The 72,089-nt window shown below is 41.9% G+C and overlaps 1 protein-coding gene and 1 pseudogene across 1 annotated transcript; one reads left to right on the forward strand and one right to left on the reverse strand.

The window, feature by feature from the left end:
* Positions 1–19,318: 19,318 nt before the first annotated feature.
* On the reverse strand, positions 19,319–37,582 carry F2RL1 (F2R like trypsin receptor 1). Its single transcript, XM_066381733.1, has 2 exons — positions 37,221–37,582; positions 19,319–24,172 (listed from the first exon to the last, which is right to left on the reverse strand). The coding sequence occupies exons 1-2, from the start codon at positions 37,300–37,302 to the stop codon at positions 23,067–23,069; spliced, it is 1,188 nt and encodes a 395-aa protein (XP_066237830.1). The 5' UTR covers positions 37,303–37,582; the 3' UTR covers positions 19,319–23,066.
* Positions 31,806–36,590, forward strand: LOC136403324 (mitochondrial import inner membrane translocase subunit TIM14 pseudogene; annotated as a pseudogene).
* Positions 37,583–72,089: the final 34,507 nt, after the last annotated feature.

The raw sequence follows: 72,089 nt of genomic DNA on the forward strand, positions 1-72,089 counted from the left end.
AAAGAAAGAGAGAGAGAGAAAAAAAGAGGGAACCACTAAAAGAAGAAAAAAGAAAGGAGAGAGAGAGAGAGAGAGAGTTAAGGGTTTTGGAGTGCAACCCTCACAGAGAGAAAGGAAGAGAAGAGAAAAGATAATGGGAGATGTAACACTTATGGGTAGTGTAGTTCAAGGAGAGGAGAGAGTAAGACCGGCAGAGAGTTAATCGGCCAAATTGGAGGAGGAAAAAAAGTATCAAGAATGAAGATAAGAGAAACAAACGAACAAATATAATAAAATGGGATAGGTTATAAAGTCTGCAGATTATTCTTGATTTTGAGAGGTTATCTTCTTGCTTTTTCTTTTCTCTCCCTCTTCCTGGTCGGTGACTCTGTACCCCAGGTTCTGCCCCTTTGGCACGCTCAGGTAGAGGTTTGCAGTTGATAAGTCTCTATGGCAATGTCATGTATTGTGCTTTAGTCTCGTTGGCAGTCGAGGCTATTAGCATTTATAGGCTCTGACAGTGAGAGAGTTATCGGCTGATTTAAAAGAAAGATTTTCTGATTTAAAACAAATTGATTTCCCAACGTGGATGATGCAGCCAATGTTAGTGGATTTGTCTGATATATCAAATATGCAGTATCAAGAAGAACTCGCAGAATTGCAAAATGATGAGTCAGTTAAAGCTTTATTTAATATCGAAGGAGCGATGGCATGGCTTTGTGAGGAAACAGAAATCAAATACCCAAATTCAACCAAATGTGCAAGAAAACTATTGCTACCGTTTCCATCTTCATTTTTAGCTGAATGTGGATTTAGTGCTGTAAATGATTTACTGGTAAAAAAAAGAAATCGGCTGGATATAACACAACGTGGAGACTTGAGACTAAAGCTAACCAAATTGGAACCTAATATAAAATCTCTGTGCAGCAAGCATCAAGCGCAAGGATCACACTAAATTAAAATAATAAATTAATATAGAAAAATCTGTATTAAAATTATTTGGAATTTAAATTTCTGTTTTTCATTATATGTTTTGAAATTTTACTTACTGTGTTTTGTTAACAATTCTATAGTGATTTCTTCCTAGAACCTATCATTTATGTTTATTAAGTGAACAAATCAATTTTTTAATGTTAAAAAATTATGTATGTTACATAGGGGGGGACATAAAAATTTTAGAAAGGTTAAGGTGGGGCATGGCACAAAAAAGGTTGGGAAACACTGGTATATATAGTTACACGTTTTCCCTGGGCCAGAGTGAGTGCCGCATGAGGGCAATCAGTTCTGCTTTCTGGGAGGTGGTGCCCTCTGGCAGCTGTTGAGCTTCTAGGGTGGAGGAGGTGGTGACCACTGCGTAGGCTGCCCATGGTCATCCGTTGGGTCCCTGTACAGAACTCCCATCTACAAAGAGTATTAGATCTGGATCTTTTAAAGGAGAATCTGATAATCCATCTCGAGGCCTGTTGAGGAAATCTATTAATTCCGTACAGAAGTGGGTGGGTTCTGGAAATGTCACTGGAGCTGGCAGTAGAGTGGCTGGGTTGAGTCTGGGAGAGGGTAAAAGAGTGATTGAAGGGTTTTTGATGAACAAGAGGTGAAATTCTTGTAGGTGGGAAGGACTTAACAGAGAAAGAGATTTGTGTGAAAGGAGGTCAGTGAGCCTGTGGGAGGAGAATACAGTGATGGGTTGAGAAAGGGTGAGCTTAGTAGCCTCCTTGGTGAGTTCAGCTGCTGCACCCATTGCCCAGAGGCAGGGCTGCCAGCCTTTGACAGTGGTGTCCAGTTGTTTAGAGAGATATGCCACAGGGCGGTATGTAGACCCCACAGATTGAGTTAACACGCCAACAGCATTACCGTGCTTTTCATCAGTGAAAAGATGGAAGGGGTGTCTGGAGTCAGGTAAAGCGAGAGGGGGAGAGGAAATGAGGGCATCTCGAAGGGTACAGAAAGCCCTTTTGACAGTGTTAGGGCATGTGAAAGGTCCCATAGGAGTCTCTTTTGCAGCCTCGTAGAGGGGTTTGGCTAAGAGAACAAAATTAGGAATCCAGTGTCTAAAAAAGCCTATTAGACCAAGGAAAGAAAGAATCTGATCAGCAGTGGTAGGTGGTTGGAGACTGTGGATGTTCTGAGTTCGATCTAGGGTGAGACCTCGGGTGGTGGGAGTCAAGGTGATGCCCAGATAGACTACAGACTGAGAGTGTAGTTGAGCCTTAGCAGGGGAGACACAATATCCCTTCATGGCAAGAAAGTTAAGAAGGGTAGCTGTGTGTCTACTTGAGGCAGACAGGGAGGGACTGCAGAGAAGTAGGTCATCTACATATTATAAGAGAGTACTAGTCTCGAGATCACATGCAGCTAAATCCCGAGCCAGTGCCTGTCCAAACAGGTGTGGGCTGTCTCTGAACCCCTGGGGCAGGACGGTCCACGTAAGCTGCTGGGCTGCATTAGTGTCCGGATCAGTCCAAGTAAAGGTAAACAGAAAGTAAGAGTCAGGGTGTAGAGCAGTGGTCCCCAAACTATGGCCCGCGGGCTGCATGCGGCCCCCTGAGGCCGTTTATCCAGCCCCCGCTGCACTTCTGGAAGGGGCACCTCTTTCATTGGTGGTCAGTGAGAGGAGTATATTGACCATCTCATTAGCCAAAAGCAGGCCCATAGTTCCCATTGAAATATTGGTCAGTTTATTGACTTAAATTTACTTGTTCTTTATTTTAAATATTGTATTTGTTCCCGTTTTTTTTTTACTTTAAAATAAGATATGTGCAGTGTGCATAGGGATTTGTTCATAGTTGTTTTTTTTTATAGTCCGGCCCTCCAACGGTCTGAGGGACAGTGAACTGGCCCCCTGTGTAAAAAGTTTGGGGACCCCTGGTGTAGAGGAATGGTAAAGAAGGCATCCTTGAGATCTAGGACCGTGAAGTGAGTGGTGTCTGATGGAATGTGTGACAGTAATGTGTAAGGATTAGGGACTACTGGATGGAGGGGAACTAATGCCTCATTGATTAGGCATAAGTCTTGTACGAGGCGATAAGCTCCTGAAGGTTTTTGAACAGAAAGGATGGGGGTATTGCAGGGAGAGTCCGTGGGAATGAGTAAGCCTTGGTTTAAGAGGCGGGTAATTATGGGTTTAAGGCCCTGGTGGTGACTTGCTGAAATAGGGAATTGGGGCCTAGATGGAAATTGGGAGGGATTCTTTAAGCGGATGTGTACAGGTGGGTGGTGGGTTGCTACCACAGGGGTAGAAGTGTCCCAGACCTGAGGGTTGACAACATCTGGTGGAATAGGTGTGACTGGGTTAGGGTGATCTGTGGTAGTGGAAGAGTCTTTAGTCAGGAGTGGTAGGAGTAAGTGGGAAGATGCTGTCAGCTGGATAGTGGCCCCGAGACTGTGTAGAATGTCTTGACCCAGAAGGGGTACAGGGCACGATGGCATGACTAAGAATGAGTGTGAAAAGGGGATTCCATCCAAACTGCATGTCAGAGGTGGTGTGCGAAGAGGAGAAGAAATGGCCCCACCCACTCCCATAACCGAGACCTGTGAGGGAACTAGAAGTCCAGAGTATGTAGGCAATACAGAGAAGGTAGCCCCCGTGTCCACAAGAAATGATATGGACTTACCCGCTACCTGTAGCATCACCCGTGGCTCAGAGAGAGCAATGAGAGTCTCCGAGTCTGGGCTGCATCAGTCATCTGCAAGGCCTAGGAATTCAAATGATGGCCCCACCTGGCTGGCTTGGCCTCCCATCTGAGCGGCCTGTCCTCCACGTAGAGACGTCAAGGATGAGCCTGCTGCCAAAAGGGGACAATCGCTCCGCCAGTGACCAGGCTGCTTGCACTTAGGGCAGGGCTTAATGGACAGCCTTGGGCAGGGGCACTGCCGGGACCAATGACCCTCCTTGCCACACTTAAAGCAAGCTCCTGGTGGGGATCCTCTTGGTGGCCTGGACCTAGGTCGAGCACCCTCTGTGCCTTGCCCTTGTTGCTCTGGTCTTAGGGCTGCCACAAGAGCCTGGGTTTGGAGTGATACTTTCTGCTGCATGCGGGCCTGGCATTCAGCCTCAGCCTGTTCCTCTCAACTGTTAAAAACCTTAAATGCCATGTTCATCAGGTCTCAGATAGGGGTCTGGGGGCCCTCTTCTGCCTTTTTAAGTTTCCTCTGAATGTCCGGGGCAGATTGGGAAATAAAGTGAGTGGCTAATACAGTGGCCCTGGCATTGGAGGTAGGGTCTAAATGAGTGTGGAGGACCATAGTGTCAGTGAGACAATTTAAGAAGAGAGCTGGATTTTCCTCAGGTCCCTGAGTAATTTCCCTTAACTTGTCATAGTTAACTACCTTTTGTGCTGCATCCTGCATGCCAGCTACAAGACATTCAATCATTTGGTCTCGTCATCTCCTACCTGTTTGTTCCGCCTGTTAATTCCAGTTGGGGTCCGTGTCAGGGACCGCCTCTGGGCCAACTGGCATTTGAGTGTTTGAGGCGTGGACCTTATCTGCATGAGCTCGCACCGCCATCCAGATTCGGTCCCGTTCATCGGGGGTAAGGGTAGAAGACATAATAATATAGAGATCATGCCAAGTGAGGTCATATGCTTGAGTGAGATATTGGAATTCCTTGGTATAGTTGGTATGATTAGAAGAGTAAGAGCCCAAACGCTTTTCAATTGCAGACAGATCAGAGAGGGAGAAAGGCACATGAAACCGAACAACTCCTTCTGCTCCGGCCATCTCGCGGAGAGGGCATAGGAGGTTGGCTTCCTCTTGTGGCCTGAGGTGAGATCGGGTGTGAGCGCTGACTGGAGAGGAGAGAGAGAGAGCATTATTTGCAGGTGGGGAAGCAGGATCTAGCAAAGAGGGGGAGGAGTCCGATGGGACCGAGGGAGCCAAGGAAGTCTTGCAGGAGGGGAAGAGAGTGACTCGGGGGAGTCGGAAAAGGAGGAGGAATCTGGAGCAAAGGGTTTAGCTGAGGTTTCTCTGGCCAAAAGAATGTGCGGTGTAGAGCAACCGGCACAGAGCTTAGGACGAGAACGCAGATGCCAAAACCCCTGAATATAAGGAATTTCTGACCACTTCCCAACCTCCTGGCAATAATTCCGTAAATTAGTAAGGATGTTAAAATCGAAAGTCCCTTCCTGAGGCCACCTGGTCTGGTTATCCAGCGGGTTTTTGGCCAGGCTACACTACAGAAGAATATTAGTTTCTTCTTTTTCAGGGAATGATCAATGTTTGAGAGATTCCAGATTAGGCACCCCAGGGGTGTTTTAGAGTCAGATTTGGATCCCTTTGCCCCCATAGTCACCCTCAGTTCTTGGAGTGGTCAGACTTGAGTATTAGCATTCTAAAAAACTCACGGTCCGGCCACGGACGGAAAAGGTAAAGTGGAAATGCTCCGGACGTCTCTAAAGTAAATGCACTCGGTCGGAAGAGAAGTCCCTGACGCAGCTGCGGTTTCGGACAGGGATGGTTTCAGACAGGGATTCTCGGAGGAGAGAACTGAGGTGAGAGGAGGCTGGAGGTGGGGAACTTACCACACTGTGTGCTGAAGTGGGTGAAAAATCGGAGGTCCTGGTTCTTTCTCAGAGGGAAGGGGAGAGGAGCGGTCCTTGCAGACTTCTGACTCCTCCCGGGTTTTCGGCACCAAAATGTAAGGTATTTTTCCCCACCGAGAAGGAAGGAACAGGTCTCGGAGCCACCAAGTGTGGTAAGTTCAAAAGGCTTTATTCAGTACAAAGCGTTCCCTGGACGAGACTCACTGGCGTGCAAGATGGAGGTCAGGAAAAAATCGCACATGGAGAGACCGCGCAGGTATATTTAAAAAGGGGTCCCTCTAGGGAAGTCGAGCTGATATGACATAGAGAAATCTTACTGGCTGACAGTCAGTCGCCTTTGTTTCCAAGGAGTTCTAGGAAGTTTCTTTTTGGTGCGATTGACTGTGGGCGGTCCTAGCCAAAGTTCCCGGGCCTAGGTTCCCCACGTGATCATCCCTCTATCCACCGACCTTACAGTTCTTAACCACTTAAGTTGTGAAATAAAAGTTCAGAGGCTACTTCTGAAGAATGTGTGCTTTAGACTTTGTAACAGCCCCCACCCTTCTTATCATTGATGTCCTTGGATGATGGATTCATTGGATCTCAGTTTGATCTGCCAGCTCCCCTCACCTCTCTCTTGGCATGCTGCTTCCTGAGCCAGTCTGTGCCATCTCTGGGCTGGTGAGTAGATTGCAGAAGACCAAGAATGAGGGACTTTGGGTGTTTCACATACTTCTAGAACACCATTTTGCTTGCTTCAAGAAAGGCTCCACCCTTTGGGACTATCAAAAGATAACCGATAAGTTGAAATTGGTTCTGGCAGATACATCTTTTGGCAAACAAAGGCATTATTGCTTCAAATTCTGGTTAGATAAAAACTTCCAGGAAGCCATTTTTGAAAATTGGCTAGGAAAATGACAGGAAAAAACTAAATAAGGAGTTCCTGAGAGCTCAAGGAGTTAGATTTTATTATAAACTATTTTTTGTTATTTCTAAAAGTTCAGTTGACTCAGCGCAGACATCAATTCTCCAAGGAAGCCCCCATGACATCCCTCAGGTCCATGGAATGTTCAAGAAGCCCTCGTAGTGTACCCACGTTCCCTTTATCCATGCACAGGAATTGACATTAGTGCATACTCTGGTCAACACCATTGTAGGCAGTTTCAATATAGTCATTCATTTCACTCACAGAAGTCCCATAAGGAGTTCTCTCTGACAGCTCATGAAGCTGAGGCACAAGGTTACATAGCTTTCCCGAATCACCCCAGTGCAGTGAGGATCCAATCCCAGGGCACCTGGCTTCAGAACCCTTGCCCTCCCCCACTAGGTGATAGTGACTCACCAATAAATTAGGTGTCTTACTGGTGCTTCCTCAGAGCTTTATGAGCTTTAAGTCATAAATTGCAGCCCTCCTTCTTTCCCTCCTGACCACATGCCTGCCGTTCCCCTCGCACAGCCAAGGCTTCTTCCTAAGACCTGTAGGTTCTCAGCCTGGCTCCTCACTGCCCTTGCTCTCAGGAGGAAGATTGCTAATCTTTACCCAGATATCAAAATAAGAGCATTCTCTTTACCTTATCTCCCCAGGGGTCTCCTGTAAGGTTTATAAACAACAAGGGTGAGAGATAGATTCTAAATCCAGTACAGTAGTTGAAGTTTGAGCTGGCAGGACTCTGGGCCACAGGATAGGAAGGGCAGACAGGCCAGAGGCTGGTGCCATGAAGCTTCCTGTCTAAGAGGTGCCTTTACCTTGGCCACAAGGGGAAAGACAGAGACAGAGACAGGGCGCCAACAGCCTGATGATGGCTCAGAGCCCTGGGGCTCCAATAGCCCTTTGCCCTACACAGTTAATTTCCTTCTGGCTCTTGGGACTGTCCTGGCCTCCCGCCTGACTCTTGCTTCACCTTGAGACATTCAGGTTCATGTTACTGTCCAGACAAAGGATCCAGAAGAATCTTCAATGTCATCCCAAGATGTCTCAGGAGGTTTAACTCATGTCATCCCAGATGTCAGTTTAAGACCCCTCCCAAGAAGGTACAAAGGCCATTTGCATCCCTCCTCAGAGTGGCCAGTGTGGGGTTGGCCTGGACCATCAGCCATGGGCCTGATATTACTCTTGGCCCGGAGAACGGTCATGCAAGTAGGGACACATGGACAGACACAGGTCAGCAAGTGTCCAGTATACACAGTGTCATCTTGAAAGCAGGACCTCCAGAGTAAGCTCTGAGCACTGGACATCTTTCTGAAGTAGTGATTCTACCCTCCAACATGAGCATTAAGAGGATTCAAACTGTATATCACAGAGTGATGAACATTCTGGAAGAATCAGAATGGTCTGCAGGAGCAGAAGGCACATATGAAATGTCTGCATTGCTGGTTAGGGACACATTGTGTCATTGTGGAGTCCCCACTCAGCCAGGTGGTGGCCTGGGTCTTGTTCTTCCATATCCTTAGGAGCTTATTAAGGCCTCTATGAGACAACCAGCTCATAGCAGAGCAAAATAGTAAGAATTATAGTATGCCTAGTTGCTTCCCATAAGTGCAAATGAAAGATGATAATCAGTTCTTGGTCAACAGTCTTTTAACTTCTGTAGTTTGGTTTTTAAATTCCCAGTGGAGTGCAATTAGTAAAATCCAAAGTGTAGGAAATCTACAAATACCTGATTTCTTCAACAAACAAACTGCAAGGAGACAAAATAAATCCTGAATTAGGAGACTTAAAAACACAGGTCAAGGGCAATGTGGGAGTTTTATTTGGATTTCAATTTTTTTAAAAAACGAAATCAATTATGACATTTGAGATAAATGGAAATTTGAACACTGACAGGATATTTGATATTAAGTAATTGCTTTTTTGAAGGTATGATTTTAAAATTTCTTATCTTTTAGAGTCACTGAAACATTTACAAGTGAAATAATATAATCTCTGGGACTTGTTTCAGAATAATGGGATGAAAAGGTGGGCAGATTAGAAGTGAACAGGGGTTGATGGTGTTGAGACTGAATGAGAGGTTCATAATCTTCCTTATATGATTTTCTTGACTTCTGTGTAGGTGCAATGTTTTTAGAATGGAAGGAAGGAAGAAAGGAAGGAAGGAAGGAAGGAAGGAAGGAAGGAAGGAAGGAAGGAAGGAAGGAAGGAAGGGAGAAAGGAAGGAAAATAATTCTAGTTGTAATTAACAGAAAATATCATTGGAATAAATGTTATCATTTTCCTCCTTGCTCTGCATTTTTTAAACCATAAATTCTGATAAATTATATTTTTAAGACACTTTCTATTGTATAAAAATTTTTGGTGGGAGGGAAAATCTGTTACCAATAGGAACTAGACACAGTCCCTTCTGAGAAGGGCTTGGCTAAAACTGCTTTCTCAGGATTAGACAATTAACCCTTTAAGTAGTACAAATGTTCATGTACATCCTCATGCCTCCTGACCATCCAGAGTACGATCATACATGTACATCTTTGAGCTGGAGCAGTAAAGGTGTGCATGCACGCCTCCCTTTCAGAAGCATTGCAGCACGTGTTGCCGTCTATCCTGGAAGCTGGTGAGCCCAGTTATCACTATAAAGCATCTCTGAAGAGCGCTACCACCTGTTCCATAATGCTAGTAACTACGCTCAGCCTTGAGTACGTGCATACCACATCTAGCTGCCGTAGTTCTGCTGACAGAACTTACAGCACTCACAGCTGGTTTTTGTCACTTTATAAGTTATTACTGTTGTTCTAATACCACAATATTCAGGATCTTACATGGTACAACTGTTGTTTTTATAATTTTTTGCTTTTTCCTCAACATATACATCACTTATTTGTCTAAAATTTTCAGCTCTTCCCCAGGAAAGATATCGAGACATCATCAGGCAGGAAGGCTAGCTCCAGAAGATATTCATAATATCTGACAAATGCAGAGTCTGATGATGAATATCTTGCAGTGATAGTGATTTCAATGATGAAATAATCAATTCTTCATCTGATGAAAGTTCTTCTGATCCTGGGCCAGCAACACAAGCAAAAAGGCCTCATTTGACACCAGATAAACCACCTGTGTTGAGGAAGTGGATGTCTGCAGGAAAGTTTCTTCCAACAATTTCCCCTGTCTCTGATTATTTAAATTCAGGTATTTTCAATAGTTTTTCTCAGAAACTGAATGACGCTAATGACAACAAAAGACTGGAAATTTCAATTTTCAAAGAGATTGTTGATAAGGGTTTTATGAGCAAAATTACAATTAAATAAATAATTATCATGAATTTATTCTTTAAAATACAGACGTAAAAGAAAAATCAAAGTTACACAAGTGGAAAGGAATTACTGTAGAAGATTTGTATGTTTTCTAGCTCTTGTTATGTTGATGGGACATATAAAAAAGAACAAACTGAATGACTACTGGTCAAAAAATTCTTTGATTGAAACACCAGTCTTTGGAAAAATTATGTCATTGGATAGTTTTCAGCTGATGCTACGACTGTTGCACTTTCGTGATAACAATATCAACCCCAAGGTGATCAACTGTATAAAATTAGGGCTGTTGTAGACCATTTCAAAAGAAAATATCAGTCCATTCTTTATCCAGTTAAAAATTTGTGCATCAATGAAAGCATAGTGGCTTGGAAAGGGCGCCTTCAATGAAAACAGTTTATTTCATCTAAATGTCATAGATTTGGGATAAAGATGTTCCTTCTTTGTGACTGTGAAACAGGATTTGTCCTTGACCACATAGTTTATACAGGGAAGAAAACTGAGATTGAGTATGATGAAAATGTTGCAATCTCAGGTTCTGTGGTGAAGACATTACTTCTTACACAGGAAAAAAACCCATAACGTCTATCTTGACAATTGGTATACAAGTCCTAATTTGTTTGAATATTTACATAAAAATGAACTGGTTGGTGCCTGTGGTACTATTAGAAAAAACTAAAAGGGAATGTCCAAGTTTCCTAAGAATATAAAAAAGGGCGAATGCATCTCAAGACATACTACAATCATGTTAGCTCAAAGACGGCGTGATAAAAGAGAGATCAACAGGCTAACTACAATTCACAAGGACTTGATGACTGAAACAGGCAAAAGTGACTACATTACTGGGCAAAGCATTACCAAGCCATTAAGTGTGGTTAGGTATAATGAGAATATGGGTTTGATTGACAAGGCTGATATGCAAATAAGTTTCACATGAAATGGTATTTAAAACTTTTTTTTAATGAAATTGACATTGCTGTTTTGAACTCATACATTGTGTATCAGATGAAGACTGGAAGAAAACCACAGCTATATGACTTCAAAGCTGAACAAGCTCATTGACCAACTTTTGGAGGAGTTTGTGAAAAAGAGGAAATCACCCAGAGGAGGCTCACCATCATCAGTAGGAGACAGCCTCCGTCTTTCAGGGCATCACTTCCCAAAGCCAGTCCCTGCAACAGCCTCAAAGGATAAGCCACAACAAAAATGCTCCGTATGTCAGCACACTACAAGAGACGTAAACGGAGGGACACAAGGCTGATGTGCATTGAATGTAACAAACCACTTTGCTGCATCCATGTTTTGAGGAATACCACAGTTTGAAAAATTTTAAACATAAGAAATAAAAAAATACCTATAAATTGCCCTATGAATATCATCATATGCAAGTACATATTTGACATTCTGTTAATAAAAATACTTCTTTATTTTCAGATGGAAGGTACTCAAGAATTGCATGAAATAACAAAAATTTTTAAATGTGTAAGGCAACATTAAAAAAAAGGCAAATGGCCTGACTGGGTGGTGGTGCAGTGGATAGTGTAGGACTGGGATGCAGAATACCCAGGTTCGAGACCCCGAGGTCGCCAGCTTGAGCGAGGGCTCATCTGGTTTGAGCAAAGCTCACCAGCTTAAGCCCAAGGTCACTGGCTCAAGCAAGGGGTTAACTCGGTCTGCTGAAGGCCCGTTGTCAAGGCACATATGAGAAAGCAATCAATGAAAACTAAGGTGTTGCAACGCGCAACGAAAAACTAATAATTGATGCTTCTCATCTCTTCGTTCCTGTCTGTCTGTCCCTATCTATCCCTCTCTCTGACTCTCTCTGTAAAAAAAAAAAAGGCAAATGTATAAAATGTATGTTCTTCTAGTTTCCATAAATTGGTTATCAAATAAACATGATTGTAAATTAACAAAACTGTAACTGTTACTAATTTCATTTTTTTAAAAAAAACTCACTCCCAGGGGTCAGCAAGCATGATAAAAACTCATTACTCAAAGGGTTAAGTCTACTCAGTGCTACATAGTATTGCAGGAAGTGATAGCCAACAGAAGATAGAACACTCAGACAACTTAATAAAGGAAGAAAAATTTATTAGTAACCTGCCGAGCACATGGGGCTAGTAGCACCAAAGCACAAGCTCCTCGAATTAGATTTTTGTACAGGTTATATACCTTTACAGTATCCAAGCAATGGCATGTGATTCCTTTGCTTAAGGTTTCCCAGGAGCCTGACCAGGTGGTGGCACAATGGATGGAGCGTCAGACTGGGATGCAGAGGACCCAGGTTCAAAACCTCAAAGTTGCCAGATTGAGTACAGGTTCATCTGGTTTGAGCCCAAGGTTGCTGGCTTGAGCAAGGAGTTATTCGGTCTGCTGTAGCCCATGGTCAAGACACATAAGAGCAGGGGTAATCAACCTTTTTATACCTACCACCTACTTTTGTATCTGTTAGTAGGAAAATTTTCTAACCGCCCACCGGTTCTACAGTAATGGTGATTTATAAAGTAGGGAAGTAACTTTACTTTATAAATATATAAAGCAGAGTTACAGCAAGTTAAAGCATATAATAATAATTACTTATCAAGTACTTTATGTCAGATTTTTGCTAAGGTTGGCAGAATAAATCTTTATAAAACAACTTACTATAGTTAAATCTATCTTTTTACTTATACTTTGGTTGCTCCTCTACTGCCCACCATGAAAGCTGGAATGCCTACTAGTGGGTGGTAGGGACCAGGTTGACTACCACTGCATAAGAGAAAGCAATCAATGAGCAACTAAAGTGCCACAACAAAGAATTGATTCTTCTCATTTCTCTCCCTTCCTGTCTGTCTGTCCCTGCATATCTATCTCTCTGACTCTGTCTGTCTCTGTTTGTCAAAAAAAAAAAGTTTTCTCAGGACTCAAGAAGAGGGGAGGGGTATTTTGGTGGGGTCAGCAAGGGGGAAGGAGTTTCCAGATCACTGGTAGTAGCTACTACGTACAGATCTTACTTTGTGTTGCAGATGGCTCCAAGCCACCATTTAGAGAACTATGGGATGTAGTTAATTTATAACTAGCTGACTCAGTTATCCCTGTTGGCTCTTTTCCCTTGTTGTATTCTTCTGGTTTCTCCCCTCTCAAGGGAGAAGGGAGGTTTGCTCCCTCCTCAATAGAAGCTATAATTAAACCCTTTTATGAACTTAAGTCACTCACTCCAGGCTACGTAGTAAAGCTGGTGTTAGGAACTCAGATCTGGCAGTGCTGAGAGCTAATCGCTCAGCTCTTAGGTACCAGCTGTCTTAGCTAAAACTATTCCCTCAAATATTCCACGCACAAAAAAAATGATAGAAAGCTTTCTAGAACACGGAGTGTTTCAAATGGCATAGACATTTTCTACAGCCCAACCAGAATAACTTAGGATTCCTTTCAGACATAACACAAAGAGAAATGGGACTGGATCTCCCCAAGGACAGCACCTCTCAAATGTCACAGCCTTAAGTGGTGAGGAATTGCAGGAGAAAATATGCCCAAAAGTAAATGAAGCCTGACCTGTAGTGGTGCAGTGAATAAACTGTGCACCTGGAATGCTGAGGTTGCCAGTTTGAAACCCTAGGCTTGCTCGGTCAAGGCATCTATGACAAGCAACCAATGAACAACTGAAGTGAAGCAACTATGAGGTGATACTTCTCACTCTCCCTCTTTCTCCTCTTCATGTAAAATCAATAAATATTTTAAGAAATAATAAATGGAAGAAAGACATAGCTTCATTTCTTTCAAGATGCTCATACTTCTGCTTGATCATTACACTCAGATTTGGGAAGTTCATATGGACAAGTAGTTAAGGTCATGAAAACTCCGTGTTGGCCCTGGCCGGTTGGCTTGCCGGTTGGCTCAGTGGTAGAGCATCGGCCTGGTGTGCGGAAGTCCTGGGTTCGATTCCCGGCCAGGGCACACAGGAGAGGCACCCATCTGCTTCTCCACCCCTCCCCCTCTCCTTCCTCTCTGTCTCTCTTCCCCTCCCGCAGCCGAAGCTCCATTGGAGCAAAAGATGGCCTGGGCACTGGGGATGGCTCCTTGGCCTCTGACCCAGGCGCTAGAGTGGCTCTGGTCACGACAGAGCGATGCCCCAGATGGGCAGAGCATCGCCCCCTGGTGGGCGTGCCAGGTGGATCCTGGTCAGGTGCATGTGGGAGTCTGTCTGACTGCCTCCCCGTTTCCAGCTTCGGAAAAGTACAAAAAAAAAAAAAAAACAACAAAAAACTCCGTGTTTACAGTGGCATGGGTAAACACACTCATATTGTTGACAGGTGTGTAAATTGGTGTGTCATGTCAAGAGAATAATCAAAACTACACATATCCTTTAACCCAGAATTCTACTCCTAGAAACACAGTATATTCAATGACACTCTCACCATCAATCTCTACCTCTCTACTGAGTAACTCTCACCTCCATATTCTTAGGATAACAGTCCCTTTGCCTCTCTTGCCCCACAACCCTCTGGTCTCTTTCACAATTATACTCCATGAAAAGGCATCATCTGCCATCACTCTGTCCCACACCCTATTCTGACTTCCTATCCCCACCTACCACACCACAGAGATTGGTGGTCTGGTTAAAGTCACCAACATCCTCCATGTAGTAAAATCCAATGCTCACTTCTATCTTGCTTGACCTCTCATTACTATTCCACACGACTTACTCTTCCCTCCTTCACACTCTTGGCTTCCCTGACAGCATATTCTCTGTACTTTCTTCCTGCCCCAGTGGCCAGTCTTCAGTCTTTTACTGGTTCCTTTTCTGCTCAAAAGGTTTTAAGTGCCAACAGCCTCTGGCCTAGGGATCCTTTTCCTCATCTATATTCTCTACCCTATGGTATTTCACCAAGTCCTTTGCTTTAAAGTGCTAGTGATATGACAAAATCTGCATCTACAGCCCTATTTAAAACTCTAGATTCAGTTATCCAAGTCCCTACTCAGCAGTTCTACTTAAGTCTCTAACAGGATCTCAAACTCTAGGTACCATGGCCAAAATAGAACTATTTTGTCTTTCAACCCCTAAACTTGGTCTCTCATTATTTTCATCATCATCCATCAAGCATGATCTTTCTTTTTTTTTTTAATTATTTTTTATAAGTATTTTTTTTTATTTCTGTACCCTTCCGAAGCTGGAAACGGGGAGAGACAGCCAGACAGACTCCCGCATGCGCCCAACCGGGATCCACCCCGCACGCCCACCAGGGGCGACGCTCTGCCCCTCCCGGGCGTCACTCCGCCGCGACCAGAGCCATTCTAGCGCCCAGGGCAGAGGCCAAGGAGCCATCCCCAGCACCCAGGCCATCTTCACTCCAATGGAGCCCTGGCTGCGGGAGGGGGAGAGACAGAGAGGAAGGAGAGGGGGAGGGGTGGAGAAGCAAATGGGCGCCTCTCCTACATGCCCTGGCCGGGAATCGAACCCGGGTCCCCCCGCACGCCAGGCCGACGCCCCACTGCCGAGCCAACCGGCCAGGGCCTCAAGCATGATCTTTGATTCCTTTTTTCCTCACATCTCTTGCTTGTATTGGTGGAATTTCCTCCTGTTCTTGCTTCTCCTCTTACCCTTCTATAATTTATCCATACTTCATAGTAGCCAGTGACTTTTTAAATTACCAATAAAACAACCCTATGGCCTCTCACCTAAAATGAAAATCAAGCTCCTTACAAATCCTTCAGTTCATGTAGGACCTGCTTCTCTCTCCAACCGACTTGTTCATTTCCCCCCTCACTTATTCCCATTAAGCCCTTGCTTGGAAACCTCCCATGCCTGGCTCTTTCTTATTCTTTATATTGCAACTTAAATTTCATCTCCTTACAAACATTCTCTGATCTCCTAATAGAAAATCTTCGCCCTGGCCAGTTGGCTCAGCGGTAGAGCGTCGGCCTGGCGTGCGGGGGACCCGGGTTCGATTCCCCTCCAGGGCACATAGGAGAAGCGCCCATTTGCTTCTCCACCCCCCCTCTTTCCTCTCTGTCTCTCTCTTCCCCTCCCGCAGCCAAGGCTCCATTGGAGCAAAGATGGCCCGGGCGCTGGGGATGGCTCCTTGGCCTCTGCCCCAGGCGCTAGAGTGGCTCTGGTCGCGGCAGAGCGACGCCCCAGAGGGGCAGAGCATGGCCCCCTGGTGGGCGTGCCAGGTGGATCCCCGTGGGGCGCATGCGGGAGTCTGTCTGTCTCTCCCCATTTCCAGCTTCAGAAAAATACAAAAAAAAAAAAAAGAAAGAAAATCTTCAACGTTTACCCTTCTTTGGAATTTATTACCATTGGATATTTTTTTTTCTTTTTACTCTTTCCAATTAGAAAGTAAACTCCATGAGTACAGGGTTCTTATCTATTTTGTTGAACATGACTTGACACAGCACATGGTGAAAGAATAGTGAATGAACAAGTATGTAAAGATACAGAAAGATAGTCTCTCAAATATTGCTTGTGTAGCACTACAAGTATAAAAACTAGAAACTACTTAAAAGCTGGAGGATACCTTAAATTGTAGTATATCTGTAAAATGGATACATTTCTTTAAAATAATGTCAATCTATAAATGCTAATACAGAAATAATGTCCAAGACATGTTCACATTGTTAACTTAAAAATGAAAGAGATTTTCAACGTTAGAGACATAGGCATTGATTTGAGATCAAAAGCATAGCTAGCTACTTGAAACACACTGATTAAGATAGTAGTCCAAATAATGTTCAGATTAGGAGACAAAGGCAATGGGCATTTATGACAAAGGAAAGGAGAACAATAACAGAAATAGAAGGAAGGCATTTCTATTGGTGCAGATAATATAGTGATGTTGATTATAAGCAATGATTTTAATTTTCAGTCCAGGTCCAGTAGGTAGTCTCGATGTATTCATAATATCTGCTTTAGTATTTTTGCAAACAGTTCTCTGGAATACAAAGTTGCTTTAGACCCATTCAAAAGATTGTTTTGCCTTGTTTTAACACTCCAAATACTTAAAGCATAAAATGTGCAAGGTCGTTGTTCTAGCATGGATCCATTTTTTTTTACACGTATTGTGGTAGCCAGCTTCCAAAATGATCCCCAATAATCTTTGCCTCTTAAAGCTCTTATGTAGTCTTCTCTCAAATTGAATTGGAACAGGACTGTGTGACCAATAGAGTATGGTGAAAATGACATTGAATGACTTTGAGGCGAGGCTCTAGAAGACATTCCCCCTTATTCTCTTGGGTCACTTCTTTTGGGGAAAACCGTTTGTGTTATGAGGTCACTAGAGCCCTGTAGAAAGGCCCATATGGAGAGAAGCTAAGACCCTCTGCCAACAGCCCGCCCCAACTTGCTTGCCCTGTGAGGGAGCTACACTGGGTGCGGATTCTCCAGTCCCAGCCAAGCCTTCAGACAGCTGCACCCTCGTGAGCTCCCCAGGCCAGAACCACGAGCTAAACTGCCCCTAAATTCATGACCCACAGAAACTGTACAAGTTAGTAAATGTTTATTGTTGTTTTAAGCTACTTCACTTTCAGGTAATTGGTTATGTATAAACATAATACATAGTGTAACTCCTCTTTTGCTTACAAAGCACATAGGTGCACAGGCTTATACACGCACAGAACTATCTCAAAGGATAGTCAAAGGGAGTAACTGGGTTCTGACATGGTGAGTTGGGAGGAGATATATTCACTTCTTACTCCATGCTCTTGTAATCTCAGATTTATTTACAAAAACCACATTACTTTTACAATCTTAAAATGTTTACTTTTGAAAAGGTTTAAGCAAAACTGATAAGAGGGATAAGCCACAACAGTGGTCCTTCCTAAGCTTTCTTTTCCTTTGTTTTCCTAGACTTTCTCCCTCTTGCAAGACCTTGCCTTGAAAAGTGCTGTTCGCCTGACCAGGTGGTGGCACAGTGAATAGAGCATTGGATTAGAATACAGAAAACCCAGGTTTGAAACCCAGAGGTCACCGGCTTGAACACGGGCTCACCTGCTTGAACATGGGGTCGCTTGTTTGAGCATGGGATCATAGGCATGACCCCATAGTCGCTGGCTTGAGCAAGGGGTCACTGTAGCCCCTGGGTCAAGGCACATATGAGAAAGCACTAAATTAACAACTAAGGTGCCTCAACAAAGAATTGATGCTTCTCATCTCTCTCCTTCCTGTCTGTCCCTATCTGTCCCTCCCTCTCTCACACACACACACAAAAAAAGATAGTAATAAAAAATTTTTTTTAAAAAAAGGGCTGTTCTTTGCCTGACCTGTGGTGGCGCAGTGGATAAAGCGTTGACCTGGAAATGCTGAGGTCGCCGGTTCGAAACCCTGGGTTTGCCTGGTCAATGCACATATGGGAGTTGATGCTTCCAGCTCCTCCCCCCTTCTCTCTGTCTCTCCAATCTCTCTCTCTCTCTAAAATGAATAAATAAAAAAATTAAAAAAAATAAAAAATAAAAAAGGGCTGTTCTTTATGGCTTTTGAGTAAGCCAAAACCTGGAAGACTGGTTGTTTTTTGTTTTTAATATTAATGCATTTCACTGAGAATATCAACCCCATGACAGGACTGCTGCTAAGACAGGTATTCCAATTTTAATTATTTGTATTTAAAAAGGCAATAAATAATGTTGTAGTAATTGTGTGAGATGCATAATTGAACAACCACACTCACACTACTGCTAGGTGCTAATGGTTTGCTTAGAGTTCACGATGGAGCTGGGGTTTCTGCAGGTGACCCACAACTCCAGTTGTGCCTGATTTCTCACCAGTAAAGACAGATGCTAAGAAATATGCCATAGACTGATCAGGTGGTAGAGGCAAGGGCAGCTCATACCCAAACCACAGAATTCTTCTTACTCTTCCTCAATAAAGACATTTCCAAAGAGTGACTCCAATTATTTACATTTAACTAGAGCTCAATTAAGTCCCAAGGCTTGAATAAAATACAATGTGTCCGTTAAGGCATGGTGCACTTTTGACCGGTCACAGGAAAGCAACAAAAGACAACAGAAATGTGAAATCTGCACCAAATAAAAGGAAAACTCTCCCAATTTCATACCTATTCAGTGCAGTTCGTTGTGGGCTCACGCACAGATTTTTAGGGCTTCTTAGGTAGCTATCCCGTATAGCCTCTACAGACTCGTCACTGACTGATGGCCTACCAGAACGGGGTTTCTCCACCAAACTGCTGGTTTCCTTCAACTGCTTATCCCACCAAGTAATGTTATTCCTATGTGGTGGCACTTCATTACAAACGCGCCAATATTCGCCTGACCTGTGGTGGCGCAGTGGATAAAGCGTCAACCTGGAAATGCTGAGGTTGCTGGTTCAAAACCCTGGGCTTGCCTGGTCAAGGCACATATGGGAGTTGATGCTTCCTGCTCCTCCCCCCTTCTCTCTCTCTCTCTTCCCTCTCTATAATGAATAAATAAAATCTTTAAATAAAAAAAAATTTAAAAAAAAAACAAAACGCGCCAATATTCACATTGCACTTTGGTCACGGATTCGAATTTAGCGAGCCACAGAACACACTGAACTTTCCTCTGTACAGTCCACATCTCGACTGGCATGGCCATGGGCTGCTCCACTGTATACATGGTGTTATGTCATCATCTGCACATGTGCACATGCTGCCACATCATCCTACAGAAACTGGGAGGGTTTTCCTTTTATTTGGTGTAGATTTCACATTTCTATCATCTTTTGTTGCTTTCCTGTGACCGGTCAAAAGTGCACCATGACTTTACGGACACACTGTAGACAACTAAGTAAATCTATCAGGGTTTTGTTTTCTTTTTTAATTTCAGAATTAGGGGTGGGGGTGGACAAGACACATGCTTTTGACTAGTATGGAATCAGAAACTTCTTTTTTAAGACATTCAACCTCTGTAGCACAAATTCATAATTTTAATCAATAGGACCAGGGGTCAGCAGTGACAAACTGAACCTTTGATTTGATAATATATTCATTCCACTCCTCTCATGGGCCTCCAAAAGCTTAAAGTTACTGGAACAAAGATGTAATCACTGAACTATGCATACTGATGAGAGGATAGCCCTAGGACTTATGAAATTGAGATAACCAGGAAATTAATTACCTCCGAAACTCCTCTGTGAAAAACTATAATGTACAAGGAAACACCCACTAAAACCAATCCAGTCAAGTTAGTTTAGGTTGTGTCCTGCATAGTGGGACACAAATCCACATTCACTTTCAAATTGAGAGGAACCTCTCAGTAAATAGAGCCAGTAGAATGGAAAATATTCAAACTTTGGGATAGTTTAGAAAAACCAGACCATAATAAGACTGCTGAGACAAGAGCAAAGGCAGCCACACACAGGACACTGCTCTCTTAGAACCCGAGTTCCTCCATGGGGTGTAATTCAGGTAGACCAGGGCTTCATGAGCCGCTTCTCAAAGGCACAAGAAACAAGTACAATTTGAAAAACTTGCTTCAGCCAAAAACATCTTTATGATTATATTTCTCAAATTATTTATTTTTCTCTTCTTAATGTAGAGTCAAAGACTTGGTAAAAATGAACCAGGAAAAATACTTCATCTTCATTAGTCTAATGATTAAACTATGATTATACATATATGGAATACTACTTGGTCACTAAAAATGAGGAAGATCCATATGAATTGATTGTGAAACTGACATATAAATGTATATATATGTATGTATGTATACATATCCCTTCTTATTTTACTATATTCATTCTTCTTTGAAGGGTTTATATACATATGTTGTATATAAACAAATTAGTATAAAATTAACCTTCTGGGAGATGAGAATTGGCCTGGGTAGCAACAGACTTTTTATATTTATGTTTCATTCAGTTTGATTTTAAAGCATGTATTATGAAAATGACTATACCACAAAGATTATTCCTACTAGATCACCCTATAGAACACCTATAGGACTGGTGTTCCACTTGTTTCTGCTCCCTTTTATCCTGCTTCAACTACCTTTTTCTTTCTTACCTGTAAAATGAGGACAACCCAACAAGCCTTCTAGAGACTCAAAGCAGACAAAGCACGAAGGCAGGCAGGATACAACTGGCAGAAAGTGACATCTTATTAGCAGACAGAGGAATAATAATAATGCTACATAATATGTGTCAGTGCTTAAATGTGTCAATTGTTTAATCCTAATAACTCAGTGAGGAAACTGAGGCACAGAGAAGTATCTTCCCTATGAAATGGAGTGAGAAGTCAGCCCTGCCTGGTAGCTCAGGGCCTACATTCTTGGCCACTAGGCTGTGCTACTGCAAAACAAATGAAAAGAACAAGATTCTCCCCTCCCCCAATCAGACTGGTAAAATTTCAAGATTGATGGATCACGTGTGGGTAAATATTTTAGGAAACAGGTATAAATGTACATTTTGGTAGAAGTATAAATTACTGAAGTCCATCTGGCAAGAGTTACCAAAATTTAAATTTTCGTTTTTTAGCTAAAGACAGACAGATAGATGAAAAGCGTCACTCATAGTTGCAGTACTAAGGTGCTTTGACCAGGGGGCTCCAGCCGAGCCAGTGACTCCTTGCTCAAGCCAGTGACCTTGGGCTTCAAGACAGTGACTTTTGGGCTCAAGTTTGCGACTCTGTGCTCAAGCCAGATGAACCTGTGCTCAAGACTATGACATTAGGGTTTCAAACCTAGGTCCTCAGCACCCCAGGCCAATGTTCTATCCACTGTGCCACCTCCTGGTCAGGCCCAAAATTTAAAATTTAAAATAGGTGTCTAACTTTTGACCTGGCCAGTCTACTTTCAGGAATTCATCCTGAGGAAACACTCACAAAAATGTCCACACACAGATGTTCAATAAAGTGCCATATTAATGGGGGGTAGGTAGTAGGGAAGAAAGCCATAGGTAGGGAAATGACTAAATACATCACAATATATTCAAAATATTAAATAGTCTGTATCCTTTAAAAATGATGGATAATCTATAGATGCAGACTTGGAAACAATCCTGAAATGTAAGTAAGTGAGAAACAATGATCACAGAGCAATATGTACAGTACGGTTTCTAAGTAAGAAAAAGGGGTGAGCATCACATCATTTCTATCATTTCTTCCAGAAAAAGTGTTGCTCCCCATTTTATAATCCTTCTCTCAAACACACACACACACACACACACACAATTCAGAAAGAAGTTGTAAAAATAGTATTATTTATAAATCATACAATAAAATAATTATTTCAAAAACTCACAAATACAAGTTGTATAAAGTCAGTTAGGAGTCAAGTACGTACCTCTTAGATATATTACTGCAAAAAACATCTATTTTAGTGTTCTTTTCCAAATAGATGTGGTTCAAATCCAGTGAAGTCTTTATAATTTCATATTTTATAATGGCACAAAACTGACAATAAATAGTCCAACAATAATTTCTTAAAATACTAAGTAGTAAATTCTATTCATAGTTGAAAAACTCATGCTACCTGAAGATTTCACTGAAGTCAGTAAAATGTTATACAAAATTTGTATATTCATGTTTAAAATCCTCTTTGTATTTTCCTTGAAGTGACGATAACATAAAAAAGCTCAAGATTAATAAAAATATTAAGACTCCATAGTTTCATTTTATTATATGCTGAACATAAGAAACACACAGCATTCTGTCTTCTCTTTTTAAAAACTACCTAGGCACCTTGTTAAGTGGAAACCACAGCCAGACTTGGTGTGCAAGAGCCTCACACGGAGGCTTACTAGTATACAGGTTCCTGGGCCCTGTTCCCAGACTGAGCTCTCATTCCCGAGTCTGACAAACCTGCATTCTTAAAACAATAGCCTCAATGATTTCAAGAGGTGGTGGTACAAGAACCCTTCTAACCATTTAAATTCTGCTGCCCAATCCTAACCCACTGCCATTGGGCAGAAGCCTGAGACTGGGCAGCTAGCTCCTTTGCCTCTTTAAAAGTTTCTTCAACTGTGAAGTCAGTCAATTGGATTGATCAACTCTGAGAGCCTTTAAATTCTAGTAAGACTGTGATTGACCCCAGATGTAGAAGTGTAGTTTCAGCTAAGAACTTAAGTCTCCACACCAAGACCAGTTTTTGCAAGTGACTAGGTTTCTGGGAGTTGGGTTTCTGCCACTTTCTAAAAAGTCTGCTTCTCTAAGTTTCATTTCTGGGAGAACCAGAGTGGAGGAATTCTAAAACTGACATTTATGTTAATTTGGTGGATTTTCTTCATGCAAACAGGGAAGCTTCCAGCAATCCTGAGAGGTGCTGCATATACATGGTATGTGATAAAAAACCCACTGGGTTAGGAAACCCCAGAAATATTCCCATAACATTAAGCAAACTCCAAGTCCTCCTGTAAAACTTCCATCAGACGAGCTGGAATCCTCAATAGGAGGTTTTAATGGTGGTTGAACTGGAAGAATAAGAACTGGATTTCCTAGAGGATTTCTTTGATATGAGGGATACTTGCATCCGCTTTACTGCACGGACACTTCGACAAAGAAGAGCGTTTTTTGCATGATTCCTAAAGTCTTCTGAAACAAAATAATAGACAAAAGGGTCAATGCAGCTGTTGAGGGTGGAGAGGCAGAGGGCTACAATGTACAGGGTGTAGACGTGGCTCTGGCCCCACTGTTTAATCATGAAATAATGCACTACGAGCAGAAAGTTACTAGGAGTGAAGCAGATCAGGTACATGGCCAGGACAGTGATGATAAGTTTAATGGCTCTCTTCCTCTTCTTTCCTGAGTTCTCATCAATGGCAGAGGACTGAAGTGCTCTGATCATCAGCACATAGGCAGAAGCCATGAGGAAGGCTGGGAAGAGAAAGACTCCAATGGCCAGAGAGAGGAAATAATTGAACATGTCCCCCACCAACACCCGCTCAGGTAAAACATCATGACAGGTGGTGATGTTAAGGGCTGAAATGTGATTGGTCTGCCTCACTACATACAAAGGGATGGTGACCAGCAGAATTAGCAGCCATATTCCCAAGGAGATACCAATGGCAATGTTCGCGTTCTTCCTGGTGTGCACCATGGGGTTCACAATAACCCAATATCGCTGCACACTGAGGCAGGTCATAAAGAGAATGGAGCAGTACATGTTGCCATAGAAAAAACCAATGAGTACCTTGCAAAGGGATTCCCCGTAAATCCAGTTGTTGCCATGTATATGATAGGCAATCTTCAACGGGAACCACATGATGGAGAGGAGGTCTGCCAAGGCCAGATTGGCCATATAAACCACAGCGGGGTGCTTCTTCTTTGTCCGGAAAAGGAAGACCCACAGGGCCATGCCATTACTTGGCAAACCGACCACAAACACAATCGTGTAAACAATTGGAAGGAAGACAGTAGTCAGTTTTCCAGTGAGGAGAGAGGCAGAAAACTCATCCACAGAAAAGCCTGGTTCCACTGTAATTCCTTCAGGGATTTGAGATGAGTCAATCTTACCAATCAGACTTCTTCCTTTAGAGGATTTATTGACAGCTGTACAAGAAAGGCAAGACAGACAAGGGTCATTACCGAAATCAATGTTTCCGCAGTAATGCTGGTATGTTCAAGTAAAACCATTTTAGAAAGAGACAGAATTGGTACACAGAATGCTTACATGGGTTTTCTTTTGACTAACTGGATTACTGAGATTTCTACTGCCTGGTTTTTTATAGTATTGTTTTTTATCAGCGGGTTATGGAGCCTGTGTGGAATATAACACTGATTTATATAAATCTTATTTTTACAAACTGTTTACACTCATTAATTCCCAACTGTTTCTATAATGGCCATCTTACTCTGGCTGAGACAGGATCTAGCTTAGCCAATCAGCCATTCCTTATCCCACAGCCCAAAGCAGGGATTCCCAGAAGCACAGGGACATTCCCTCTCCACCCACAAGGATAGCCTCAGCCATGGCAGGAATTCCCCACCACCACGTGCTTTGGTGTGGGCCTCCTGGAGACTTTCCTGTGGAGGCTAGTTCTCAGGCAAGCTTTCTGGCTTTAAGGTAACTGGAGGGGTGGGTGCACCAAAGACAAATTTCTGTTCTGACCTTCAAGGAAAGTGGCAAGCTTTAACAACTTATGTGCTCATGTCCCCATATTACAAATTAAACTTTAGAAACCACAAACAAGTGAATGACATATTCAGCCTACAACTTGCCCCAACCAAGTGTTCGTGGAACTGCAGAAGAAAGTGAGGGGCAATTTGAGGAGACTGAAGAATCTTACTTTAATTCTGGGGAAGATCAGGCCTTCCATCATGCAGAGAAAACAGGGCAGAGCACACCATGGCATGCCAGGGAGGATGTAAAACCTACTCCCAAGTTTATCTGGTCATCGCTATGCTTGGCCATCACTTTTTCCCTTCTAGCTCTGCACCCATGTTCCGCAGAATCAGTGGTTGTGCAGAGGCATAGATGGTATGGAGATCAATACTTAATTTTTCACTTAGTGTAGTGGGTTAAAAGGCGGCCTCCTCAAAAGGTGGGTTCACTCCTAATCCTTAGAATCTGTGATCACTATCTTATTTAGAAAAAGGATCTTTGTAGAATGAAGGATCTTAATATGCAATAATCCTGGATTATCCAGGTGGGCCCTAAATCCAATGTCAAGTGTCTTTGTAAGAGAAAGGCAGAGGGAGATTTGATAGAGACAGAAGAGAGAAGAAAGAGGTGTAAAAAGGAGGCAGAGATAGGATGCCAAGAAACAAGCTAAGGAGTGCCAACAGCCACCAGAAGCTGGAGGGGTCTAGACACAGATTCTCCCCTAGAAACCTTCAGAGACAACACCTTGATTTCAGACTTCTGGTCTCCACAACTGTGAGAAAATAAATTTCTGTTGTTTAACCATCATTTTTTGGCAATCTGCTATGGCATAGGAAACCAATACACTTAGGACAGACCTATGTCTTATTCCAATTTCTCTTATAATTTTTAAAAGAACATTATTTTTAAATAAAAATAATCTTACATATTACAGTGTTCTTCATATACTTGACTATAACCCATATTAAGAAACATACTTGGTATGGTTACCTAGTCCCAATACAAATATCCATAATAGAAAGAAAAGGTTCACAAAATAATAATTACCCTTATTATGCAGGGAACACTGATATTTTCTATACATTCTTATAAAAAGCCAGTCACCATCTTCTACATTGATTTCATGAACCATTTATGTTTTTCAAAACCAGTTAACAGAGTGACCAACTGTGATGCACCCCAGAGAACAGTACCAATGTATTGACAGATGGTATGGTGTCTGTGGAACTTGCCCAGGCCCCAAAATGGTTAAAGGTCCCAGTATATGACTCATAGGCTTCTTTAGTTCTAGGGCTGTCACAATTCCTTTCTGGTCCCCACAGCCCCTGGCAGAGCTCTGGACATAGAATAGGTGCTCGACATACCTGCGGGACAGAAAAGCCCAGCCAGCCAGCAGTGAAGGCAGGGAGGGACTCAGCCTTTCCTTAGGGCCTGACCTGGCCCAGTTAGCACACAAAACCACAGACACTAGCAGGGTTACAGGAGTACAACTCTATGAAGCAAACCACTTTTTTTTAAACATTTTATTTATTCATTTTTTAGAGATAAGAGTAAGTGCAAGTGCGCTTGTCAGAAAAAGACAGAGAGAGAGAGAGAGAGAGAAGGTGGGGAGGAAAAGGAAGCATCAACTCGCATATGTGTCTTTTTTATTTTTTTCGGAGACAGAGAGAGAGTCAGAGAGAGGGATAGACAGGGACAGACAGACAGGAACAGAGAGATGAGAAACATCAATCATTAGTTTTTCATTGCGTGTTGCAACACCTTAGTTGTTCATTGATTGCTTTCTCATATGTGCCCTGACCACGGGCCTTCAGTAAACCGAGTAACCCCCTTGCTCGAGCCAGCGACCTGGGGTCCAAGCTGATGAGCTTTTTTGCTCAAACCAGATGAGCCGGCGCTCAAGCTGGTGACCTCGAGGTCTCAAACCTAGATCCTTCTGCATCCCAGTCCGACGCTCTATCCACTGCTCCACCGCCTGGTCAGGCTCACATATGTGTCTTGACGCAGGGTTTTGAACTTGTGACCTCAGTGTTCCAGGTTGACACTTTATGCACTGTTCCACAACAGGTTAGGTATAAACCACCTTAATACCAATAAACACTAATTTTTTTTCAGAACTTCAGCTTTTTATTGAACTTGTTACAAAAAAACTGAGACAAAAGACCAGAGCTGAAGTCATCATCAGACTCCTCAGAGTCACCTTATCTGTATCCTGATTTAAAGTGTTAAAATAATGTTTATAACATTTATGAGACAACTAGAAATTTGAACACTGATTGGATATTTGACTAAGATATTATTGTTAGTGGTTATGTTTAGAAAAGAAATCCTTATGTTTTATGAATATATACTGAAATATTCTAAAATATCTGGATTTATTTTAAAATAACACAATGATTGGCACCTAAGACAGTCCTGGTGGGAAAGTAAAATGCACACCTGCTGTGGAACACATTCAGACGGTTACACACAGAGCTGTCATGCCACCTAGCAATTCCCATTGTGGGTATCTACCTAAGACAAATGAAAACATATGTCCATACAAAAAGTGTACATGAATATTCACAGCAGCACTATTCAGAACAGCCAAAAAGAGAAAATAATCCAAATGTCAATGGACAAATAAATGGAAAAATAAAATGCAGTCTATGCATACAGTGGAATATTATTTGACAATAAAAGAGAAGTACTGATAAATGCTACCACATGGAGGGACATTGAAAAGATTATGAGAAGTGAAAACAGTTACAAAGGAATGTGTATTGTATAATTCTATAGTAAATGTCCTAAATAGGCCAATCTCTAAACAAAAATTAGATTGAAGGTTACCAGGGACTGGGGAATAGGGAGGTTGGAGGTGCCAGCCAGCCTAAGAAGTAGTGTGGGGTGTTCTTTGAGGGTAATAAAAGTGTCCTAAAGTTGACTGTGGTGATAGATATAGAACCCTATGAATATTCTAAGACAGGGGTCCCCAAACTTTTTACACAGGGGGCCAGTTCACTGTCCCTCAGTCTGGAGGGCCAGACTATAAAAAAAGCTATGAACAAATCCCTATGCACACTGCACAGATCTTATTTTAAAGTAAAAAAAAACAAAATGGGAACAAATACAATATTTAAAATAAAGAACAAGTAAATTTAAATCAACCAACTGACCAGTATTTCAATGGGAACTATGCTCCTCTCACTGACCACCAATGAAAGAGGTGCCCCTTCCGGAAGTGCGGCGGGGGCAGATAAATGGCCTCAGGGGGCTGCATGTGGCCCGCGGGCCGTAGTTTGGGGACCCCTGTTCTAAAAGCTACTGAATTGTTGACATAATTATCTTAATAAAACTGTTAACCCTGACCTGTGGTGGCCCAGTGGATAAAGTGGAGACCTGGAACACTGAAGTCACTGGTTCAAAACCCTGGGCTAGCCTGGTCGAGGTACATAAGGGAGTTGATACTTCCTGCTCCTCCCTCCCTTTCTCTTTCTCTCTCTTTTCTAAAATGAATAAAATCTTTAAAAAAAAAAGGCTGAGTGAGGGCTACATGGGATTCACTTTCATAATATTCTACTTTCATATTTTAAATTTTTCATGGAAAAGAACATATATCAGGTCAGAAAGATTCACGTAAAGAGATCAAACTCTGTTTTAAATAAAAATGCTAAAATAAAGGAGAAAAAAATACTAAAAAAAAACAAAAAAGAAAGAAAGGGAGGTATGGAGAAATAAAAAGAGAGTAAGGAAAAAAGGAAGAAAAGGAGGGAGAAATTAATTCTGAGAATATTCCAACATACAACGATGAATGATGTTAATCAAAAATCTTGTTCAGCCCTGGCCGGTTGGCTCAGCGGTAGAGCGTCGGCCTAGCGTGCGGAGGACCCGGGTTCGATTCCCGGCCAGGGCACATAGGAGAAGCGCTCATTTGCTTCTCCACCCCTCCGCCGCGCCTTCCTCTCTGTCTCTCTCTTCCCCTCCCGCAGCCAGGCTCCATTGGAGCAGGGATGGCCCGGGCGCTGGGGATGGCTCTGTGGCCTCTGCCCCAGGCGCTAGAGTGGCTCTGGTCGCAATATGGCGACGCCCAGGATGGTCGCAACATGGCGACGCCCAGGATGGGCAGAGCATCGCCCCCTGGTGGGCAGAGCGTCGCCCCATGGTGGGCGTGCCGGGTGGGTCCCGGTCGGGCGCATGCGGGAGTCTGTCTGACTATCTCTCCCTGTTTCCAGCTTCAGAAAAGAAAAAAAAAAAAAAAAAAAAAATCTTGTTCATAGCATGACCTGTGGTGGCGCAGTGGATAAAGCGCCTACCTGAAATGCTGACATCGCCGGTTCAAAACCCTGGGCTTGTCTGGTCAAGGCATATATGGGAGTTGCTTCCTGCTCCTCCCTGCCTTCTCTCTCTCTCTTCTCTAAAATGAATAAATAAATAAAAATAATTTAAAAATAATAATAAACTTGTTCATGTTAACTGTGTTTATTGTACCAGCTGCAGAGCACACAAACAGCATGCTGCTCATGTCTGAAGTTGTACCACTGGTAAACGTGGAGATGCTGCTCAGAAGTCCCTGAAGCCTTCAGCAGAGGGTACAGACTTTTACCCTGTACAGTGTCCTACCATTCCCCAAACTCTTGTCCTGACCTGATGCTATCCCACATCCCAACTAAAAAACTCACCTATAAACCAGGTAAAATCACTTTAACTCAGAGAGCAGAGAAAAAATGAAATGCACACATGAAACTTAAATACATATACTGGCTATAAAAGTATCCTCTCATTTGGGGGCTGTAATCAACAATACTTGCCCAAGTATGCAAAAATACATACCCACAGATGCTCAGGACAGCACCTCCATCCCAACCATAAACAAACAGGAAAGAAGCACAGTTCATCAGCTCCCATTCCTGACTCACCATATCCCTAGCACAGTCCCTAGCTATAATATATAGTGGATACTACACTATTCAATAAATATTTAAATGGAAAGATAGACACCATAGACCAGGGGTCTCAAACTCACGGCCCGCAGGGTTCTTCAGAAGTCGGGACCCAGGGCAAGCACCTGGTCCACCCACCATTAAATCTGCCTCTGACCGGCAGAACAATATGCTTCCATCTGTATAACAAAATTATAATTTATTTGCAAAATCTGGAATCTAGAAGGATACCCAAGCTATGTCTGTGGAGTAAAATGGCTAGAGAAGAGAGAATTTTCTTTTTTTACTTCACACCTCTCCATATTGTTGGGTTTCTTTTTCAAAGGAGTGTAAACTACGTAGTACAATCTATTTGGAGGGCAATTTGGCAAAACATGTCAAAATACAGTGTTTTGCCCTGTGACCTATCAATTTATTTCTAGGAATTTATCCCGCATGTATCTAGCTAAAGTACAAAAATACTGTGTGTACAAGAATAGTCAGCCTGACCTGTGGTGGCGCAGTGGGTAAAGCAACAACCTGGAAGGCTGAGGTCACCTGTTCGAAATCTTCAGCTTGCTTCATCAAGGCAACTTGACTAGTATGAGAGGCAACTATTATAAGTTCATGCTTCCTGCTCCTCCTCACCCTTTCTCTATCTCTCCTCTCAAAATCAATAAATAAAATCTTTAAAAAATATATCTACTGGGCCCTGGCCCAGTGTCTCAGTAGATAGAGCATTGTTCCAGCATGCCAAGGTCACAGGTTTGATCCCTAGAAAGGCCACATATGAGAAGCAAACAATGAGTGTACAACTAAAAATGGAACAACGAAGTGGAACAATGAGTTGATGTTTCCCTCTCTCTCTCTCTCTCTAGCCCTACTTCTCCCCCCAATAGAAAAATTAAAAAAATATATTTACTGGAATGTTGTTTATCATGGTAAAACATAAATATTAGTCTCAACCTTTATCAAGAAAGGGACTACAATCATGCACTGTATAATGACAGTTCAGTCAGCGACGAACCACATAAGACAGTGGTCCCATAGAATGTAATAAGAGTTGAAAAATTCCTATCACCTAAATGACAATCACAGCACAATGTATTACTCATGTGTTTGTGGCGATGCTGGTATAAACAAACCTCTGCACTGCCAGTCATAAAAATATAGCACATACAATTATGTACAGTACTTGATAATGACAATAAATGACTATTACTCATTTATGTATTTACTAAACTTTGTTATTTTAGAACATACTCTACTTATTAAAAAAGAAGTTTGCTGTAGCCTGACCAGGCGGTGGCAGAGTGGATAGATTGTCAGTCTGGGACACAGAGGACCCAGGGTTGAAACCCAAGGTTGCTGGCTTGAGCATGGGCTCACCAGCTTGAGCCCAAAGGTTGCTAGCTTGAAGCTCAAGGTAACTGGCTTGAGCAAGAGGCCACTGATTCCGCTGTAGTTCCCCCCAATCCCACTCCTGTCAAGGCACATATGAGAAAGCAATCAATGAACTAAGGTGACAAAACAAAGAATTGATGTTTCTCATCTCTTTCCCTTCCTGTCTGTCCTTATCTGTCCCTTTCTCTGTCTCACTTTCACTAAAAAAAAAAAAAATTGCTGTAAAACAGTATGCCATGTTACAGCAGCAGCCCCATACACATCGTGTTTGCTGTGTCCCTTGATTACACCATATTCTCTTGTGCTTGATTTAATCTCATGTTTTGCACAGTAACACCTTGTACAGGCTTGTAGCCTAGAAGCAAAAGGCTATATCAAATAGCCTAGGTGTGTAGTAGGCTATGTCATCTAGATTTGTATAAGTGCACTCTATGACATTCAAACAATAACATAATGGCTTGGCAACACATTCTCAGAATGTATCCCCATGCACAAGTGCACCCAATGTGGTACAATGACTATAGTTCATTAATTTATGACATTTATACAGTGAGTAATACATGTATTCCCTCTGTAAAAGTATGGAAAGGCCACCACTGCTGTGTTTTCTTGGGACATTTGTCCCTGCTAGTGGTGGCTGCATTGTTTTCTGGTAGAGGTATGGTGTTGGTGGCTGTGGTCTCGGGGCTGAGGTGCTATACTTTTATATGACTGGCAGTGCAGGAGGTTTGTTTACACCAGCACTATACTCTTGATGGGGATAGAGCCGAATGGAGCCATGGTCAGTACAGTGGTAACAGTTGGACTGGTCATTGGCTGCAGGATTTGCAGGTCATTATGTTTTGCAAGCCATGAAGCATACAGAGCCTCAAGTCAAATAAGTTTATCGAAGTCTACCAAAATCTGCCTTCAGTGGTGGCTATTACAGAGGTAGGTTTGAACCCACAATAACAAAACAGGGAAGCAGCATTAATACTAGGTGTAAGGTCTACTGCCAATAAAAGAAACATAAGAGATGCTTATTTGCCCTGGTGGGGTAGCTTAGCTGGTTAGCACATCATCCTGTGATACTCCAAGGTTGTGGGTCCAAGCCCCAGTCAAGGCACATAAAAGAAGCAATCAATAATGCACAACTAAGCAGAACAACAAATCAATATTTCTCCCTCTAATCAAAAAAATTTTTTTAATTAAATAGAGATACTCATTGACAAATTACACTTTTAAATCACCAAGACAATGGAAGGTCTCCTTATAGAGCAGCCAGAAATCAATGAAGCTAAAGATTAACTAGGTCAAGCAAAAAAAAAAAAAAGTAAATGTATGATTAATTTTAAGTTATTAGTTTATGAATATGAGTACTAGCTTTGTATAACAAAATGCCTCAAAGCTGTAACTTCAAAAAATAATTTAGCACAGCCCTGATAGCTTGGTTGGTTAGAGCATTATCCCAATATGCAAAAGTTGTGGGTTTAATCCCTGGTCAGGGCACATACAGGAACAGATCCATGTTCCTGTCTCCCTCTCTCTCTTTTCAATGTTTATTTTATTGATTTTAGAGAGAGGAAGGGAGAGAGAGCAAGAAACAGGAATATCAATCTGTTCTTGTATGTACTGGGGATTGAACCAGCAACCTCTGCACTTTGGGAGAATGCTCTAACCAACCAAGCTATCCAGCCAGGGCCTAATACATCTCTCTTAAAAAAAAATCAATAAATTAATTTAAAAATAAAATAATTTAGCACAAAGTAAAATAAAACCTTGGTATGAGTTTCTTATTTAAATTTGAGAAATTTTAAATCAGATTATAGAATATTTACCGACTAATGCTCAATAACTATGGATCAATACATACTACCTGAGTAGATACTGTTCACTATTCATTTAGCAAATAATTTGGTACCTACTTCAAGACAAAGTGAACATGACAATCTCTGCTCTTAAGGTAATGAAATCTAATGGGTAATTGGTAAACTGGTAATTAAAATACAATATGATAAATATTATGATGGATTTAGCACAGGTAGTTATAGTACACACTCATCTCATTGGGCTGTCAAAATACAGAGAGCTAGTTGGCTCAGCTGTTTGGATTAAATTTAAAAGTGAATTTAGCCTCAACTTTGACCTAAGAAATTGACCTAGGTGTATATATATCATTGACAGAATTCAAACTTATACATTAAAAATTTGATTTAAAAAAGTTATGAACAGATTTCTATACACTGACCATGAATGTATTTATTCAATTAAATAAATTATAGGAGAGCACATATATTATCTTTCTATTGTTACAAAATATGTATTTGTGCATAAAGAAGTCTGTGGAAAGGGGAGAGAATAGGGGATTTTCACTTTTTAAAACTTCTGATTTGTACAGTTTTGAAAAAATGCATATAAAAGTTAAAAAAATATTTTTTAAGACTTTATTCACTTTAGAGAAGAGAGAGAGAGAAAGAGAAAGAGGGAAGCGCAGGAAACATCAACTCCCATACGTGCCTTGACTGGGCAAGCCCAGGGTTTTGAACCAGCGACCTCAGTGTTCCAGGTTGATGCTTTATCCACTGCACCACTACAGGTCAAGCAAAAAAAATGCATATAAAATTTTTAACTTTCAAAGCAATCATTTATTTTAAGCACTCCCCACTGAATCAAGTATAAAGCAAGCACTTGATTGTTGTTAACTCTCCACTTGTATCCTTTTCCCTACTATCTCCTCACTCCACATCTTCTTTTGTTCACAACCTTTAAAAGCAGAAACTGAAAAAGAAAAAGCTCCAGTTTTTAAGTACCTCTTCCTAGGTACACTTTAGTAAATTATGTGGGGGTTTTTTTCAGGATGAACTGTTTTCCTTTCAACACTTGCCCAGCTAATAAAACCAAAAAAAAGTCAAACACAGACTTTACTAAAACATCACCTATCAAGGTTAATTAGTAACTACAAGGCAAGCCAGGGAAACAACACCAATTTTTAAAATCCCATCTTCATGTTCTCTCTTATTATATATATAACACATTGGAAATATCCCATTTGTCTAGCTCAGAGGACCAATTTAAAATGTTTGATACATTCACCTTTAGTATATTTTAAAGTCATTAAAAGTGTTTTATAGTTACTGACATGCTACTAATGTTTACATAATCCCAGACTTGTACTAAAAGGTTTTCTATATTTATGAATACATATTTTATTCATGGATGGATGCATGAAAGCATGAGAAAGGATATGTACCAAAATTTGAGCAGTGGTTACTTGTACATGAGGGTGACTTAACTGAACCCCCCCTTATTTTTGCTCTGCAATGATTACATATTACTCATATCATTAAAAACCAATAACAAAGAGAAAAAAAGTTTTCGTCTACAAAAGAAAAACAGAATGACTATATCATAGGGGACCTCCCAGGCTTGGGATATGGTAGAAAGTAATAAGTGCCTGAAAGAAACCAATTTAAATACCCAACTGCCATCAACCTACTAGGTAACTCTGGGCAAATTCTCTCACTTCATTCTTCATTTACTATTTACTGCGGTCCCTTAGGTAATGTCTGTGCTGGACCATGGCAATGGAGATCACAAGAGTGTCTCTGGCCTCCAAGAGTTATCCAGTGGGGAGACAGATTAAAGATATTCACACAAAGAATTATCAATTACTGTTGTGAGAGGAAAAAAAGTGAAGCCTGATGGAGTACATTCCTTGCCCCCCTCCCAATTCACTGGGCCACATCCATAAAATGAGAGTTTCCTTCCATGAGGCAGTCTTTTGAAGCAAGGCCCTTGGGGAGAACAACAAAGCTGTTACTTGTCTTGTAGCAAACTGAGGAGCACACGTAAGGGTCAACTAAAAGGAGATGAGCAAAGGCATGGACTGAGGTCTAGAAAAACACAGGTGACGCTCAATTTCTTAATCAAAATCAATTTAGGCCTGACCAGGCGGTGGCTCAGTGGATAGAGCATCAGACTGGGATGCGGAGGACCCAGGTTCGAGACCCCGAGGTCGCTAGTTTGAGCACAGGCTCATCTGGTTTGAGCAAAAGCTCACCTGCTTGGACCCAAGGTCGCTGGCTCAAGCAAGGGGTTACTTGGTCTGCTGTAGCCCCACGGTCAAGGCACATATGAGAGAGCAATCAATGAACAACTAAGGTCTCACAATGAAAAACTGATGATTGATGCTTCTCATCTCTGTCCGTTCCTATCTGTCTGTCCCTGCCTATCCCTCTCTCTGACTCTCTCTGTCCCTGTAAAAAAAAAAAAAAATCAATTTGGTTTCAAGTTGGAAGGAAAGTTACCCTACAAAGGAATAAAAGTATGCAGAGGAAAAAGAAAACACTCCAAAGTGAACTATTAAATAATTCTGGTTAACAAGTAACTTGATGTTTTGTTGTTTTTAAATTAAGTTCACCTTGCCTGACCAGGCGGTGGCGCACTGGATATAGCGCCGGACTGGGATGTGGAGGATCCAGGTTCGAGACCCTGAGATCACCAGCTTGAGCACGGGCTTATCTGGTTTGAGCAAAAGCTCACCAGCTTGGACCCAAGGTCGCTGGCTCGAGCAAGGGGTTACTCTGTCTGCTGAAGGCCAGCAGTCAAGGCACATGTGAGAAAGCAATCAATGAATAACTAAGGTGTCGCCACGAAAAACTGATGATTGATGCTTCTCATCTCTCTGTTCCCGTCTATCTGTCCCTATCTATCCCTCTCTCTGACTCTCTCTCTCTGTTAAAAAATAATAATAATAATAATAATAATAATTAAATTAAGTTCACCTTATACTCCAGGAATCCCCTAATCCAAGCCCAGTTACTTTGTAAACAAGAACAAACCAGCACTCAGAGCAAGCTTACTATAGAAACTGCCTGAATCATATAGGCACTGAAATCACCTGCAGCCACATATTTGTCCAAAATGTTTGCACATTCTAAGTTCAGCTCCTGAATTTTAAGTTTCCAACTGTAAAAGACAAAGGCAAATGAAAAGTGTTCATCGTTTTCCATACTTCCTGGAATTGAATAAATGCTGACAATAAAATGTATACAGTAGGGTAGTTTTCAAGGATCCACCTTAATACACTTTGTCTGTAACTCCAGAGGTAAAAGAATCACATTCTTCAATCTAATTCAGTGATTTGCTCTTTTTACAATGTCTGCATGAAAAGGATAAAAGTGAGAAGCGGCCTTTTACAGCAGGTCTGCAACTTTCCTAGGGAAATAAAAACCTCCCATTGAAGGCTAGCTACCCTCGCAGCTCCAAACAGCCAGGCGCCCGTTAGCATCACAAGTAGCGCGACCTCACCCCCCAACCCCCGCCCTCAGAGTCCCGCTCTGCCAGGGAGACTCCACCCGCCGCAGGACAACTGGAACACACCCAGGGCAGCACACCCACGGAACCAGGCAGCCTTGCACACTTTGGCACCTGAGCACCAGGTGGCTCTTGTGCTGTTCAGTTCCCAGGGTTGGCAGCCTTCGACTCGAGTGGCAGTCAGTGGGGCATGGAAGGGCCACCGAAAGCCAAGGCCCTAAGGTCACCTGGTCGAATAAAGGCCGTGGTCAAAGACTTCCATTCATAAATATGCGTGACGCCCAACTGGACTAACACACTTGAGGCTGCGCGCTGGTTACCCCGGAAACCTAGCGGGGTCGGGTCCTGACTTCCATAGCCCGGCGATCCCCCGTGCCAGAGCAGCTGCGGCCCTGAGGTGTCTGACCGCCACGGGCCGATCCCAAAGGGGGAGTTCAAAGGCTGAAGGTGTAGCAAAAAAGAGAGGTAGAAGGTTCCAGGCCGGCGGTTCCCACCCACTCCACTCTACTCGAGCCACCAGCTCGCTACCCCTCCAGGGCCTCCTGGACCAGCGGTCCCATGGGACTATCCCGGAGGAGGTCGCCAGGGTGTGCGAAAAGCTCCTAATGACTCCGTGTTTCCAAAGAAGCCACCGTGGGAAGGGAGGCTGAGCCCATCGGGTACCCTTCAGACTCGAGGGTTCCCTTCCCGGCTCCCCCGTCGACGTCGGCCTCGCCCGGGGGCCCACTCGGTGGCTCTCCGGGTGCTGGGATCCCCACCCAAGCCGCCGAGAGGAGGTTGCGGGATGCAGAGGAGGTGGTGGGCGGTAGCAGAACACCCTGCCCGCTTCCACCCCGTGTCCACAGTGCCCCGAAGCCGGCTCCTTGGCGGCGGAGACCTCCCCGGCCAAGTTCCTCACCGTGGACGGTGCGATTGCAGGAGGCGGAAGCCGCCAGCAGGACGGTGCCCCGCAGCAGCCACACCGCGCCAGGGCTTCGCATCCTTACAGCAGTCCCGTTGCGGGGTGGACGGAGGAACTGGCCGCCACTTATTAGAACCCAGGCCTCCACTCTCCGCTCCAAAAGAAAGATACCTTCTCAACCGCCACTAATTGGAGCCTCTGCGCCCCTCCCAGGGCCGGCTAAGTTTCAGTGAAACTTGAGCGGCTGGCTCACCTGCAGGATGCCACGCCCTCTGGCCCCGCCCCTTCGGCCAACCGGCGGGGGGAGCAGAGTTCCCAACCACGGGGCGGGGCGCTAAGCCTCCTCCAGATCCCCAACCCCTGCGCCCCCGCGCTCTTTCCGCTCGGGGGACTGGAGCTGCTGTCGCCCTCACTGCCCGAGGCGCCTGCGGGTAGGGTTGGCCGAGTGAAGCAGCCCTATTGGAATGCAAATTGCAGGAAGGCTAGGATTGAGGGCTCCTTCAGGTTTAGGCTACGCCTAGAACTACCTTTAACCTTTAATGAGAACTACGAGCCAGTGTCATCCTCCCTCCCCTTTCCTAAATGGCAAAAAGCCAAGACCAGGGCTCACTGCAGTGATTGTTGGTAATTAGTAAGGCTTCCCTGAGAAGTGGTAAGGTGACCAACTTTTTTACAATGAAAAGGACAAAAATGAAGAAAACAATATTGTAAATAAAAGAAACATTTTATTCATTACAACAATAATACACTATAATATGATAAATGCGTAATAAAAACATTTGTAATTGTTGGGCGGATAAAATGTAACACGAGGAGGCCGTCGCCCAGGTGATATTAATGTGTGTTGGGGTGGGCTAAAGGCAGGCAGAATCCTTGTAGCCTGGGGCTTGGTTTTGGGATTAAGCCTTTCCCACCCGTTTTGATGTGGGGTGGTACAATCCAATCATGCCTCAGAAAGTGACTTTATATTAGAGACTTCCCTATTTTGTATATTGGATTAAGGGTTTGAATTTCTACACTATAAAATGGGGATGGAGTGAGAGCTTGCCCTCTTGGTTCCTGAGATTATCTTCAGAGGAGAGAGCAGAGCAGAGAGCAGAAGGAGGCCATGTGGAGTAGGCCAGGAGAAGCAGCCAAGATGGCGGAGTGCTGAGTGAGATGCCACTTTGTGCAGAGTTTGTATCTGGGATAAGGAAGGAGATGGGGAACTGAGGAGAATAAGGCTGGTGAGCTAGAAACCTTTGATTCTAGGAAACTCGGATAAGTCAGTAGCTTTGTGAGCACTGAATGTGAGTGGGTTTTGGAGCCCAGTGTATATTTTTTACTTGCCTGCCGGGTGCAAGCTAGAATTAAAGATGACTGCCCATCAGTTTTTGGCTCTGTTGTTTCTTTACCAACTGTCTGAATCCAATGCGAACCTGCATGGGCCAGGCGGCTGTGATAGTGGCCCTGGCCCTGGCCACTGGCTCTACAGTAATATTTTATATTGTAATTATGCTTACATGCCTATTAATTTTTAATAATAATTATAAGAAAAAAGTACTCATTTAGATACAAATAATCACATCACACACAATGGATCGACTACATCGATCCAATACAGACATTTACAGATTAGTCTTCCAATATCAAAAAGGAGGACCTATAGGAGGACACGTTTCTAGAAAGGACAGAACTTACCAAAGAAGGATTGTCCTCCTTTAAGGAGGACGATTGGTCACATTAGAAGTGGGCACTTTGGGTGAAAGGTATGTTTTTAATCTGCAGAGGCAAGATGGAAAGCGGGAGGCAAGGGAGGGGCAGGAAAGGTTCCCAGTCAGAGGGGTCCGGGATCTGGGATGTTTAAGCTAACTATGACCTCCAACAAATCTTCTCTTCCCCTATTTCAAGGCGCATTTCCTCTTCAAGGTTCTGGAGGGAGATAAAACCCTTGGAACAGCTACTTAAAATACCAAATGTTAGCCCTGGTTGGTTGGCTCAGTGGTAGGGCGTCGGCCTGGCGTGCAGGAGTCCCAGGTTCGATTCCTGGCCAGGGCACACAGGAGAAGCACCCATCTGCTTCTCCATTCCTCCCCCCTCCTTCCTCTCTGTCTCTCTCTTCCCTTCCCGCAGCCAAGGCTCCATTGGAGCAAAGTTGGCCCCGGCGCTGAGGATGGCTCTGTGGCCTTTGCCTCAGGCGCTAGAGTGGCTCTGGTTGCAACAGAGCAGTGCCCCAGATGGGCAGAGCATCGCCTCCTGGTGGGCGTGCCGGGTTGATCCCGGTCGGGCACTTGCGGGAGTTTGTCTGACTGCCTCCCTGTTTCCAGCTTCAGAAAAATACAAAAAAAAAAAAAAAAATACCAAATGTTAATGATTTCAGAGCACTATCCAATTTAATCCCCACAACAACCCATGCAATAAGTGTATTATTTCCATTTTACAGACAACAAAATGGAGCTTAGAAAGGTTGGATAAGGTTATCCACAGTTATGCAGTTTATAGACACAGGTTATAAATACCACCGCATTTAAATTCTAGCCTATGCCTGCCACTTTCTTCTATTTATTACAGCACTATCAATGCTTCCACCAGGGTCTCTTCCACATTGGGATCCCACAGAGGGGGTGCAGAGAGAAGGAGTGTGAGATTGGTGATGGGTGCACAGGGCCTTCATCATATTGGTTGTCTTATTTTTACTTGTTCTTTAAAAAAATAAAGCTTACTGTTATCCATTTAAATTAGTGGGCAGTAGCCTGACCTGTGGTGCACAGTGAGTAGAGCGTTGATCTGGAATGCTGAGGTCCCCAGTTTGAAACCCCCAGGTTTGCCCAGTCAAGAAGGTACATATGAGAAGCAACTACTACAAATTGATGCTTCCTGCTCCCCTCCTCTCTCTCTCCTCTCTCTAATCAATAAATAAAATCTTTAAAAAATAAATAAATTACTGGGCAGTGGAGGAGCAGAAAAGAGAAAGGTGGAAGCCACAGTGGAAGGCTAGTTTTGGTTCAGTGGAGAAAGATTCCTAATAAGTCCAGCTGGTCCCAGTCCTTCAGCCTGCCTGGTGAGGTTGAGGGTCACATCATTGCATGGCTTGTAGCAATGGAACAGAGCATCTGTCCAACATGTTGGAGAAGGAGTTCCTTCCCTGGCTCAGGAGCCTGATTGAGTGAGTCCAGATAGCCTTATGAGAGCCTTGAACCTTGAGAGTCCACGATCCTCCCTAGAAGATAAGGAGACCAATCATCCTCCTTTAGGGAGGACAGTTCGTCTTTTGTAAGTTTCATCCTCCCTCGAAAAGTGTCCTCCTTTTTGATATTGGAAGACTAATCTGTAAATGTTTGTATTCGATTGATGCAGGATGGATCCATTGCGTGTAATGTGACATATTTGTATTTGACATGATGATTCATCAAGGATCAGTACAGTGCAGCAAGACAAGATTATGAGACACTTGTGCTCTGCATTGAAGACCTTGAGAGAGCACACGATATACTGAGCGCACAAATGGCTTTGTGTACTTCTTACTGAAACACAACCACAGCACATACGACATTGTAGACTCACAATTATTTCCTCTCAGTGAATATTCAATCAGACAGGTAAACACAATTCACATTTTATTAATTCATTACCTATTTAATAATTTCCAAATACACATACTTTTATTTACAAGTATTTTCCTGAAATTTGAGTTTTAAAGTGGAAACTTCAAACCATGTCTATTAATAATGCATTTTGATTAAATAGTTGCATAAAGCAGATGTTTTTAAATTAGAAAATAATAAATACACCTGAATATCACTCCAAATTAGTGGTTTTGTTGGATATTTAGTTTTGTTAATTTAGCTTCCGGAAAATATGCCTACCATGATGTAACGTTTTCAGTTCCTAATGTGCTTGCAGCATTTGTGTAGCTCTATATTTTATTTTTAATTTTTAATTTTATTTAAGGGATGCAAAAATCAAAAAAGAGAAAATGCCATTTCAACAATAAATTGAAAAAGGAATTTTCATTCTTCATATCAAAGAAAGATATCATTGTTTTCTGCAATATTTGCAGCGGAGAATTTTGTATTGCAGTTGGAGGCAGAGCAGCGATAATGAAACACTTGACCCCCAACAAACATAAGCAATCATTAGACACATCAGCTTCCAGTTGTAAAGTAACAAGTTTTTTTAAAACTTCAAATTATTCTGAAGATGAAAAACAGTTGGCTACAATGGAGGAAACATTTGTATTTCATACCAGAATTCACAATCAAAGTTTTCACAGTATGGATTGTATGACTAAATTATTGAAAAAGTTTTACACTGCAAAATTTTCATATGCCAAGACAAAATGCGAGGCTATTTTGAAATCAGTATTTAAAAATGACTGTGACAAAATACTTTCAGAGGACTTGGAAACTGCAGCATTTGTAATGATTTTATCTGATGCATCAAATCATAATGAAATTAAGTTGTATCCAATAATAGTAAGATATTTTAATGTTACCAAGGGCATTCAAGTAAAATTTTTTTAAATTAATTATTTATTTATTTACTTTTTTAGATTTTATTTATTCATTTTTATTAGAGAGAGAGGGGAGAGGGGGGAGAGAGAGAGAAGGGGGAGGAGCAGGAAGCATCAACTCCCATATGTGCCTTGACCAGGCAAGCCCAGGGTTTTGAACCTGCGACCTCAGCATTCCAGGTCGACGCTTTATCCACTGCTCCACCACAGGTCAGGCCACAAGTAAAATTTTTAAATTTAAAATCCATTGAGGGCAAAACTTCTGAAATTTTGCCAAACCATCTATACAGAGTAATAAATGAAAACAATTTGAAATCTAAAGTTGTTGCACTAATGGCCAATAATACAAATACACATTTTGGTGGGCGAAGACGCAAAGGGGTGAATAATGTGTATGTAAAATTACAAGAGTTACTCCAAAAGAAAATACTAAAAATAGGTTGTAAAACACATATTTTGTCAAATGTAATCAACACAGCATCATGTGCCATACCAATTGCAGAAGTAATAATAACTACAATTTATTTGCATTTTAATCGTTTTACCATTTGTGTTGCTATATTAAAACAATTTTGTAAAGAAGCAAATGTTGAATACAAAAAAACTTTCAGGATATTCAAAAGTTAGATGGCTTACTCTAACACCTGCTATAGAGCAAGTTCTACAATTATTTGAGCCTCTCTATTTGTACTTTTTAAGTTTAGGCAAATGTCCTAAAATCCTGAAATCATTTTTCAATAATAAAATATCTGAGATATTAATGTATTTTGTACATAATCAAGCATCTATTTTCCACAAAACAATTCAAAAGATTGAAGGTGAACACATTTCAGCTTCAGAAGTTAGTCTTATTTTGAAAGGCTTCATCCTTAAATATAAATCTCATTTTGAAGAAAAATTTCTTCAATTATAAAAAGAAAATTGTCAGACTTAGAGGAATCAAATCCAGGCATAACAGAAAAGTTTATCAAAGAAGTGCAGAATTTTTACCAGACATGTTTTCAATATATCGACGAATGGTCTGAAACAAACATCATGGGAAATAACAGTTTTCAATGGTATTTTTTTTACTTCATCACAAGTATATTGGATGGATATTGAATCTTGTCTTGAGTTTTTATCTAAATAAATACCAGACATCAAAATAGATGACAGTTGTCTCTTTGAAGAAATTAGAAGACTGAATGTATATTTAAATTCTGAAAAATTAATACAATGGGAAAATGAACATGTTGAAATTGATAAAAGATGGATGGAAATATTCAGCCATTTTAAAAATGAACATATTCCATGTGAAAATTTATTTATTCTTGTTCCATTTACATTGTGCTGCCCTGCAACTAATGCAGCAGTTGAAAGAGTTTTTTCAATTGCTGATGATTTTTGGACAAGTAAGAAATTAAGATTGAATGTTGATAGTCTAGCTGCAGCACTTGCTGTAAAATTCATTATGAAGGGTATTTTTTGTTTAGATATTTCTAATATATTGTTACAAGATGATACATTAACAAAAAATATTCATTCAATGGAAACTTAATGAATTCAATTTCTTACAATTATTATTAAAAATTAATAGGCATGTAAGCATAATTACAATATAAAATATTATAAATGTGTTTATTATGCATTTATCATATATTGTATTATTGTTGCAATGAATAAAATGTTTCTTTTATTTAAGATATTGTTTTCTTCACTTTATTTTTGTTCTCCTTTTCATTGTAAAATAGTTGGTCACCTTACTAAGACCAAAGTTTGATAAGTCATTTGCCTATGACCATCATTAATTTTTGAACAGCCATTAACTGAATGGCCACAATCTTAAACCCATGGGTTTCTAGGATGGAGCTTACATATCTGATAAAGGCCCTTTGTCCTGTGTATGACCTCTTACTAAACTCACCATGGGGCAAATTAATAAAACTAATGTGGGTTCCAGAGAATTCAGGTAGACAAAATTCTATAAAATGTCATGTTATCCAGTTGTTTAACCATATCCCCAATGATACATTTCCCCAAAGTTACCTAAGTGGGTGGTTAGCATTCTACCTCTTCCCTCTGCCCTGACAGAGGAGCTCACAAAGGAGGAAAATAAATAGCTAAAAAGGAAAAGACACAAATGGCCTTGAACAAGCCATGTGAGTAGAATTCTTACTCCCTGAATAATAGAAATAGACTGCCTCTCAACACATCCACAGATGAGAATGGCCACAGAAAGCTGTCCCATGAATGAGACACTTCTTTTCAGTGGCTGCATTTAAGCAATCCATCTCTTAGAAACCTCTCATAGCTATAGCTCACATGAGTTATTTAGGAAATGTGGGAAGAGCTTAGCCTTTGAAATCATCTAACCCTGTGGGCAAATTCTGGCTTATCTGTGTGACCCTGGAGAAATTATTACCCTCTCTATGCTTTAGGTTCCTTACCTACAAAATGGAATTTTGCATCAGCCTATGCCCTCTTTTCCTCCCAGAAAAAGTTAACTTCTAGAAGCAGCACTGGAGACCTCATCCTGTCCAGGGGACAGTTCTCCTGATGGAGATTAGCTTATTCCTGAGGGCCCCCCACTAGGGGAGATAATCCCTGTGACATCCCCTCAACCTCTCTAACCTCCATTTCATCATCTGTAATCCATTACTATTACATCAGAAATCTTGATATAATCATAATACTTTTCTTATAGGGTGGTTGTTAGGATTTGTCTTTTCTAAATGCCCATAAAATGCTCCTTGGCTCAATTCCTGGTACAGGGGGCCTTGGGTTATTAATGTCTTGACATACAATGTTTCAAGTTTAGACGCTAACTACCATAAAAAAACTTTTAAAAATTGAGATGTGTTTCAGCTTACGCTGTTAGTGTCATACTTAGAGATAACGTAGGCGAACTAGTTTGATTGCTTACAGCAGAATATGCAGTACAGTGTAGAGTCCAGTATATTTATGTCCTTTTCCTTTTTCTGTGGCTTAGTTGTGTTTTTATGTTCTAGGTTATGATTTTAAAGCTGTGTTAGGATAGGTAAGTGACTTAGGCTAGGGTGTGTTTCAACATACACCAAAATTTGGGTTACATTACTGTCGTAGGAACGGAAATGTGTTATAACTCAAGGAACCCCACTATATATAATCCTCAAGAAATAGTACCTACTATAAGATGACTCCCTCAATGGGGAATCTTCTTTTCAGAGAACAATGCATCAAGATTCAGCTGTTTGGGACTAATTTTTACTGGTATTTTTTTTATTTTAATTTTTTATTAATTTTAATGGGGTGACATTGATAAATCAGGGTACATATGTTCAGAGAAAATATCTCTAGGTTATTTTGACATTTGATTATGCTGCATTCCCATCACCCAAAGTCCATTTGTCTTCCGTCACCTTCTAACTGGTTTTCTTTGTGCCCTTCCCCTCCCCCAACCCCCTCTTTCTCCTCCCCCCACACCGTAACCCCCACACTCTTGTCCATGTCTCTGAGTCTCATTTTCATGTCCCACCTAAGTATGAAATCATATAGTTCTTAGCTTTTTCTGATTTACATATTTCGCTCAGTATAATGTTATCAAGGTCCATCCATGTTGTTGTAAATGATCCAATGTTATCATTTCTTATGTCTGAGTAGTATTCCATAGTATATATGTACCAAAGCTTTTTAATCCACTTGTCCACTGACGAACACTTGGGCTGTTTCCAGATCTTTGCTATTGTGAACAATGCTGCCATAAACATGGAGGTGCATTTCTTCTTTTCAAACAGTGCTATGGTGTTCTTGGGGTATATTCCTAAAAGTGGTATAGCTGGGTCAGAAGGTGTCGAGAGCTGATCAACGACTGCTGGCTGACAAGGTCACAGCAGAGAAGATCCTCAACTGCTGGCTGACAAGGTCACAGCAGAAGAAGATCAAAAACTGCTGATTGACAAAGTCACAGCAGAGAAGACCAACGGCTGCTGGTTGACAAAGTCACCGCAGTGAAGACCAATGGCTGTGGGTTGACAAAGTCACCGCAAAGGAAAGGCACAATGATACTTCCTCCTTTGATCTTTTGAATTAATCTGGCCTTATATCCCCCCCTTTTCTGGGTGTGTGCTATTATTTATGGCACAGGGAAAATAGTATCGTGCTTTCCCTGTAGATTCGTAGTAATTTCTTTGGAAATGAGACAGAGGGTGTGAGTTCCACAGAAAAGCCTGTAAGCCCCTTGAACTGGGCTCATAAACATAGGAGGCTGGCTATAATATCCCTTGTAAAGGGTTAAGTTTGTAGGAGAATTTCTTCTTATTAATCATGTTAGAAAGAATAGATTGTGACTTATGAATAGATAGGAAACAGTAACTATACACAGAACACCTTTCAGCCTTCACTTAATTCATCACTTTTCCTCCCTAGCCTTTTCATGTGATAGAGTAGAGAAACTTTCCTTTCTTCTTGCATACCTGACCTGCAGGTGGTGGAACACTCTGAGAAGAATATAGTTAGAACTTAACTAGTGTATGAATATAGCAAATAAGTAAAATTTGACTAGACAATAAAATCTTAGGTAAGGTGTAGTGGAATAACCCATTGCGTGGCCTTAGATGGGAGCGCAGCCGGCAAGAAAAGAATGTTTTGCTAAGAGAATTGTTTTGTGACTGAAGGCAGTTGCTGGGCTTCTCTTAGTAAAACATTCTCATGAGATTTTTGTACTTTCCTAGGTTTTTCCTTCAGATAAGGAGAGGAAAGTGGAGGGATCCATAGAAGCAATAGCAATTAATGCCTTCTGATATTATGTTGCTACTAAGCTATCTTGCAGGTGCACTCTATGTATCTTTAAGCAAAAGTTACTCTTGATGTTATGCCAATTTCTCAGTAAAACAAGCTTTTTATAGTCTTGTGAAAAAATTAGGACACTGAATGAACTCAAGGCCATTTGCCTGAGCAAGCGGTGGTCCTTTGCTAGTCCTTGATGATTTTATCTGCTAATCTCTCTCTCTGAGCCCTTGACTCACAACAACAGTAAGGTAGAGTTATTAATTAGTACTACTCTTTTAGAAGTTTGTACCAATATTGTTATTGCTATTCAAGTTATTGTATAACTGTACTTTGAATGACTTACCACCTAATTTATAGCTTATAGATATAAATTAACTGTTATCTGGAAATATGTAACCATAGTGAAACAAAATAACATGTGATTGTAACTTAGTGTGTGTGCATAAAAAGAAAGCTAGACCAGCATTTGGCAGAGATGCCTGGCAGTAAATGCTAACGAGAGAATAAAGAGAAAGAAAAGAATTCAGCTCTCTCACTCGACTTGTGCTGACGCCGTCTCTTCCTGTGGGACCCCTGGATTTCCCCCGGGGCTGGACCCTGGCAAGAAGGCAGTTCGATTTTTAATTTTTTGAGAAATCTCCATACTGTTTTCCACAGTGGCTGCACCAGTCTGCATTCCCACCAGCAGTGCAGGAGGGTTCCCTTTTCTCCACATCCTCACCAGCACTTATTCTATGTTGTTTTGTTGATGAGCGCCATTCTGACTGGTGTGAGGTGGTATCTTATTGTGGTTTTAATTTGCATTTCTCTAATGATTAGTGATGTTGAGCATTTTTTCATATGCCTATTGGCCATCTATCTGTATGTCCTCTTTGGAGAAGTGTCTATACATTTCTTTCACCCATTTTTTGATTGGATTGTTTGTCTTCCTGGTATTGAGTTTTACAAGTTCTTTATAAATTTTTGTCATTAACCCCTTATCAGATGTATTGTCAAATATATCCTCCCATTGTGTAGTTTGTCTTTTTATTCTGTTCTTATTGTCTTTAGCTGTGCAGACACTTTTTAGTTTGATATAGTCTCATTTGTTTATCCTGTCTTTTATTTCACTTGCCCATGGAGATAAATCAGCAAATATATTGCTGCGAGAGATGTTGGAGAGCCTACTGCCTATGTTTTCTTCTAAGATGCTTATGGTTTTACTGCTTACATTTAAGTCTTTTATCCATTTTGAGTTTATTTCTGTGAATGGTGTAAGTTGGTGGTCTAATTTCATTTTTTTGCAGGTAGCTGTCCAATTTTCACAACACCATTTACTAAAGAGGCTGTCTTTACTCCATTTGTATGCTCTTACCTCCTTTGTCAAATATCAGTTGTTCATAAAGGTGTGGGTTTATTTCTAGGTTCTCTGTTCTGTTCCATTGATTTATATGCCTGTTCTTATGCCAATACCAGGATGTTTTGAGTACAATGGCTTTGTAGTATAACTTGATATCAGGAAGTGTGATACCCCCTGCTGTAGTCTTCCTTTTGCTGAGGCTTTTTGTGTTCTTTTTTGGTTCCATATAAATTTTTGGAATATGTGTTCTATATCTTTGAAGTATGCCATTGGTATTTTAATCAGTATTGCATTGAATTTATAAATTGCTTTGGGTAATATAGACATTTTAATGATGTATATTCTCACTAGCCATGAGCACAGTATATGCTTCCACTTGTTTGTATGTTTCTTGATTTCTTTTATCAATGTTTTTTAATTTTCCGAGTACAAGTCTTTAATCTTCTTGGTTAAATTTACTCCTAGGTATTTTATTTTTTTGGTTGCAACAGTGAAGGAGATTATTTTCTTAATTTCTCTATCTTACAGTCCATTGTTGGTGTATAAAAATGCCTCTGATTTCTGAGTATTAATTTTATATCCTGCTACCTTGCTGAATTCCTTTATCAGGTGCAGTAGTTTTTTGACTGAGACTTCAGGGTTTTCTATATACAATATCATATTTAAGCAAATAATGATAGTTTTACTTCTTTATTTCCAATTTGGATGTCTTTTATTTCTTTTTCTTGTCTGATTGCTGTGGCTAGTACTTCCAGAATTATGGTGAATAAGAGTGGTGAAAGGGGGCACCCATGCCTTGTTCCTGATTTTAAGGGTATTACTTTTAATTTTTGCCCATTGAGTATGATGTTGACTGTGGGTTTGTCATAGGTGGCCTTTATCATGTTGAGGTATGTTCCCTGTATTCCCACTTTGCTGAGAGTTTTGATCATGAATTGTTGCTGGATTTTATCAAATGCCTTTTCTGCATCTATTGAAATTATCTTGTGGTTTTTCTCCTTTCTTTTGTTTATGTGATGAATCACATTGATTGATTTACGAATATTGTACCAGCCTTGCCTCCCCAGAATAAATTCCACTTGATCATGGTGTATGATTTTTTTCATATATTGCTGGATTCGATTTGCTAATATTTTGTTGAGGATTTAGCATCTAAATTCATCAGGGATATTGGCCTATAATTTTCTTTCTTTGTGTTGTCTTTGCCTGGTTTTGGAATCAGAATTATGCTTGCCTCATAAGAGGAGCTTAGAAGTTTTCTTTACTCTTGAATTTTTTGAAATAGCTTGAGAAAGATAAAAGTTAGTTCTTGAAATATTTTGTAGAATTCACTTGTGAAGCCATCAGGCCTAGGACATTTCTTTGTTGGGAGATTTTTGAAAACTGTTTTGATCTCACTTGTTGTGATCGGTACATTTAGGTTTTCTGATTCTTCCAGATTGAGTTTTGGAAGATTGTATGTTTTAAGTATTTTGTCCATTTCATCTAGGTAGTCTAGTTTTTTGACATACAGTTCTTCATAGTATTTTCTTACAATATTCTGTATTTCTGTTGTGTCAGTTGTTATTTCTCCACTCTCATTTCTAATTTTATTTATTTGACTCCTCTTTCTTTTTTTCTTGGTGAGTCTAGTTAAAGGTTCATTGATCTTGTTTACCTTTTCAAAGAACCAGCTCCTGGTTTCATTGATCCTCTGTATTGTTTCTTTAGCCTCTATGTCATTTATTTCTGCTCTGATCTTTATTATTTTCTTCCTTCTACTAGCTCTGGGCTTTACTTGCTGTTCTTTTTCTAGTTCTTTTAGATGCAGGGTCAAATTATTTATTTGAGCTTTTTCTAGCTTCTTGAGGTATGCCTGTAATGCTATGAACTTCCCTCTCAGGACTGCTTTTGCTGTGTCTAATAAATTTTGAATTGATATATGCTCATTATAATTCGTTTCTAGAAATTTTTTTATTTCTTTTTTTATCTCATTGTTAACCCATTTGTTATTTAATAACATGTTATTTAGTTTCCAAGTGTTTGAGTATTTTTCAGTTTTTTGTTGTGGTTGATTTCTAGTTTCATGCCATTGTGATCAGAGAAAATGCTTGATATGATTTCAATCTTCTTAAATTTGTTGAGACCGCTTTTGTGCCCTAATATGTGGTATACACTAGAGAATGTACCATGAACACTTGAAAAGAATGTATATTCTGCTGCTTTAGGGTGAAAGGTGCTGGAGATATCTATTAAATTGAATTGATCTAGTGTGTCCTTTAAGTCTGCTGTTTCTTTATTAATTTTCTTTCTTGAGGATCTATCTAGTGATGTTAGTGAGGTATTGAAATTTCCTACTAGTATAGTATTGCTGTTGATCTCGCCCTTTATATTTATCAAAGTCTGCTTTATATATTTAGGTGCCCCTATATTCAGGGCGTAGATATTTATAATGGTTATCTCTTCCTGTTGGATTGCTCTCTATATCATTATGTAGTGTCTCTTGTAGGCAGCATATGTACGGGTCCTGTTTTCTTATCCATACAGCTACCCTATATCTTTTGATTGGATCATTTAATCCATTTACATTTAAGATTATTATTGATATGTAGTTGTTTATTGTCATTTTATTCTTTAAAGCTGTATTCCTTTTTTGCTATATTCTTTTCTCCCTTTGATCTGTTTACAACAGGCCCCTTAGCATTTCTTGCAGCATTTGTTTGGTTGTAGTAAATTTCTTAAGTTTTTTTTTCGGGAATCTTTTTATTTCTCCTTCAATTTTAAATGATAGTCTTGCTGGATAAAGTAGTCTTGGTTGTAAGTTCTTGTTCTGCAATACTTTGAATATTTTTTGCCATTACCTTCTGGCCTCAAGTGTTTCTGTTGAGAAGTCAGATGTCATCCTTATGGGGGCTTCTTTGTAGGTGATAGCCTTTTTTCTCTAGCAGCTTTTAATATTTTCTCTTTATCACTTAGCTTTGGTATTTTAATTATGATGTGTCTTGGTGTTGATTTCTTTGGGCTTTTCTTTAATGGAGTTCTCTGTGCTTCTTGAACATGTGAGACTTTTCCCTGCATCAATTTAGGGAATTTTTCAGCTATAATTTGATGGAACAAAGTTTCTATCCTTTGTTCTTTCTCTTCTTCTTCAGGATCCCCTATGGTGCAGATGTTATTTCTCTTCATGTTGTCACAGAGCTGTCTTAGAGTTTCCTCAGACTTTTTGAGTCTTTTTTCTTTTTCTGCTCTGCTTTTGTGCCTTTGTTTATCTTGTTCTCTAACTTGCTGATTTGATCCTCAGCTTCATCCATCCTGCTTTTAATTCCTTCCATTGTGGTCTTCAATTCTGATATTGTATTTGTCATTTCTGACTGATTCTTTTTTATTATTTCAATGTCCTTTTTTATATTTGCTATCTCTTCATTTAGGTGTTTATAATAACCATTTACTGTTGTTCTAAGCTCTTTGAACATCCTAACAATCATTATTTTAAACTCTGCAGCTGGTAATTTTGTTATATCTGACTCATTCAGTTTCTTCTCTGGGGATTTCTTTTGATTTATCTGGGTTGCATTTCTCTGCCTACCCATTTTGTCTGTGTATAAGAAGGGGTTGGCCACTGAAGTCCAATGGGTGTTGCCTCTGTGTTTTCTAGATGTGGTCTGTCTGCCGGCCCACCACCCCTCTGCTGTTGCCTAGTATGGGCGTTGCCAGCACTGGTTGTTGCTGCTGTTGCTGCAGTTTCTGCCTCTCCTCCACAGGACAGGCTGTGTTCATGTTCCCGGCTCTACAAGCCTCAGCTGGTCTTGGCCTTCGCTCCGCCCCTGCAGGTGTTGTTGCATGGCACACACGGGCCACAAGCCTTGGCACCAAGGGCAGAGATGAGCACCTTTGCTCAGCCTGTACCCAGGCTTCCGCCCCATCTCCACGGCAATCAGGGTATTTCACATTGTCCAAAATTTGTAAGTCCATCCAACAAAGGAGCCAGTGCCCACTCCAGTTGTAGTCCAGGAATCAGTCCACATACATGAGGCCTCAGCCACCCCCTCTCATCCCTGCCATCCTGGCAGTTCTTACACTGTTCCAAGTAGGAGCACATGGCAATGGTAGTAAGCATTTCCATTTCTGCTCTGGAGAGCATGATGGCATTCACCCCTATGTCCCAAAAATCGCAGACCTACCAGGGGAGTAGCAGGTAGTCCTTGCTGCTGGGCTCTCATCTTCTGGAGACTGTGGATTGCAACTCCAGCCCTGTTCTTTTCATTCTACAAAGAGGAACTGAAAACACTAGCTCCTGCTGTTGAGTTTGAGCTCCAGGCCACCACTACCTTCTGCTTTACGGGCCTTGCAGCCCCAGCCTCAGCCCCGGTCTCCCACCACTGCTGGCTCTCAACAACATCCAGGGAAATCTCCAACTCAAAATCTGTAATTACTTCTCCAGTGGCTGCTCCATTTCCAAGCGAATTTCACGAACCTGGTCAGCCTCCTCCAGTGCTTGCTCCAGCTCCAGGGTTGGCATCTCTTTCTCCCACGTTTGCTCCAGCTCCTTCCACTGCTCAGTTTGCAGTTCTTGGCAGCCTCTTCCACAGAGCTCTTGGTTCCCTTACAATGACTGTAAAAGTCAGCTAGCCTACGGCCCCCAAAAAAACAGCCATGGGGAACCATAACAGCAGCCATTCCTCTACTCCACCGCTTAAAGGTGGTGGTGGCTCCATACTGATCTGTATTGGATCCTGCCACAGACTACGCCAAATGTAAGGCCAGTAGCCATGGCCTGGCCATGCACTGCTGCCTGGCCCATGCAGGTTCACATCTGATTTGGACAGATGGTAATTAAACAATAGAGCTAAGAACTGGTGGACCATTACCTTTAATCCTAGCTTGCATCCAGCAGGCAAGAAATACACACAGTGGGAATTCATTTCCCTTTCCATTCAGGGCTCCCAAAGCCACTGACATCCAAGTTTCCTAGAATCAAAGGTTTGTACCTCATCAGCCTTATTCACCTCTGTTTTCCACATCCAATGCAAACTATAAGTGAGGAAACATATATATATATATCATATTTACAAACTTAGTTGACCAACACTTAGTTTCCCCAGTCAATAGCATATAAACATTGCTTCAAATTCTTAACTATTTTTCCATAGTGCCATTTTAAAGTACTGCAGAATATTTCATCTTCTGGGTATATCTTTTATTTATTTATTTTTAAAAATATTTTATTTATTGATTTTTAGAGAGAGAGGAGAGAGAGAGAAGGGGGGAGGAGCAGGAAGCATCAACTCCCATATGTGCCTTGACCAGGCAAGGCCAAGGTTTCGAACCGGTGACCTGAGTGTTCCAGGTTGACGCTTTATCCCACTGCGCCACCACAGGTCAGGCTTCTGGGTATATCTTAATTTATCTTACCTATTGTAGAATATCCAGATTATTTCAGGTTTTTGTTGTTGTTTTATATAACAAAGATAAATATATCCTGATATATACATTTCTTTTTTTAAAAGATTTTATTAACTAAAAAAGAATTACTAATTTTTCTTTTAGACAGAGGAGAGAGAGAGAGAAGGGTAGTAGGAACAGGAAGCATCAACTCACAGACCAACTACTCACAGTAGTTGCTTCCTGTATATGCCTTGACCAGGCAAGGCCAGGACTTTGAATCAGGGACCTCAGCATTCTAGGTTGACGTTTTATCCAGTGTGCCACCACAGGTAAGGCTAAATGGTCATATTGACACTCAAGCTGTTTATCCCATAGGATTGTTATGACAACAAAATAAGAAAATGTGCTTAAACATCCTTGGGAAACCAAAAAGCATGATACACATGCAGGGCATTCTTGTTGGTACTTTCACTAACCACAGTGAAAGGTCACATTATAACTGATCTTATATATATCCCATTGGTTTTAGTCAAATCATCCCTTTAGTCAGCTAAAGGTCTACCTTCTGCAACCCAGCAGTACTAGACCAACGTCCTGGATATCTAATAGCCAAGCTTGGACAGAGGAAGAGAACTCAGAGCCATTTCCTAACACCCCAGGCTCTTACAGCTTCACAAGGCCACTAATGATACATGATCCTACAAAAACCAGTCAGGAAATATCAGAGGAGGAACTGACACCCATGTGTGCTCTCAATTCTATGAGGGCAAGGCTACTTGTAGTTAGCTCCAGGGCATAAGCCCCACCAAAGTCTTGGGAAAGAGAGGGTGTAGGAGAGAAGTTGTGGCCCTTAAGCAAGGCCAGATTTGAGGTCACCCTCAAGTAACTGTCTCCTGGAGCCTCTGGAGCTGTTCTCATCCAGGCTCAGTCACCTCAGCCCTCCTGGAGAAAGGAGATATATGGTAAGGAGGTGAGGGCTGTTACTGGTCCAAAGTCTGTGTGCTTGATGCTTAAGAAGGCCAAAATTCAAAACTTCCAGGTTTGAAGTAAGGAACAGTTTATTGATCAAGAAGGTGCCAACTGGCTGGCCTGTGGTGGCACAGTGGATAAAGTGTAAACCTGGAACACTGAGGTCTCCAGTTTGAAATCCTGGGCTTGCCTGGTCAAGGCAAATATGGCATTTGATGCTTCCTACTCTCCCCCTCCCCTTTCTCTCTCTCTCTCCCTCTCCTTTCTCTCTCTAAAAGTGAATAAATAAAATCTTTTAAAAATGGCTTAAAAAAGAAATTTTAAAAAAAGAAAAGAAGGAACCAACCAAGATGGGAGCCTTAGGGGTACCTCAAATCCATCTTAAGAAAATATAGAATTCAGGCTTCTTTTATGTTAAGGAAAGGGAAATGGGAGGGGCAAGAGATGTTGACCATGGCAGACATCTAGGCACTAGCAAAGGTTTGAGAAAGACTGGGCTAGCTGCTGCGAGTCCTTGAAGAAGGTTCCTACAAATCTTTGATAGAGAGTACACACATGCCTTCAAGCCACAAGCAGAATTTCTGTAATGATTAGCATGTCTATATGCAAAACTAAGCAGAAGCTATCAGCCTGAAGGCCATGGGAAAAGCAGGCCTGAACAAGATCAAGTCAGAGACCAGTACTTCACTCTGTTACAGGGCTCAGACAGGGAGTCCAAGAGCCCTGTCTTGGGATAAACCTTGGCTCTATTACTCATTCACCATGTGTTGGGCAGATAAAATGTATTATGCTCACTTTGTTAAAAATGGTGCTGCCCACATGAGGCCGTCGCCCAGGCGATATTAATGTGTGTTGAGAATCCTTGTAGCCTGGGGCTTGGTTTTGGGAATAAGCCTTTCCCACCCTTTTTGATGTGGGGCAGTACAATCCAATCATGCCTCAGAGAAGTGACTTTGTATTAGAGACTTCCCTATTTTGTATATTGGATTAAAGGTTGTGAAGCTACACTATAAAATAGGGGCAGAGTAGGAGCTAGCTCTCTTGGTTCCTGGGATGATTAGCATGAGAGAGCAGAGGGAGCAGAGCAGAGAGCAGAAGGATTCCATGTGGAGTAGGCCAGGAGAAGCAGCCAAGATGGTGGAGTATTGAGTGAGAGGCCAGTTTGTGCAGTTTGATGCTGGAGAAGGAAGGAGATGGGGAACAGAGGTGAATAAGTCTGGTGAGCTAGAAACCTTTGATTCTAGGAAACTCGGATAAGTCAGTGGCTTTGTGAGCACTGAATGTGAGTGGGTTTTGGAGCCCACTGTGTGTTTTTACTAGTCCACTGGGTGCAAGCTAGGATTAAAGACTATGGCCCACCAGTTTGTGACTCCGTTGTTTCTTTACCGACTGTCCGAATCCAATGCAAACCTGCATGGGCCAGGCTGCTCTGATGGTGGCCCTGGCCGTGGCCACTAGCCTTACACCATGGGTCTCTGTTTTTTCATCTATAAAATGGGACAGTTCTACTTACTAGCATTGTGAGTATTCAAAGTATGAAAGGTGTTGCAAATGAGACCCCTCAAGAGTGCTTGGTAGGGGCTGTCAGAAAGCTGTTATATGCCTGCCATGCCTGGTGAAACTGCAGAGAATAACAAAGGCAGTGAGAAGCTGGTGAGAAGTGGCTTGGAGATGTGGGGGGAGGGGATTTGGTATGAAAGGGAACTGGGGGCTATACAGTCCAGAAAGTGTTACAGCAATTAGCCAGTTCTTGGCCATTTAAGTACAGTACAGCTGGTGGGAATGTGGAAGAAGGGGGTTCTGGGAAATCTCAGGAAGGAAGAAGGGAAGTAATTCCTAGCTGCTCTGGGCAACTGAAACTAGTTTGGTCCTGCTCTTTAGCATTTCTGAGCTTCTCATTAGCATTTGAAGGAAGTGTCTATAGAACACTCACAAAGCCTTTAGAGCCAAGGAGCAGCTGCTGGGTTGGGGGCAGGGAGTGGCCTGGCTCTAACATCAGCCTGATTTCCCAATTCAAAGCCACTATAACTACTGGATGCTGTAAGAAGGGACTGCATCTGTTTTCCCCTACCTAAAGCCAAAATTCATTCTATTTGCAAAACATCCAGTTCTTACCTACTCCTGTCATTGGACTACTGTAAAAAGCCTAGCAATTTGGAAAGAAACCTGTGAATTATAAACTCACTTACACTTCACTATATTTATGAAATAGAGACAAGCAATGCCCTCCTGTTTGAAATATCATGCTTCAGAAGCAGTTTCAGAAACAGATGCCAAACTTATAGTGGGGGCATCCCTAGCAACATTAAATGCCCATGTTACCAGATGCTTTCCAGAATGTTTGCATTTTAATTAGAAATTAGGGGTTTACTTCTTAGGGAAAATAATATCAGGCCAATTTTGGCTGGAGCCCAAGAATAGCATTAGGCATGTTCTGGGAGTCAGATTTTGGTTCTTGAAGAATTGTAGCCAGGCACTGCTGTAAAACTGAATTGCCCTCCTCTTTAGAGAGGAAAAAATATTTAGTGGAAGAGGATGGTGTTCAAAGCACAAAGAATCCCAGCTGTGTCTGGTCAGCCCTACTGCCACAGACACCCATGGTTCAGCCTACTTATTCTGAAATGAAACTCACTTTAGAAATGCAAATGACTAACCAAAGAGCGAGGGATTTTAGCGTCTGGCAAGTGAAGTGAGGCTTTGAATACCATTTGTGAGCCAACTGTGTTCAGCCAGCAAAACCTCCTGGGGTTGCTGTTAGAGCCAGAAGAGAACAGGACTGGAAACAGGCTTGGTAGCACGTAAAGTAATAAAGAAATATTCAGTTTAGAGTGAAAATATTGTGTACAGAATAACTTGCAGCCAATGGATAAGACAAGCTTTGCAAAGACTCTATTCCATTGGACACGGTAGACAATGTCTTGGTTTAGAGCTGCTTCTGTTCTTAAAATCTGACTTCCAATCTCTTTCTACCCTTCTCCTCCCCCACTCACCATAGTAACCGGGCTGTCTCTTGGGTGTGGTTCAGTGCTTGGTCGAGTTTGGCCAAGGACACTGCTGCAGCACTGTCAGAGAATAGATAGCACCCCTCCCCAACAACAAAGCTGGAGAAGACCAAGTAAAAACATTTTAAAAATACCAGTGAGGGTAAGGTGAAAGAGCCCACAGAGGAGGAAGCTGTAAAAGCAGGATGGGAAGTGTAAGGCCAGTAGCTATGGCCACCATCACAGCCGCCTGGCCCATGCAGGTTGAGGTTTGATTCGGACAGACGGTAATAAAACAACGAAGCCAAGAACTGGTGGGCCATTAGCTTTAATCCTAGCTTGCACCCAGCGGGAAAGAAATATACACAGTGGGAAAACACTTCCCTTTCTATTCAGGGCTCCCAAAGCCACTGACTTATCTGTTTCCTAGAATCAAAGGTTTGTACCTCACCAGCCTTATTCACCTCTGTTCCCCATCTCCTTTTCTCTGCACAAACTTTGCACAAACTGGCTTATCCTTCAGCACTCTGCCATCTTGGCTGCTTCTCCTCTCCTCCATGTGGCCTTTCTCTGCTCTCCTCCAGCATGGGCTTCTCTGCCCCATTTTATAGTGTAGAAATCAATATACAAACAAGGAAGTTTCTGATACAAAGTCACTTATCTAAGGTATAATGGGATTCCTCATGAGAGTGCACCACTCCACATCATGCAATCAGTCAAGGGTGTGGGCAAAAATTTAGTTTTGAGAAGACCTTAGTATTAAAAGGGCGGGAAAGGCTTAGTCTTAAAACTAAACCTTAGGCTATAAGTACCTTGCAGGCTGTCCCCCACACCCAATGCAAACTATAAGTGAGCAAACACATGTAGTAAGGTACCAAAAAGCTGCAAAATTAATATTGATATTCTAGGAGGAAAGGTCAGGCTTTTCTGTCTCATCCTTCCTTTGGAGAGGGGAGGGAGAAGAATGTAGAAGTTTCTGGCTGTAAAGCCAGTTGCCACAGCTACCATCACAGCCGCCTGGCCCATGCAGGTTTGCAGTGGATTTGGACAGTTGGTAAAGAAACAACGGAGCCAAAAACTGATGGGCCATCATTTTTAGTCCTAGCTTGCACCTGGTGGGCAAGTAAAAACACACACTAGGCTCCAAAACCCACTCACATTCAGTGCTCACAAAGCTACTGACTTATCTGAGTTTCCTAGAATCAAAGGTTTCTAGCTTACCAGACTTATTCACCTCTGTTCCTCATCTCCTACCTTCTCCCTGCACAAACTCTGCACTAACCGGCTTCTCACTCAATACTCCACCATCTTGGCTGCTTCTCCTGGCCTCTTCCACATGGCCTTTCTCTGCTCTCTGCTCTCTAATGCTAATCTCAGGAACCAAGAGAGCAAGCTCCCATTCTGCCCCCATTTTATAGTGCAGAAATCAAAACCTTTAATCCAATATACAAAATAGGAAAGTCTCTAATACAAAGTCACTTATCTTGGGCATGATTGGATTGTACCACTCCACATAAAAAAGAGTGGGAAAGGCTTAATCCCCAAACCAAGCCTCAGGCTACAAGGATTCTACCTGCCCACAGCCTGCCCCCAACACACATTAATATCACCTGGGTGACGGCCTCCAGTGGGCAGTGCCATCTTTAACAAAGTGAGCATAATATATTTTATCTGCCCAACAATCCACCCCTATGCTCACTTTACTACCCACAATTTACATCACCGGCATCCCTCTGCAAGGAAATTAGGTACATTACACAAATTACAACAGCACAAATCATACAGTTTCAACAATTACAAAGGTACATTTCATGAGTCTGAGCACTTTGCCAAAAGCGCAAAATGTCCTGGGCCTTCTTTCTAGCCATGGGAAAAGCTTCCTGGGGCAGAGGAGTGCTTCCAGCAAAGCCACTCCCCACTCCCATCAGAGTATTTCACATTGTCCAAAATCCGTAAGTCCACCCAACAAAGGAGCCAGTGCCCACTCCGGTCGTAGTCCAGGAAATCAGTCCATGCATATGGGGCCTAAGCCACCCCCCTCATCCCTGCCATCCTGGAAGGTCTTACACTGTCCCAAAGAGGGGCACATGGCATCCAGCTCTATGTCCCAAAGTCACAGACCTACCAGGAACATAGTAAGTATTCCTTGCTGCTGGGCTCTCATCTTCTGGAGACCTCAGATCACAACTCCAGCCCGATTCTCCTCATCCTCCAAAAAGGAACTGAAAACACCAGCTCCTGCTGCCGGCCTCGAGCCCCGGGCTGCCGCAGCCTTCTGCTCCGCAGACCTTGCAGCTCCAGACCTAGCTTCAGCCTCAGCCTCAGCTCTGGCCTCCCGCCGCTGCTGGCTCTCTACAACGTCCATGGCAATCTGCAACTCATAAACCTGTGATTCCTCCTCCAGCAGCTGCTCCATTTCCAGGCAAATCTCGCAAACCTGGTCGGCCTCCTTCTCCAGTGCTTCCTCCAGCTCCAGGGTCAGCATCTCTTTCTCCCATGTTTGCTCCAGCTCCTTCCACTGCTCGGCTTGCAGGTCCCGGGCAGCCTCTTCCACAGAGCTCTCGGTTTCCTCATGCATGGGTGTAAAAGTCAGCCAGCCTACAGTCCCCAAAATGACAGCCATGGGGAACCATAACAGCAGCCAGTCCTCTACTCCACCGCTCAAAGGTGGTGGTGGCTCCATACCAAGCTGTATTGTATCCTGCTGACTACGCCAAATGTAAAGCCAGGAGCCACCATCATGACCATTCACATGCAGGATCGCATTGGATTCGGACAGTCGGCAAAGAAACAACGGAGCCAAAAGCTGGTGGGCCATCATCTTTAATTCCAGCTTGCACCCAGCGGGCAAGTAAAAACACACACTGGGCTCCAAAACCCACTCATTCAGTGCTCACAAAGCTATTCACTTATCCGAGTTTCCTAGAATCAAAGGTTTCTAGCTCACCCAACTTATTCACCTCTGTTCCCCATCTCCTTCCTTCTCCCTGCACAAACTCTGCACTAACTGGCCTCTCACTCAACACTCTGCCATCTTGGCTACTTCTCCTGGCCTCCTCCATGGGGCCTCTCTCTGCTCTCTGCTGTCTCCTCTAATGCTAATCTCAGGAACTAAGAGAGCAAGCTCCTGTTCTACCCCCATCTTATTGTGTAGATTCATAACCTTTAATCCAATATACAAAATAGGGAAGTTTCTAATACAAAGTCACTTGTCTGAGGCATGATGGGATTGTACCACCCCACATCAAAAAGGGTGGGAAGGGCTTAATCCCCAAACCAAGCCCCAGGCTACAAGGATTCTGCCTGCCCACAGCCCGCCCCCAACATACATTAATATCACCTGGGTGACAGCCTCCACGTGAGCAGCGCCATCTTTAACAAAGTGAGCATAATATATTTTATCTGCCCAACAATCATATTTACAAACTTATTTGACCAACAGGAAGGTAAATCTAAGGCTCAAGATACAGAAGTGCCTGATGTAAATTATTTCCTGCTCAATGCCCAGCAGGCTCTCCAAATAGCCCTCAAAACCACTGCTAGCTTGTCAGATGCTAAAGTCCTTCCTTCTAGAATGAGTCATTTCCATTGCCAAAGGGAGTTTTATTTCTGAATTACTGAACCAGACAAAATAACTGAGACAGTCTGGCATCACTGATTAAGAACTAGGACTCCTGGGCAAAACTGCTTGGGTTTGAATTGTGACTTTATGTATGGCCTGTGGCTGCCGCCATTGTGGCCATTCACATGCATGTTTTCATTTAATTTGGACAGATGGTTAAGAAAGAGTGAAGCCAAAAAATGATGGGCCATTCCTTTGTTAAAGTCTTGTACTGGTGGACGAGCAAACACACAGAGAAGACTGCTTCCCTCTCATTCAGATCTTCCAAAGCCCTGACATATTCTCCAGTTCCACAACCAGGAGAATCTTCTTTGGTTCCTCCTGGAATCAAAGGCCCTCACAAGCCTCAGTAGGGCTCCCAAAGCTCCTCAGCTCTGGTTCCCTATCTGCACACCTTCTTCTTTTCTGTAAAAACTGGCTTCTTCTGCACTCTGCATTCGCTTTGCACTATCTACAAAAACTACCTGGTGTTCGAAACCCTGGGCTTGCCTGGTCAAGGCACATATGGGAGTTGATGCTTCCAGCTTCTCCCCCCTTCTCTCTCTCTGTCTCTCCTCTCTCTGTCTCTCCCTCTCCTCTGTAAAAAAAAAAACAAAAAAACAAACAAACAAACAAAAAAAACTACCTGGGCCCACAAAGATCTCTTCTCCAGCAAACATTAGCAAAAACAATGGCCGCTTCCAAGCAGGAAGGTAATTCGCAATTTGCAATCAACTGCCCTGCTCTGCAGGCAAGCACACCCATGGCTGCCCAGTGCCATTTTTTAACAGTAAAAGTAAGCAAACTCAAAAAATATTTATACAAATTCTACAAATTCATCTGCCCAACATGTGTGTGTGTGTGTGTGTGTGTGTATAATTTAAAACTTTTTAAAAATTTATTAATTTTAATGAGAGAGAAAAACAGAAACATTGATCTGCTCCTATATGTGTCCTAACCAGGTATCAAACTGGCAACCTCTGCACTTTGAGACTATGCTCCAACCAACGGAGCTACCTGGCCAGGGATATATATATATATAATTTTAATACTGCATTTTCCTGACTAAGAGCAGGGGCTCTTCTGGGTTTGCTTGTAATTGACCTCCAGTGTTTAGCACAGCATATGATAACCATTCAACTCTTTGACTGGACAAAGGGAACCTCCCAAACCATTCCTAGACTGGGCTACAGAAGAGACAGACTGGAGCTCCAGCCCCACCCACCCAAGAGATAAAAGGCATATTGGCTAGCAGCCCACAAGCTGAAGAAGAAAGCCTCAGAGCTATGCCGTGACACAGTTCCCTATCACCAGACCCTCAGACTTCTCCTTGTCTTTACTACATAGGGTATAGGCCAAGATAATATTTGACTGTAGGAAGAGCTTGGTCTCTGAGTCAAGAGTGTTTGCCCTGATTTAGGTGTGGACCAAGTGTTTGTTGCCTTGACCTTGGTCTACTAGGCTTATGGGCAGAGGACCAGCTTTTCTCCCCTGCTTTCCAGGCACCTGGATTTTTCTGCAGAAGCTTGAGCTGGATGCTTCTGTAACAGAAAAATAGCTCCCACTTAACGTTTCTAACTGAAAATGTTGATATTGCCTCCTCAGCTCATAAAGCAAACAACATTTTTAGAGCCCTGCTTAGCATTCTCCAATGGAAACTCTAGCTGGGGTCAAAGTATAATGACACTGTAAAGCCAGTAGCCATGGCCACCATCACAGCTGCCTGACCCATGCAGGTTCACATAGGATTTGGACAGACAGTAATGAAACAACGGAGCCCAAAACTAGTGAGCCATCACCTTTAATCTTAGCTTGCTCCCAGCAGGCAAGAAATACACACAGTGGGAAAACATTTCCCTTTTCATTCAGGGCTCTCAAAGCCACTGACTTATCTGAGTTTCCTAGAATCAAAGGTATCTACCTCATCAGCCTTATTCACTTCCGTTTCCCATCTCCTTCTCTCTGCACAAACTCTGCACAAACTGGCTTCTCCTTCAGCACTCCACCATCTTGGCTGCTTCTCCTCTCCTCCATGTGGTCTTACTTTGCTGTCCTCTCTAAGGCTAATCTCAGGAACCGAGAGAGAGCAAGCTCCTGGTCTGCCTCCATTTTACAGTGTAGAAATCAAAACCTTTAATCCAATATACAAACAAGGAAGTCTCTGATACAAAGTCACTTATCTGAGGCATAATGGAATTCCTCATTAGAGTGCATCACCCCACATCATGCAATCAGTCAAGGGTGTGGGGAAAAGCTTAGTCTTAAAACTAAGCCTTAGGCTATAATGACCCAGCCTGCTTAAAGCCTGTCCTCCACACCCAATACAAACTATTAGCAAGCAAACATATATATCCAATTTAAAAACTTATTTGACCAACAGACACCCATACAAGAGGTTCTTGGGTAACGGAAGTCTTGACATATGATGTTTCGAGTTTAGGATGCTCACTCCTATAAAAACTTAAAAAAAAATTGAGACATTTTGGCTTACACCATTAGCGTCCTACTTATGGACTACATGGGCGGTCTATACTGCTCACAAAAATTAGGGGATATTTCAAAATAAATATGAAGCAATAAAAAAAGAAGCATTTGATTGGTTTTTTTTTATTAAACAAGAACAATAGATAAGCAAACAAGTCAAAAAAGTTGTTTGATTATGTAAATGAGATAAAACCTACTTTTATTTCATTGATGAAAATGCACTCTACAAAAGGCTGAAAGTATGGAGCATATTCCCTCATCCCCTAATTTATTTTATTTTATTTTTTTGTGGCAGAGACAGAGAGAGAGTCAGAGAGAAGAACAGATAGGTACAGACAGAGAGAAAGGAAGAGAGATGAGAACCATCAATTCTTCATTGCAGTTCCTTAGTTGTTCATTGATTGATTTCCCATATGTCCCTTGACTGCGGGCCTTCAGCAGACCGAGTAACCCCTTGCTCGAGCTAGAGATCTTCAGTCCAAGCTAGTGAGCTTTACTCAAACCAGATGAGCTGGTGACCTCGGGTTCTTGAACCTGGGTCCTCTGCATCCCAGGCTAGGTGTATTTTAAATTACCCCAAAATTTGGGTTACATCACGGTCATAGGAATAGAACTGTGACATAACCTGATGACCCCCTATATTCACTGACTACATGTGACTTTTTTATATGCAGCATGATACTGTATGTAGCATGAAGAAAGAATAAATACTGACAAACACTGCACTGATTTTAAGATTTACTCCAATTTCATAGATGTTAAAACATGAATACACATATTAGACTTGGTAAAAATAGAGTACCATTACTGCATACATACAGCAGGAAGAGAGGAGAAGCAATCAGAAGAGAATGTTTAGATGTTCCACCATCAAATCCACCTACCATATCCCTGCCCTCCTATGGGAGACTGCAAGCTGATAAAGTCTTTGCAGTTTAAGAGTTAAGCCAAAGGTTAACTCTCTCCCACACTCCATGTTAGCTGTGATGTTGATTGTCTCTACTTGTCCCATCCCCTCTACACTTGCTTAAGTTGCTGGAGGCAATTTACTTGCCCTTCCTCTAACACTCTGTTTGTTCAACTGTTGATTTCAGTTATGGACAGTGGGGGATTCCTGTTTATGCCTTAAGAGAACCCTGAGGATTCCTGCTTATGCCTCAGATATGTGACTTTGTATCAGAGACTTCCTTATTTTGCATACAACTCTGCACTATATAATAAAGCAAATTGGAGGTTTTGCTTTGCTCTGGCTTGCCATCAGCTTGCAGAGACCTCCCAATCCCATACTTCTTTTCTTTGAGTTTATTTCTCCCTCCCTCTTCTGACAATGGGTGAACTGCCTAGGCTCTTATCTCCTCCAATCCCTACACATATGCACTGGATCCAATCCTCTCAATAACTAAAGGACCAGCAATCCTTACTTTTCTCCCCTGCATAGTTAATTTTCCTCTCTGTTGCCTTGACCTGGTTTGTTTTTATTGCCTAAAACTATGAAATAATGTCTTCCTTCTTGATCCCTTTCAATTCTATTTTTTAACAACTTTACACAAGATTTCTCTTTCTCTTTTCTTCCTCCTTTCCTTCCTTCCTTCCTTCCTTCCTTTCTCTCTCTCTCTTTCTCTTCTTTCTTTCTTTCTTTCTTTCTTTCTTTCTTTCTTTCTTTCTTTCTTTCTTTCTTTCTTTCTCTTATTTTCTTTCTTTTTTTTAAAGAGACAGAGACAGGGACAGACAGACAGGAAGGGAGAGAGATGAGAAGCATCAATTCTTTGTTGCAGCTCCTTAGTTGGTCATTGATTGCTTTCTCATATGTGCCTTGAATGGGGGACTACAGCAGAGTGACTGACCCCTTACTCAAGCCAGTGACCTTGGATTCAAGCTGGTGAGCTGTGCTCAAACCAAATGAGCCCACACTCAAGCCGGCGACCTCAGGGTTTTAAACCTGGGTTCTCTGCATCCCAATCTGACACTCTATCCACTACCCCACTGCCTGGTTAGGCTTTCTTTCTTTCTTTCTTTTTTTCTTTCTTTCTTTCTTTCTTTCTTTCTTTCTTTCTTTCTTTCTTTCTTTCTTTCTTTCTTTCTTTCTTTCTTTCTTTCTCTTTCTTTCTTTCTTTCTTTCTTTCTTTCTTTCTTTCTTTCTTTCTTTCTTTCTTTCCTTTCTCTCTCTCTCTCTCTCTTTCTTTCTTTCTTTCCTTTCTTTCCATTTATGCTTTCTATTCTTTCTTCCTCTCTTTCTTTCTTTTTTAATTGATTTTAGTGAGAGTAGAAGGGGGAGAGAGAGAGAGAAACAGGAACATATAGGCTGTTCCTATATGTGCCCTGACAAGGAATTGAACTGGCAACCTCTGCACTTTGAGATGATGCTCTAACCAACTAAGCTGTCCAGCCACGGCTACACAGATTTCTTTTTCTTTTTTTCTTTTTTCTTTTTTAAAATTTTAAGTGAGAGGAAGGGAGATAGAGAGACAGACACCCGCATGCACCCCAACCAGGATGTACCCAGCAATCCCCCGTCTGGGGCTGATGCTCTGACCATCTGGGGCCATGCCTGCAACAAAACTATTTTTAGCTGCTGAGGTGGAGGCTCCACAGAGTCATCCTCAGTTCCTAGGGCCAACATGCTAGAATCAATCTAGCCATAGCAGCGGAAGGGTAAGAGAGAGAAGGGGGAGAAGCAAATGGTTGCTTCTCCTATGCACCTTGGCTGGGAATTCAACAACTTCCACACACAGGGTCAATGCTCTACCACTGAGCCAACCGGCCAGGGCTGACACAAGATTTCTTTTCTTTTTTTTAACAACCTCATGAGGCAGACAGGACTTCATCTTATCCCTGTATTTTTTTTTTTTTTGAGAATTTGCTTATTTATTTCATAAAGAGAGGAGAGGGTGGGGGGTGGGTGAGAAGTATCAACTCATAGTTGCTTCACTTCAGTTGTTCATTGGTTTTTTGTCATATGTGCCTTGACCAGGCAAGCCTAGGGTTTCAGACTGGCAACCTCAGCGTTCCAGGTTGAGGATCTATGCACTGTGTTACCACAAGCCAGGCCAAGGTTTCTTTTCTTTTTTTTTTTTTTAATTAATTGAAAGGATGGGAGGCAGAAAGATAGACTCCTACATGTGCCCTGACTGGGATCCACCCAGTAAGCCCACTAGGGGAGATGTACTGCCCTTCTGGGGTATTGCTCCATTGCTCAGCAAATGAGCTTTTCTTAGAGCTTGAAGTAGAGCCATGGAGCCATCCTCAGCACCTGGGGCCAACTCACTCCAATCAAGCCATGGCTGCAGGAGGGGAAGAGAGAGAGGAAGAGAGAAAAGCAAGAGGGGAAGGGGTAGAGAAGCAGATGGGCACTTTTCCTATACACCCTCAACAGGAATCAAACCCAGAATGTCCACATGCCAGGCCAACATTCTACCACTGAGCCAACTGGCCAGGGCCCAGGCCAAGATTTCTTAAAAGAGATGTGTGTCCTTGTTAACTTCTTGTCCTCTTCTCCCATGTTTTTCCTTCTGTCCCCTTCATCTAAATAGTTCTCTGTCAAGGTCCCCAAAGACCTTTTCATTGCCAAATTACACAGTTAATCCTAGCCCTCAGTTTACTCACCTCTCAACAGCAATTGGCTTAAAAATGCCACCATCTCTCCTGGTTCTCCTGTTCCCTCCCTGGCTCCTTCTCCTCACACCACCATGTCCCAAGTTCCAAACCTTTTCTCTGCCTGCCTTCCTGGATGACCTCACCCAGTCCTGTGGCTTTAATTACCATCTTAACTTTAATAACTACTGTCCCTAGCTCTGGCCTCTCCCCAGAACTCAGGGCTTATCTATTCTGGTAGGCATCTCAAATTACTATGTACCAAACTGAACTTTTGAATCATAACACCAAGAAGTATTTCCTATCTTAATAAATGGCAGGTTTTCCAATTATTTTGGCCAAAAAACCTTGGACTCTGAATCATCCTCAATTGTTCACTTTCTCTCACATTCATCTATCAAGAGATCCTTCTGGATTTCAAAATGTTTCTAAATAAGATTGTCTCGCAATTTCCATTGCTACCACCCAAACACAAATCACAATCCCCTTCTCCTGGACTGTCACAGTAAGTCCCTAATGGGTTTCCTTTGTCCATCTGGTGTCCAGCATGCTATCCCTCAAGCAGAAGCCAATCTGGTCCTTAAAAAGGCATACTAGACCCAGGCACTTCTCTGCTCAAACTTTCCAAGGCTTTCCTCTCATATAGAGGACAAGCCAAAGACCTCCTGCAGGGTCTAACCACAGATCCCTCTGAGTTCCCCTCTCCCTACTCTTCTTTTGCTTGCTCTGCCTCCTTACTGTTTCTAGAACACACTGAGCACTCTTTCTACTTCCCTCAGTAATCTATTCAGACTCTCACACCCTTTCCATCTTGGCTTCACCACCACTCTGTCTGAGTGGTCTTCCCTGACTGTTCCCATAGAACAGCCCACCCCAACATCATCTTCCTCCCTTTGCCTGCTTTCTTTTTCCTTTACATGTCACTCTCTCACATATAATATAGGATAAATAGTCCCCTTTATCCTTGGGGATATATTCCAAGATCCGCTACGGATGCCTGAAACTAGAGACAGTACCACTCCTGATATGTACTGATGTTTTTTCTTATATATACACACATGATATAAAGTTTATAAATCAGGCATAATATGAGATTAACAACAATAACTCATAATAAAAATAGAACAACTATAACACTATACTGTAATAAAAGTTATGTGAATGTGGTCTCTCCCTTAGAATATCTTATTTGTCCTGGACTCATCCTTCTTCTTATGATAATGTCTAGAGATGATAAAATGTCTAGATGATGAGATGAGTGAGGTGAATGGCATAGGCACTGTGACTTTGCTTTAGGCTACCATTGCCCTTCTGCTGATATGTCAGAAGGGTCATTTACTTGCAGCAAATGGCCTGGTGTCAGGGATAGATTGCTGAAATCTTCCTGAAGGCTCAACGCTTTCTGGCATAACACACTGATGTCAATGAGAACATGGTTTTTGTTCATGTCTTCCATCCACAAATATAATGCCTTTTTCATCTTAATTAAGCACTCATCATGCACTGTGGCTATAGCTTTTGCAGTTTGAGGTGCAACAGCAGAACCAGCACAAATTTCTTTTTCCTTCTTAACAATTTCATGAATAGAAAATTCATTCTTATCCTAGATTTTAGCAACCTCAGCATACAACTATTTTTCTTTCCTTATTTGGTCAAAACTTTCATCTTTTCACTTAAAGGAAGCACTTTATGGATTCTCTTTGGCATATCCAAATCATCAATATTACTACCCTTATGCTTTGAGGCCATTATGAAGTAAAATAAGTGTTACTTGAACACATATACCTCAACAGTCTAAGCGGTAACCAACATAGCAGCTACTAAGTGCCTAACAGGCGAGCAGCCTATACATTGTGGATACTCTGAACAGAGAGATGATTCTCATCCCAGGCAGGACTAAGCAAGAGGGCATGAGATTTTATTACACTACTCAGAATGGTATGCAATTTAAAACTTCTGAATTGTTTATTTCTGGAATTTTCCATTTAATATATATTTTAGGACTGTAGTTGACCGCAGGTAACTGAATCCACAGAAAGCAAAACTGTGGATAAAGGGGGACTACTATATTGTATAACTGTTTTCTTGGCTGTGTCTGTGGTCCCCACTTGCATGTAAAACGCCATGAATTTTTTCACTGCTGTATCCTCAACAACCTAGAAGCTACCTGGCTCCCTGAGGATTCATGGAATAACTTCTGATGTTGAAGAAAACTTTATGCAGAAATGTTAGGAAGGTGACCATTTTTCCTACTCTTTTCTACAACTAGGTCTCTGGGAGTTAAAAGAATGGCAGAGCTGAAGTGCTTCCTAGAAATTGCCTGAAAACAAGGAAAACAGCTGTTTTGCTAATCTCACAAAAGGAGTGTGTCTGAGGCATCTATGCATGGCCTGAGTGTGCTGTGCTACTGAGAAGGCCAGCCAGGCTTCACCTGAGTCACCACAATGACTCAGCTGGCCTGTCTGCCAGGGAGCTCCCTATTCTCACGCCACCCTCCCCTCCCCCACCCTCTTTGTCTCACTACCTATAAGTACCATCCTTGTCCAACTTCTCCATCCTTTTCCCCATAATCCCCATAAACTCTTCCTCCATGCCCCTTGGCTCTCTCTCCAGGCTCTTCTAAGCCATTTATAAGCTTGTGTGGCACAGGTCTGTGTCCCATCTGTGCCTGTCTGTCTCCTCCCCACCAAGTCCCCTCAAGACTGAGGCATTTGAAAGTTTGGATTGTGTCTTACTCATCTTCATATCTCTAACCCCTAATTCATTTCTACACACACACACACACACACACACGCGCGCGCGCGCACACACACACACACACACATTTTACCCTTGAATAGCTAACTCTTAAAATATTTCAGCTCAAAAGCATGTTTATTTATAACATTCTAGTACTGTACTATAATTGATAAAGATGAGTTGGTGGCTGACTAATCAGCTCAAGTTTCATCAAAAACCATTTTCTTCATTAGGCCTTTATCATTCAAGCAATTCCCTTTTTTCCCCCACTACAGGATGCACAGCTCGGGGGGCTGGTTTTAGAGAGAGGCAGTAAAGCACTACATATGGTTATGACTATGGTGTGTAAGGGCTGGAATCAGACTTCCTGGTTCAAACCCAGGTTTTTCTACTTGCTAGCTGCCTGACTTTGCCCAAGTTACTTCCTATCTGAATGTTCCCTCATCTATAAAAGAAAAATAGTAATAACCTCCTTCAGAGGACTGTTGGGAAGATTAAATGGAATACTATATTCAAAGCACAAATATAAATCATGATCAGTAATGGTAATTATTTATCACAATTTAAGCCTTTTATATGATTTATTAATTAATGAGATCTGTGGTATTTTCTAATTCTGTCATATATGTAAATGATCACTTAAATGACTTAAGTTCCTGGAAGATACGGTTCTTGAAAACTAAGAAGCCTAGAATAAATATAGAGCAATTATGTTGTTTCAATGATCATGGTTCCCAAGGCTATCTTTTTTCACTACTGGGCAGGTCTTTTTCTTAGACTTAGGTTAGGGAACAGGGGCAGACATTTCATGTATGTGTATATAAATGATTACATATATGTAATGGCTAATGTAATTAGTCGCAATGGCTAATGGGAGGGTCTTAGGTAGGGAAGAGTATAAGAACCTGTGACTCAGAGCTGCCACTCTTTTTCCTAATCAGTTGGAATGATAATAGAAAGTAAGGCTACATAGTTCTTAAGCCTACACAAAGTCTTGGCCCTGGTTTCCAATGCTGCTTATGCCTTTGCCTAGCTCTTTGGTAAATTATTTAATCTCTGCTTCCTTATTTGCAGAGTAAAGGTGGTGATAATAATTCTACCTTATAGAGTTATCATGAGTTAAATGTCAAATGCCAGGTACACAGTTAAGGGCTAAATATATAGTTATTGTATGAGAACTCCTTTATTCATTTTTCTCTAGTTCTGGATGTGTGAGTAGGGCCACACATCTGTTTAAATACTTTAGGCCAAAGAAAGGACCATTTTGAGTGCCACACAGAATTTTATTACTACAGAAGCTTGTTCCTGCCTTGCACCGAAGCCTCCTTTGCCCTGTGAAAGTGACATTCCTAAATACTCCTCCATTAGAGAATATCTGAGACACCAGGAAACAGCTATTATTTTATTTGCATTTTTCAAGTTAATGTGGCATCAGAATCGGAATTTTAGAGCAGCAAGAACTCTTGGTGCAGTATCTCTGGGAGGTGACGAAGGCACAGGCTTTGGGATTAGACTGAAGCTAGGTTGGGAGCAGGGTGATACAGAGGCAATGACCTAAACATTCTGGCTCTTGCTGCTCATAGTGGGAGCATGTTAGGTGTGCAGAATCTCAGGCCCCACCCCCAGACCTACTGAACCAGGATCTGAATTTTAGCAAGATCCACAGATGGTTCATAGCCCTTAAAATTTACAAAGCTGTCATCTGACTCCTTACTCTTCCCATCTGTAAGACTGGGTAAATAGTGAAATGAGAAATGGGTACCTCAGCACAGTGCCCATTAAAGAGTTATTAACTATCTCTCTTTTTTCCATAACATCCTTCACTTTCCCTTTTAAAACATGCATCTTTGTGTTTTATAATTGCCTGGTGGCTGTCTGTGTCCCTCATCAGAATGGGAACTGAGATCAGGGACTGTATTTATGTTCACTGTTGTATATAGTCAATGACTGTCATGGAGTAAGAGCCACATAGTAAGGGACTGAATGAATGAATGAATGAATGAATGAATGAAGAAATAAACAAGGTCTAGAATTATTTCTTACTCACTCTCTGGGGCACACACAGGATGGGCACATTGGTTTACATATTATGCTCAATAATACTAAATCAATGACTTTATCAGAACTCCTTATTTTATAGATGAAGGAATTGATGTTCAAAGTAGTTAAGTAATTTGCCTACAGTGCCCACCTTAAGCACTAGCAGTGTTGTCTCCTCTTACTACATTTTTATTTTTAACATCTTGCATGCATAGCAGCTGTCTGTCCAGAAGACTGTCCTTCTGGTTTGGAGATTAAGGGAATGCCTTTGGGTTTTTTTTTTTGTTTTTTTTTTTTTTAAAGATTTTATTTATTCATTTTAGAGAGGAGAGAGAGAGAGAAGGGAGGAAGGAGCAGGAAGCATCAACTCCCACATGTGCCCTGACCAGGCAAGCCCAGGGTTTCGAACAGGCGACCTCAGCGTTCTGGGTCGACTACTTATCCACTGCGCCACCACAGGTCAGGCAGCCTTTGGTTTTTTTTTTAGAACTAACATATTTAGAACTAATCTATTTGCTGG

Source organism: Saccopteryx leptura, chromosome 4, assembly GCF_036850995.1.
Source record: "Saccopteryx leptura isolate mSacLep1 chromosome 4, mSacLep1_pri_phased_curated, whole genome shotgun sequence".
Lineage (NCBI taxonomy): Eukaryota > Metazoa > Chordata > Mammalia > Chiroptera > Emballonuridae > Saccopteryx > Saccopteryx leptura.

Excerpts from the sequence above, each read along its gene's own strand:
- F2RL1 (XM_066381733.1), bottom strand. The coding sequence starts at position 37,302 with ATGCGAAGCCCTGGCGCGGTGTGGCTGCTGCGGGGCACCGTCCTGCTG. Across the intron at positions 24,173-37,220 it reads CTGCAATCGCACCGTCCACG|CTGTCAATAAATCCTCTAAA; the intron begins GTGAGGAACTTG and ends TTTCTTGTACAG.